General features: G+C 37.8%; 5 protein-coding genes across 16 annotated transcripts in view; 1 reads left to right on the top strand and 4 right to left on the bottom strand.

The window, feature by feature from the left end:
• Positions 1-158: 158 nt before the first annotated feature.
• LOC127429892 (E3 ubiquitin/ISG15 ligase TRIM25-like) lies at positions 159-11,442 on the bottom strand. 5 transcript variants are annotated; one of them, XM_051679233.1, is made up of 7 exons: positions 10,858-11,003; positions 2,972-3,618; positions 2,159-2,254; positions 1,689-1,919; positions 1,434-1,587; positions 1,283-1,342; positions 159-1,178 (listed from the first exon to the last, which is right to left on the bottom strand). In XM_051679233.1, the coding sequence occupies exons 2-7, from the start codon at positions 3,554-3,556 to the stop codon at positions 628-630; spliced, it is 1,677 nt and encodes a 558-aa protein (XP_051535193.1). In that variant the 5' UTR covers positions 3,557-3,618; positions 10,858-11,003; the 3' UTR covers positions 159-627. The 5 variants fall into 5 exon arrangements, with proteins under 5 accessions (XP_051535193.1, XP_051535195.1, XP_051535194.1 ...); XM_051679235.1 differs by having other exon boundaries at positions 2,972-3,605; positions 10,858-10,985; XM_051679234.1 differs by lacking the exon at positions 10,858-11,003 and adding an exon at positions 3,886-4,015.
• Positions 11,443-17,549: 6,107 nt separating this feature from the next.
• LOC127429894 (tripartite motif-containing protein 16-like) lies at positions 17,550-29,578 on the bottom strand. The gene is made up of 8 exons (XM_051679245.1): positions 29,530-29,578; positions 23,429-23,560; positions 22,535-23,153; positions 22,028-22,123; positions 20,471-20,704; positions 20,232-20,385; positions 18,463-18,522; positions 17,550-18,358 (listed from the first exon to the last, which is right to left on the bottom strand). Exons 3-8 carry the CDS (start codon positions 23,102-23,104, stop codon positions 17,811-17,813), a joined length of 1,662 nt encoding a protein of 553 aa, XP_051535205.1. The 5' UTR covers positions 23,105-23,153; positions 23,429-23,560; positions 29,530-29,578; the 3' UTR covers positions 17,550-17,810.
• A 2,247-nt stretch (positions 29,579-31,825) lies between these two features.
• On the bottom strand, positions 31,826-48,419 carry LOC127429893 (tripartite motif-containing protein 16-like). 6 transcript variants are annotated; one of them, XM_051679241.1, is made up of 9 exons: positions 47,825-48,419; positions 42,813-42,878; positions 40,995-42,714; positions 38,886-39,504; positions 38,632-38,727; positions 36,180-36,413; positions 35,891-36,044; positions 35,457-35,510; positions 31,826-35,238 (listed from the first exon to the last, which is right to left on the bottom strand). In XM_051679241.1, exons 4-9 carry the CDS (start codon positions 39,465-39,467, stop codon positions 34,694-34,696), a joined length of 1,665 nt encoding a protein of 554 aa, XP_051535201.1. In that variant the 5' UTR covers positions 39,468-39,504; positions 40,995-42,714; positions 42,813-42,878; positions 47,825-48,419; the 3' UTR covers positions 31,826-34,693. The 6 variants fall into 6 exon arrangements, with proteins under 6 accessions (XP_051535201.1, XP_051535203.1, XP_051535202.1 ...); XM_051679243.1 differs by having other exon boundaries at positions 42,693-42,714; XM_051679242.1 differs by lacking the exon at positions 40,995-42,714 and having other exon boundaries at positions 42,809-42,878.
• Positions 48,420-48,561: 142 nt separating this feature from the next.
• Positions 48,562-65,846, bottom strand: LOC127429905 (solute carrier family 25 member 36-A-like). The gene is made up of 7 exons (XM_051679262.1): positions 65,436-65,846; positions 60,121-60,276; positions 55,648-55,725; positions 53,074-53,174; positions 51,243-51,309; positions 50,410-50,699; positions 48,562-49,848 (listed from the first exon to the last, which is right to left on the bottom strand). Exons 1-7 carry the CDS (start codon positions 65,474-65,476, stop codon positions 49,655-49,657), a joined length of 927 nt encoding a protein of 308 aa, XP_051535222.1. The 5' UTR covers positions 65,477-65,846; the 3' UTR covers positions 48,562-49,654.
• A 5,463-nt stretch (positions 65,847-71,309) lies between these two features.
• The window catches only part of LOC127429896 (2-phosphoxylose phosphatase 1), a 15,589-nt gene continuing 14,809 nt past the window's right edge, over positions 71,310-72,089 (top strand). For 2 of the 3 annotated variants that reach the window (XM_051679251.1, XM_051679248.1), the window contains exon 1: positions 71,310-71,447. The gene's annotated coding sequence lies outside the window, so the exon portion shown is untranslated. The remainder of the gene's footprint in view (positions 71,448-72,089) is intronic. The other variant, XM_051679250.1, reaches the window with a different exon arrangement.

Below are 72,089 nucleotides of genomic sequence, written 5' to 3'. Positions count from 1 at the left end.
CTAGACTACAGTGATTATGGTGAAGCTAATGATCTGCAATAATATGACCACTCTGAAGATAGGTGAGCACCTTCAGATACTACAAAATTATACAAAACACATACACACACATGCACGCACACACACACATGCGCACAAAATAACCCCACTGTCTAAAATTCTGGAAACCACATGCTACATTTTATGGTGACTGTGATATTTCTCATTTACAGTAGGCCTACAAAGCTTACATGTTTCATGAAATAAATAAATAGCAATATATAGTAGATATTTATTGTTCTCACATGCTCTCAAACAAGTTAGCAAATGAACAATTTATCTTCAGTCTTAAAGGTTTTGGAGAACTTCAAAACTGGTAAGCATAAAATCACTCATACACATTTTATGAGATTAATAACACACTTCACGTTTTTCCTTCCATCAAACCACAAGCTGAATTTAGATTTAAATCGAATATTTGATACATAAACAGTTTTTGCAGTTATTTATGAAATTGTATTTCCTTTGTTTGAATCACACTTATAATCAAAGTGTAACATAGAGCCTGCTACATAATGAAAATTCATCTTAACATTGTTCAAATGATAAACTACTGATTAATATTTGAAAAAATTTACCATTTAATCTTTAAACAGTATATATTGCCTGAATGCTTCCCTGCTCTATGATCCTGATAGATGAACCTGAATCACTTCGAAATGCAGGATAGAGAGGTTCAGTGAAAGTGGTCTGGACTCTGTGGATGAGAGTCATTTTTTTAGAGATGCTGTAGAATGACAGAGTTCCTGCCCTGTGATCCAGATACACCCCTATTCTAGAGGAGCATACAGCAGGGATACGGACCTTCATGCCGTCATGTATGAAATATACATTGTTTTGATAGTAACCGAATCTGTAGGATTTTTTGTTGAAGCCCAGTCTACTGTTGTGACTGGCTCCTTTACGACCGATTCCTCTGTATGAGACTGCTACAGACCAGTTTTTGCCACTGCACTCAACCTCCCAGTAACAACGACCATATAAACCTTCTGTACACAGGATGTATGGGAATTCATCAAATCGCTCTGGGTTATCAGGATATTGCTGGACTTTATCGGAATATGATGCTTTTCTGTTCCCTTCTGACAGTGTGAGGTTTTTGTGTACAGTATTTGGATCCAGGTGAAGCTCACAGAAATCTGAAGAGGATGGAATAACACAAATAAACTTTGAATAAAATGATTTTTTTCAAAATGTGCTTATTTAAAAAACAAACAAACAAACAAACAGTTGCTTTTCTTACATTGCAAAAATTCATTTGGAGTCTTTGGTTCTGGAGGCTCTACAACATGGACATTTTTCACTGAAGAGACAAAATGAAACAATAACCTATGTTTATATATTTTATGTGTAATCTAGCAATATATGAAATACTGTAAATAATATGTTCACACCTTCTCGGGATATTTTGGCTGTTTCCTGTTGATAAACATCCTCCATAACCTCTTTGAGTGCTGAGATTGAAATATCTTTAAAAGACAGACGAGGGTGTTGAATGATGCTGGACATGTCGTCAAAAGTGGGTAAAACACACACAGACTGTGAACTCTGCAATGAGACAAATATTGTAATTCAGATACATTTTCCAAAGCAGAAGAGATTTTTCCTAAAAATTGAAATCATTATAATACTAAAAGCAGCTTTATTACCTCTAGAATGTGAAGCTGTGCAGTTAGTAAAAGTTTCTGTATCTCCTCATCTCTTTGTCTGAGTTCTGTCAGCTCCTGATCCAGCTGTTTGTGAAGTTTCTCTGCTCGATCTATTTCAGCTTTCTCTTGAGCTCTGATCAGATCTTTAATCTCAGAGCGTTTTTTCTCAAGAGAGTAGATGAGCTCAGTGAAGACCTTCTCACTGTCCTCCACGGCCTCATGAGCTGAGATCTGATGGAGACAATGTTATGAATGCAACAACAGCCTAAATCAGAGGAACAGAACTGCAGAAGCAAAGGGTGCACATTTAATCCACAAAAGATACAAAGGACTGGAATTATGTAATATAATATAATATAATATCATATCATATTTAAGATAAGAAAAACAGCAGCCTGTGTAAAAATGTAATCCATGAACTGGATTTATAATGTGCAAGTGCAATCTGAAACAACCACACTGATACTCACTTTAAAAGACTTCATAGCATCACTGAGTTCCTGCTGACTTCTCTCTCGCTCATGGATCATTTCCTGGCATTTCAACTGTGTCTCCCTTAACTCTTTCTGAGGATGTTAAGAGACAAAATAAACACATAAAATGCAGTTGCAGTGCACTGAAAATAACCTTCATTTTATGTATATATATATATATATATATATATATATATATATATATATATATAGTACTGTTCAAAATTATTAGGCACTTGTGAAAAATGTTGCAAAGTGAGGATTTCTTAAAAAATAGTGCCATAATTAGTTTTCATTTTTCAATTAACATCATCCAAAGTAAAAAAAAAAAAAAAAAGAAGCTAAATCAATATTTGGTGTGACCAACTTTGCCTTCAAAACAGCACCAGTTCTCCTACTTACACCTGGACACAGTTTTTCTTGGTTGTTGGCAGATAGGATGTTCCAAGCTTCTTGGAGAATTCGCCACAGTTCTTCTATCTATTTCGGCTGTCTCAATTACTTCTGTCTCTTTATGTAATCTCAGACTGACTCTATGTTCAGTGGGGGGCTATGACATCTGTTGCAGGGCTCCCTGTTCTTCTATTCTAATATTTTCTATTTGCAAAAGTAATGTTTGGGAGTCTAACATTTATATTTCCTACTGACACACTAAAGCTGAAGAAATAAATAACCATCAACAAAAAAACCGACAAATGTTTTTGTTAAAGATCTTATGTGCCTAAGAATTTTGCACAGTACTGTATATTTCATATACATATTAAATAAAATAAATATATGAATTAAGGTAAATTATAGGCTAAGCATTACCTTTTTATCATTCAATTTTGATTCCACAGATACCACGTTGTGGCCTTTATGATTGTCGATCATGCACAAGTAACAAATGCACTGACTGTCATCCTCACAGTAAATATCCAGAAGTTTTCCATGACAAAGACAATTATTGTCTGGAACGTTCTCTTGAATTTGTATGGAGGCTTTGATCAGTTTGTGCTTCATAAATGCAGGAGACTGATAGTGAGGCTGCAGATGAGTTTCACAGAAGGAGGCCAAACACTGTAGACAGGACTTTACAGCTCTATTCTTCTCTGTGGTGCAAACATCACACTCCACACAAAAGTCCTCCTGAGAGCAGGAAGCAGTGTGTATGGATGTCTTCTGCAGCTTCTCCATCATCTCAGCTAAAACAGTGTTCTTTTTCAGTACAGGTCTTTGAGTGAAGGTCTCTCTACATTGGGGACAGCGGTACAGTGGCATCTGATCCCAGCAGTCAGTAATGCAGCTCATGCAGTAACTGTGTCCACATGGAATCGTCACCGGCTCCTTCAGTGGATCCAAACAGACTGAACAGCCGATCTGCTCCTGAAATTCACTTCCTGCAGATTCTGCCATTTCTATGCAGCTCAAGAATTCAACAGATTCTCTTTCTTAGTCTGTTCCCCTAATAAGGATGGCTAAATAAATGAAAGAGCAATTTTTTTAATTTATCTTTAAAGAGGAAATGACATGTCTTTTTGACAATATTCTAGGACACAGCAGTGCAAAGCCAAATTCTTCCATGGACCATGACCAATAGAAACATAAGAAAACAGTATAGCCAACACAGCGTCCAATTCTACATGTTAGTAAAACTACGCAGATAAATAATTGCTAGTTCTATTTCAATAAAGACAAAATAACAGAGACAAAACCATTAATTACACTTTCTAAAAAGTACTTACCTGCTTTGACAGTTAAAACAGGCAGAATATTCCCTCTTCAACAGCTTTACGCCAAACTATTTGTGTTGAGTCACTCATGTGGCAGACAATTCAGTTTCGTTTCTCTTGAATACACACACTTCCTGATTTTCACTGTGCAAACAAAACGGATGTGTCCCGAGAGAGAGAGAGAGAGAAAGAGAGAGAGAGAGAGAGGGGAGTGAAACCGAAGGAAATGTGAAGAAAAAAAAAAAATATATATATATATATATATATATATATATATATATATATATATATATATATATATATATATATATATATATATATATAAAACATATAATTTATTCCAGGTTCCTCTCATCTCTCTCAAAACAAGTACTATTTAGCCACATTTACGATCAGTCACATACAAGTCTCATGATATAAAACAAATGCTCCTGTAAAATGAACACTGATTCGTTTAATAAAAAAATACAACTAATAAAACATTATTTTAAATAACTTAGTTGAAAACATAGTGACATACTTCTGCAATGAACTAATTATTTCACTTCAAAAAATAAAACACGGGCTCAAGTGAGTCGGTGAATTGTTTCATTTACATGAACCTCCGAATGAATTAATTCACACCTGTGACCACATATTCTCTAGTATTGCAACACGTTGCTACATTAAAATGTACAAATGAAGATATTTCCATATATGATTATGCAAGCATTAAAAATGTTCAAGCTAATGCTGACATTATAATGAACTTCGGCATGTGTGACCGAGCAGTGATTGCAACAAAAACACTATTCACTGGAACTGTTCAGCACATAAGTTCAGATATTTAATCTCAGATAAAACCTGGCTATATCAAATTTAAGAGACAACTACTATTTTAGCTGGGTGTGTATATGAATGATGTTTTATAAAACATTTAGTCTTTTCTTCAACCAAACTGCAGATTGCATTTTGATTTGAATAAATGTTTGACACATCAACTGCAGTTGATTATTACTTTTAGTAATTATTAGTTACATTTTCCCACTTGAAATCAAAGTTTAACAGTCACAGTATTTCCATCTCTAAACACAACACGTCTTACAAAAAATCAAAATAAAGGCACTACTGATTTATGAGTCATGTATCATTTGATCTTTTGAAAAGAGCTTTTAAAAAGCAAACTTCTGGCATCTTTAGAGTTTTATTCTGTGTTTATTTCTGGTCTCTCTGAAATCTCCCCTGCTCTATGATTTTTTTGTTTGTTTGGTGTTTATTGCCATATCAGCTACAATGGCTATTTCATGGCAAATGCAGGTGGCAATCAAACAATTAATAAATACAACACACCTTGCAAAAACGATACATAGAAAGAAGGGAGACTATTCAGTCCAGTACAGTAAATCAATTCTATAAAATATCCTTTAGTTGCACTTTTGATAAAAATTCCAAGAGCTTTTCTGGGCACATCTTACAAAACAAGTCTTTCAAGGTTTTTCCAGATAAATAGTGTTGTCTCATAACGTTAAAAATAGGACAGATCAGGAGCATATGCTTCACAGTCAAAGGAGTGTTACAATATTGGCATTTTGTGGTTCTTCACCTTTCAACAAATACCCATGGGTCAGTCTAGTGTGGCCTATAGGACACCTTGTGTACACCACTTGGTCATGTCTAGATTTGAAGGGATAAATATATCTTATTCCAACCACAGGGCTTATTTCAAATAGTTTGTTATTAAGCCATCCTTCCCATTCCGTTTGACATTTATTTAAAATATGGTGTTTGAATTGGGGCTTGAGGTCCCAGGGTGGGATTCTGCACTCTTTAATTCTTTCTGTGAGAGCTTTTTTAGCGACTGTGTCTGCTTGCTCATTTCCAAGAAGACCGATATGTCCCGGGATCCAACAAAAGATTATGTTGTAATTGTTTCTTTGCAGCTGATTTGCTTTCATTAAAATATCAACAATAATGGGATGTTCCATCTTCAAAGATTCCAGTGCTTGAAGACAGGATTTTGAGCCAGTGAGTACAATAAAGTTTCACTCTTTTGCATTTTCAATATATTCAAGAGCCAGAAGTAGAACATGGGCCTCTGCTGTAAAAATGGAGCTTTGGTCTGGGATGCTAATGCGATAGTGTAGGTGACCAATCACTGCTGCTGCGGAAACCTGACTGCCTATTTTCGACCCATCTGTGTATATAGGTTTATGGCAGGGGTGAAGGTTTCTTACGTCATGGACATGCTGTTGATATATTTGTGGGAGGGTTTCAGCCTTCTTATTGCCTGTCAATTTCAGGTTGTTGCATAATTTATTTAAACTCCAAGGGGGAATTGGGCAGAAGGTAGTCTGGCTTAGAATATCAAGATTTATGTCCAAGTTTTTTATATGTGGTCTGATACATATTCCAAACAGTCTGATATATCTGGGTCTGGTCTCATACAAATGCAAATACACTGGATGGAAGATTGGCATGTAAGCTGGGTTGTGTTGATTTGTCTTCTTAACTGCGAACTGAAGAGCTAATTTCAGGCGTCTAATTTGAAGAGGTGGTTCATTTGCTTCCGTGTACAAACTTTGTACAGGAGAAGTCCTGAAGGCTCCCAAAGCAAGTCTCAATCCTTGAAGATGTACAGTATCCAGCATTTGTAGGTACAATTTTCTGGCCAAACTGTAAACTATACTCCCATAACAGTCTGTATAGCCACAAAAGGACAGTGCAATCTGCACCCCATTTTATATTTGCCAGTACTTTAAGAATGTCAAAAGCTTTCAAGCATCGGTTCCTTAGTGACATTATATGTGGGATGAAAGTAAATTTGTTATCCAAGAGTAATCCTAGGAATTTAGATTCTTTAACAACTCTGACTGGCTCTCCATCAATGAATAGTTCCGAGTCGTGGTGCAAAGTTCGTAGAAGGCACAAGTGAACACATACAATTTTAGAGAATTTAAAACCATTTTCAACAGACCATGTATTCACCTTGTTTATACAATTGCAATTGTCTCACAATAATATTTATGCTTTTCCCTGCTCTATGATCTTGACTGCTGAACCTTCTCCAATCCCAAATGCAGGATAGAGAGGTTCAGTGAAAGTTGTCTGGACTCTGTGGATGAGAGTCATTTTTTTAGAGATGCTGTAGAATGACAGTGTTCCTACCCTGTGATCCAGATACACCCCTATTCTAGAGGAGACAGCACGGGTATTGACCTGCTCTTTACCATGTCTGAAATAGAAATTTGCTCGATTGCGTGTCAACCTCCAGGACTTCTCGTTAAACCCAAGTCTGCAGTCATCACTTTTTCCTTTACGAATAATTCCTTTGTATGAGACTGCTACAGACCAGTCCTCCCCACTGCACTCAACCTCCCAGTAACAACGACAACACAAACCCTCTCTACACAGGACATGACAATACCCATCAAATCGCTCTGGATGATCAGGATACTCTTGGGTTTTATTGTTATTCAACACTTTTCTGTTCCCTTCTGTCAGGATGAGATTTTTTTGTGCAGTGTTTGGATCCAGTTGCATCTGACAGAAATCTGATGAATGGGCAAAAAAATAAAATAATCAAATCAAATGCAGTGCTGTATTTTCCAACGGATCACACTGTAGTAGTTGTTCTTTGTGGATGTCTATCAATTGTGTGTTGAAGAAACAATGAAATACGTAAAGCTCAACTTACACTGCAAAAATTCAGCTGGAGTCTTTGGTTCTGCAGCCTCTGCAACATGAACGTTTGACACTGGAAACACGGTTAGAAACAAAATTCAAGGTTACTTTATAAATGCAGCATGAATAAAACAATGAAAACAAACTCTTTAGATTTTTAGAAGAAAAAGCGCAGACCTTCTCTGGATATTTTATTTGTTTCTTGTTGACAAACATCCTCCAAAACCTCTTTGAGTGCTGAGATTGAAATATCTTCAAAAGACAGATGAGGGTGCTGAGTGATGTTGGGCAAGTCTCCAAAAGTGGGTAAAACACACACAGACTGAGAACTCTGCAATGAAACAAATAACTCAGACATAATTTATCAAGCATAAGAGATTTTTTTAAAACATTTTTAGAATGGTGGTATATCATTTTAAGGAAGGTTTATAAATACCATAAGAGAAATGACATTACCTTCAGAAAAAAAACCTGATTGTCAGTTAGTAAAAGTTTCTGTATCTCCTCATCTCTTTGTCTGAGTTCTGTCAGCTCCTGATCCAGCTGTTTGCGAAGTTTCTCTGCTCGATCTATTTCAGCTTTCTCTTGAGCTCTGATCAGATCTTTAATCTCAGAGCGTTTTTTCTCAAGAGAGCAGATGAGCTCAGTGAAGACCTTCTCACTGTCCTCTACGGCCTCTTGAGCTGAGATCTGATGGAGACAAAATGGTATGAAAATAAATAAATAAATAAATAAAATAAATCAGAAGAACAAAACTTCAAAAGAAAAGGGGGGTGGGGGCACATTTAAACCAAAACATATACAAAACACTACAGTATAATGCAATATATTCTTCAGGATCAGAAAAACATCTACATGTGTATAATATAAGGAGTCGCGAAGGCCAACAGGTTCCTGTTAGCCCCTGCTGGCCTACTCTAACACCCTAGTGACCACCCAGAACACCCTAACAACTGCTTAGCAACGCCCAAGCAACCACTCTGAACACCCTAGCAACTGCCTAACAACCACCTAGCAACACCCCAGTGACCTCCCAGAACACCCTAGCAACCACCTAGCAACACCCTAGTGACCACACAAGACACCCTAGCAACCACCTAGCAACTATTCAGAAAACCCAAGCTACCAATTAGCAATGCCCTAGCGACCACCCAGAACACAGAAGCTGTGTCTTCACTTCCTGTTGAATTCAGTGTGTGTGGTGCAGTGGGTCAGGAATAAGTTAGTAGCCCCTGCTGTCAGATGTTGGAACTACACCCTATGAAGGCCAAACGTATGATTCTCTATTGACATCTGTTCAAATGTAGCTGTGATTTCTGACTAATTATTTTTTTTCCAAGAAAGATTTGAATCAGTTATTTCATTACATTATAGTACATCTTTTTCCAGTGACAGATTGTTTCTTAAGGGGTCTAATATCTGTTGCCATTAATGACAAATGAAAGTGTGTATTACCAAAGTCAAATACTTATATTAGAACTAGGTAAGCACATGTGAGTGATGCTTGCTGTGGCAAAACTCATCACCACAATGTCCCACCAAAGACCTCAGTACGCTGTCCCAGCGTTGCTAGGTGGTTGCGAGGGTGTTTTTTTTTATTTTTTATTTTATTTTTTTGCTAGGGCATTGCTAAGTGGTTGCTAGGCAGTTGCTATGGTGTTCTGGGTGGTTGCCAGGGCATTTATAGTTGGTTGCTAGGGTGTTCTGTGTGGTCCCTAGGGCATTGCTTGATGTTTAATCAATTTATATCAATATCTTCATTTCACTATTGTTTGCAAGAAACATTTTAATAATGCATACAAATAAATTTCACTCATATTTATATCAATGTATAAATTTCACTAGTGTTTTTAAGAGGCTTTTCAACAATTATGGCCTACACGGCTCCTCGTATACAGTATGTAAACATGTAACCATGTACTTTACAAATACACACTGTTGACATTGGATCTAAAAGGTGCAGGTGCCATCTGTGCCCAACACATTGATACTCACTTTAAAAGACTTCACAGCATAACTGAGTTCCTTCTGACTTCTCTCTCGCTCCTGGATCATTTCCTGGCATTTCACCAGTGTCTCCCTCAACTCTTTCTGAGGATGTTAACGCACAAAATCAATACGAAAATGATGAATAGAGTAACAAAACTTAATACCTTGTCTGATCTAGTAAACAGGGTAACATTCAAGTAGTCAGTCTCATTTTAAAGTGTAAATGACACATTAAAGGAATATTCACAGCTTTAGTTCAGTTACTTAACACACATTTTCTGCTAATTTTTACAATCTGAGAAACGTGTCCAAAACTATTTTCCAGCATCACACAACAGATATGGTACACTAAAAATAACCTGCAATTTTCTTTTAATATTCTATATACATATTAAATATAAATATAAGAATTAAGCTAATTAATTAGCATTACCTTTTTATCATTCAATTTCAGTTCCACAGATACCACACTGTGGTCTTTATGATTGTCGATCATGCACAAGTAACAAATGCACTGACAGTCATCCTGACAGTAAACATCAAGAAGTTTTCCATGATTGAGGCAAATGTTCTCTTGAATTTGTATGGAGGCTTTGACCAGTTTGTGCTTCATAAATGCAGGAGACTGATAGTGAATCTGCAGATGAGTTTCACAGAAGGAGGCCAAACACTGTAGACAGGACTTTACAGCTCTATTCTTCTCTGTGGTGCAAACATCACACTCCACACAAGAGTCCTCCTGAGAGCAGGAAGCAGTGTGTAAGGATGTCTTCTGCAGCTTCTCCATCATCTCAGCTAAAACAGTGTTCTTTTTCAGTACAGGTCTTTGAGTGAAGGTCTCTCTGCATTGGGGACAGCGGTACGGTGGCATCTGATCCCAGCAGTCAGTAATGCAGCTCATGCAGTAACTGTGTCCACATGGAATCGTCACCGGTTCCTTCAGTGGATCCAAACAGATTGAACAGCTGAACTGCTCCTGAAATTCACTTCCTGAAGATTCTGCCATTTCTATGCAGCTCAAGAATTCAACAAATTCTCTTTCTTAGTCTTTTCCCCTAATAAGGTTGATTAAATAAATGAAAGAGCAATTTTTTTAATTTATGTTTAAAGAGGAAATGACATGTCTTTTTGACAATATTCTAGGACACAGCAGTCCAAAGCCAAATTCTTCCATGGACCATGACCAATAGAAACATAAGAAAACAGTATAGCCAACACAGCGTCCAATTTTACATGTTAGTAAAACTACGCAGATAAATAATTGCTAGTTCTATTTCAATAAAGACAAAATAACAGAGACAAAACCATTAATTACACTTTCTAAAAAGTACTTACCTGCTTTGACAGTTAAAACAGGCAGAATATTCCCTCTTCAACAGCTTTACGCCAAACTATTTGTGTTGAGTCACTCATGTGGCAGACAATTCAGTTTCGTTTCTCTTGAATACACACACTTCCTGATATTCACTGTGCAAACAAAATGGTGTGTGTGGATGTGTCCCAACAGAGAGATCTATCTATCTATAATCGTCCATCCGGTCTGTCTATATATGTATAGTTGTGTTGGTCTGCAGCGGTTGATTTTGTGATCTTGGAAGTAAGGGAAAGAACTAGTGTGTTAAAAAAAAAAAGTCCAAAGCTTTCAAACTTTCCACTTGCAACTTACCTCAAAACATTCTCATTTCATTGCGGTCTCTCTTCTCTTTCAAAACAAGTAACATTTAGCTACATCCACGCAGTCACCTACAAGTCTCGTAGCAGATAACTGTGCTAAGGCTCCTATAGAAAGGTCTGTGCTCTCAATGATTCTTCTCTTCATGTGAAAACTATCTTATATTTAATATTCTTCAAAGTCACCACCCTTTATATACATTACAGCTCTTCACACTATGGACATTCTCTCAACCAACTTCATAAGGTGCATCATGGGATGCCTTTAGAATACTATAGAGTTCTTATGTGCTGAGCACTGGTTCGTTGCGTTTTACATTCTATCAGGTCCAACTCGTTCATTTAATAAAGTTTGTAAAGAAAATCATATAGGCACAGTTTATCATTGTCTAAAAACTCATTTCAAGCATTTCGATAAAAAGATTGGCAAAAAAAATCTTGACAAACATTAAATTCAGTCAAATATGTCCAGATGCTTGATTGATATGCGGCCAGCTGATACAAAATTATTTTAGGAAGTTGACATGTCCTGCAGCGTGACATGCTATACACCATCTAATACTAATTTTATCAGCATTTCACTAATTCCTTTATACTTATTATTCATGTAGCTTTTATGACCTCATATTAATTGAGAGACTACATATATTTGTACTTTTACAAATAAATTTGTCACACGCAGGTCCATTTAAAATGAACAAGTAAAAGCAAAAATGGTGTTTGAAAAAGGCTGAAAAATGAAAATGTGATGTCCAGTTGCAGCACCTACATATACACTAGCCCTGTGACGTTCACAGAACGGGGGCAGCAGGGGTGCGATCCCCTGTCCCGTTCATTCACAAATCTTAAGGTGCCCTTCTGGTCAACCAGAAAAAAGTAGACATTTTTATAATAAAATTAAAATAGTTAAATAAAACAAAATTAAAATCTCGTAATAATCTCACAATAACAGGAATAATGTGTTATTATGAGGTTTCTTTGTGAATCATGTGGTATTAAAAACTAAGCGTAGGTGCGTTTAACAGTGCGCGCTACAGCAGATCGGGGGCAGATTTTAATCGCAAGTGATCCTCCCTTTGCCCTACTCACTCCGAAGTGCAGAGCCATTGAAGTGGGTACTCTGAGGGAGCACGGAATTACTGTATGAATGTATCCTTCGTCTTGTGGAAGGGCCCATTCATTTTCTCACTTTGTTGGAACCAGCTTTCGAGTGGCGTCCCCTCCCGCAGCAGTTTTGAATTCGCCCTGGAGCATCGAAGTGGCGTCGCAGAGCATCAGCTGTTTTTTTATTCTGTTTGTGTTTCATGAAGTTACCAGCGAAACGTGACAGAAAATATCCGTTTACAGCATATACACTCTAAAAGCTTTCTTTCTCCAGGCCATTAATTGATATTAATTTAATATATGAGTGAAATAATGTGTTGTTTTCTAATCGCAAACTTTCTGATCGACACAATGATTTTACTGTATGTTTGACAGTTTGTGTAGGGTAAATAATCATATTTCATAAGTTATGGAAACGAAGCACTTCTAATTTGTCAGCCAATTAAAAAGCACCTGGTTAGAGTTGGTTATATTATCTGTATGCACTGTAACGTCTTTAAAACGACACCAATTATGTGTTACTGAGGCGAGTCGTTATTAATTATTTTGATGATTAATTTTCAGCACAGAACGTCAAAAGTATGCACAAACATGTTTCTGTATTATTATTTAAGTGACTCTTGGGCAAGCATACAGTAATTTCCAAATTCAAGGCAACATGAATAATAAATAATATGTAACTAAACATGTTTACATAGCCTACTTTGAACTCATTTTTGATGCTACAATAATTTAATAAATACTTTTGAATCCAGAAATTACATTGCTTGCATTGCTTTTGTTTATTTATGAAACATATAGTTAGCATTTTGGCTGTGTAGGCCCTACTCACAGAATGATGCAGACACACCAACGCAGAACTATCAATGCAAGCCAACACAGGTCAGATAAAATGTCCACTCTATGTATTGTGTTGTAAGTTCATCAACAGATTAATACTCGATTGCTGCCACATTTCCGACATCACATGGCACACCTGCAGTGTAGATAGCTTTATTAATTATAGTGGGAGCCGTTGCATCGTTTTCAGTGATAGAAACTGAATAAGTCTTTTATAGAACACTGCCATTAACTGAAGGAGCAGTCTAATTCAGGCAAAGCCAGTTTGGTTTTTGTTTAAACTAATAGACTAATCACTTTCAGAAAAATACCATGGTATTACAATTTTTGGGCATGTGGGCTACCCATTCAAAACCATGACGAGGTCTTCATATCAAAATCGCTGAGGGTGCTTCTGAAAATAGTGTTGATGCTCTGTATGTGAGATATTCAAAAATATATTTTTAGATGAAATAATTTTTAATGCTACCAAAACACAAAATACATTGCATTCATTTACTAAATGTTTATTTATTTATATATAGCTATGTTTTCTCTGTGCATGAATGATGTACAGGTACAGTTGCAATTGAAACTATTCAACCCCCCCAAGACAGTAAGGATTTGCTAAGGTAAGCTTTTCTGATGACCCAGAATTTTTAAACATTACATCTATATCAGTTGAGTGACACATTCAAAGTCATAGTGTGAATATATAACCTAATATTTGTAAATAGCAGGATTTTTTTTAAAATACAGCCATGTCATAATTATTCAACCCCTATTGCATGTAGCTGTTTCTAAAATATGTAAGGCTAAACAAGTAATTATTTAAAACAAATTTAAGTCATCAATCTGCAATGGCACTTATTTAAGTTTTAAAATTTAACTTTAGCGTTGTAAGCAAAAATGTATTTCTATGCAAAAAAAAAATGCAATTAAATATAAGCTGTCTCAAAAGCTAATAGAGGAGATTATTTCATTACACAAGAAAGATCATGGCTAAAAGTACATTTCCAAGGCACTTCAGTTTCCAATAGACAGTTGGCAGCAACATTCATACATTTTTTAAATATGGTTCAACAGCAACCTTCTTGGGGTGTGGAAGAAAGCAAAACTTCACCAAGGGAAATGTTGACTTGAATATTCAAGAAGTAATTAGGAAAGACCTGTGCAGTCCTGGAAGAAGGTTTTATAGACATATGACACTAAACTGAAAATGAGTTTTAGACCCATGGGTCAGCAGTACGTCTCGAGTAAGATGACAAGGTGATGACAAGAACGACACCATCCCCACAGTCAGGTGTGGAGGTGGGTCAGTCCTGTTATGGGGGTGTTTTGCGGCTGCAGGAAACGGCTATCCTGACTATGTGACTGACACCATGGATTCTTTCAGGTATCAGGCCATTATGGCATGAAAAATGTGATGCCTTCAGTGTGTAAATTGAAGAACACTTACCTGAAACATTTATTTGCTGTTATTAAGGATAAAGGATGCTCCACAAATGATTGACTTTGGGGGTTGAATATTTTTGACATGACATTTGTGGAGAGAATTAGTTATTTTTTATTTTAAGATTTGGGTAAACTGAACTCTCTATTCTCAAAATCACTCAAATGTGTATTAATAACTTACTTCGACTGTTTACTGAGGTTTTAGTTGATGTGTTTTAATTCACATCACCAGAATGTATTGCTGGTCGGGGGGCTGAATAATTTTGATTGCAGCTGTATGTCATAAGAAAGACGTTATCCGAACCAGTGGCGCCTGCAGCTGTACAGCCGTACACACTGTGCGTACCATGAGCGCTCCGACTGATCTGAGAAATATTTACTCTCAGAATATTTCACCAATCATGAAATGTGTCCCGTATTTCTGTTGGCTGCTTAAAAGAACTAGTAATGCCCAATAATTCTTTTGAGTCGGTTCTTTTCAGTGAATTGGCCAAACGGGCTTGCAAAACGGTCTGAATCGATTTCGTGATTCAGTACAATTCGTTCAGTGTTGCCAATTACTTTCAATGAAAAATAGCTAAAGCCTGCTCAAAAAGTCGCTAAATGTCGCTAGATGATGTCATGCGTTTATTAGCATATCGTCGTATTTGCATTCTGACCTGTGTCGGCCCTTTACATCTTTTTGCTTCTCTCCTACTTTCTGTGCTCACATACTGTATTTTAATACAGTATTCCCAATAAAGCTGTTCTCATTTACATATTTGTATTAATAACTATAAAGTCTTAGACTCATCATTGTGTAGTTTGATTAAATATGACTGCAAATTGAGTATAAAAATAAATAATTAAATCATAATTTATTACAATTTTACAATTTGGAATGCCCAATTCCCAATGTGCTTTTAAGTCCTCGTGGTTGCGTAGTGATTCGCCTCAGTCCGGGTGGTGGAGGATGAATCCCAGTTGCCTCCGTGTCTGAAATCGTCAACCCATGCATCTTATCACGTGGCTTGTTGAGCGCATTGCCACGGAGACATAGCGTGTGTGGAGGCTTCACGCCATCCACCGCGGCAACCATGCTCAACTCACCACGCGCCCCACCGAGAACGAACCACATAATTGCGATCATGAGGAGGTTACCCCATGCGACTCTACCCTCCCTAGCAACCGGGCCAATTTGGTTGCTTAGAAGACCTGGCTGGAGTCACTCAGCACGCCCTGGGATTTGAATTAGCGAACTCCAGTGGTGGTAGCCAGCGTCTTTACCACTGAGCTACCCAGGCCCCAATTAAATCATAATTGTATTTAGAACCCCAGTGAGCAAGCCGAAGGCGACTGTGGCAAGCAACTAAAAACTCCATAAGATGTTGGTTAATGGAGAAAAATAACCTTTGGAGAAACCAGGCTCACTGTGGGGGCCAGTTCCCCTCTGGCTAACATCATGAATATAATGCCAATATTAGTTATTTATGTGCAGTGCAAGTCATGGTTTAAAATGAGTTAAGCGTGATAATGAGCGGTCAGATGGTCATTTTCACAGTTTATTACACAGCTCTCTGGAATACTCAATTCTGATTAGTCAATGGTGCCATCCAGTGGTCAGATATTGCTCTTTATCAACGACTCATCCGGGGATTAAGACGTATCAGACCGCTCATCCGGGTTCTGCGAGCCGTCTCTCCTGCTTCTCGCATCACTGTGCGATCACTACAAGTAAGCTAATGTTTCATGTGCATTTATTTATTTATTTGGCAAGTAGTCTTGTAATAGGCTGAATATTGAGGAGTCAGACGGTCATTTCTACAGAGTAAACACCAACATAACTCTGATGCAAACCACAGCGATTTCTTTCTTTTTAAATTACATAATTTCAAAACAAATCAATATTTTATGTCCATGTTTTTCTTTATTTGGTTAGTAGCCATGTTATAAGCAGGATAATGTACAGTTAGCCGGTGGTTATCACAAACTGAACCCTTGGGTCCTGATCACCCTGTCGGGGTTTATTGTGCGATAACAACCGGCTGACTGTACATTATCCCTTACATAAACCCCAACAAAACTCAGAACTGGAGGTTGAATTGAACTCTTTCTGGTGACTATGCAGTCTCTTTCTTCTCACATAAGGTAATTTCAACCCAAATCAATATTTTTATGTCCATTTAATTATTTATTTGGCAAGCTACCCTGTAATAAGCAGGATAATATCTAATATATTCTGTGAATATTCCTTTTCTTTCCTGTATCTGCTTTACCTTCCAAAGTAGGGATTCAAATGTAGCCTATTATAAGATGCAGTAAAATGACCTCACTGAAGATAAACACTCATAAATGCTGAGATAACAGAATAAACAAACAAACAAACAAAAATGACATTCAGATGACGTCACACAAAAAGAGAATGTATTTAGTGTAGCATTGGTTTAGGAACATAATGTTAACATATTTTGCATCTTTTGTTCAACCACACCTTAAACTGCCTTTTGATTAAAATCCATACATGCTTACAACAACAATGGGTTAGGTATCAAACATTTTATTTGAATTCAGATAAAATGTTTGATACATAACTGTGGCGAGCAGGGCGTGGCCGAGTGAAGACGGTGCAGAGCGAGGCCGGGATGGACACCTGGGGCGAATTTTCTCTCGCAGCTGTTGGAAATACTGTGTCAGCTGGTGAGAGATAAAGCTGCAGTGAGAGACGCACATAAGGAGATGCACGGAGATAGAGACGCATGCAGATGAGTTGATGCATGCATTCCGCATGTTGGGCTGAAAAGCCAACAGTGAGAGAAACACACGGAGCTGTGTGTGTGTGTCTCGAGGTTATTGTCTGCTGAAAAGCAACATTATTTTGTGTGACACTGAAGTGTTTTTAATAAAAGTCTTACGTTTGGATGTTTACCTGGCTCCCGCTTCCTCCTTCAGAGAGTGAAAGAAACTTGCTACAAAAGCCCACCATTGTTTATTAAACTTGATTTCTTTTTTTTTTCTTTTTTTTTTGCAATCACACTAATATTAAAAGCTTTAGTATATTAATATAGTTTTAATATAGCTATTTTATTGTATAAGAAAGTGGACTGTTGACAGGGAAGCACTGGTGTGAGAGGGGGAGTGGAATTCAGGCATGACCTCAGACAGATTCAAACCTAGGTCCCCATGAGCCAACAGCGCTTGTATGTTCTGAGCATGTGCACAGCCCACTGCACCAAAGCTCTGACCAGTTTGGGTACTTTTGTTTATATTACTTGGCCAGGGACTCCTCCCTTTTCTATGATTGTGACAGATGAACCTGCTCCAATCCCAAATGCAGGATAGAGAGGTTCAGTGAAAGTGGTCTGGACTCTGTACAGTAGAGTCATTTTCTTAGAGACACTATAGAAGGACAGAGTTCCTGCCCTGTGATCAAGATACACCCCTATTCTAGACAAGCAGACAGCAGGGATAAAGACATTCTCTTTATCGTATCTGTAATAAAAATGTTGTTGATAGCAGGACAATCTCCAGGACTCTTTGTTGAAGCCAAGTCTACAGTCCTCATTTCTTCCTTTTCGAGCAATTCCTCTGTAGGAGACTGCTATAGCGCAGTCATTCCCTCTGCACTCAACCTCCCAGTAACAACGGCCACACAAACCCTCTCTACATAGGATGTTAGGAAACCCATCAAATCGCTCAAAATGGTTAGGATATTGCTGGACTTCTTGTGTGTTTGAGATCTTTTTATTTCCTTCTGATAGCTTGAGGTTTTTGTTTGCAGAGTTTAAATCCACTTGCAGTTGACAGAAATCTGAGGAGGAAATGACGAAAATACATTTTAGAGGGTAATAATATTCACTGATGTTTGTTTTGTTTGTGTTGAAGAACCAAATGAGGAAATACAGCTCAACTCACACTGCCAAAATTCACTTGGAGTCTTGGGTTCAGGAGACTGTGCAACTTGGACATTCAACACTGTAGAGACAAAAATAATAATACAAATATATATTCTGTGTGTGTGTATATATATATATATATATATATATATATATATATACAGGTGCATCTCAATAAATTAGAATGTCATGCAAAAGTTCATTTATTTCAGTAATTCAACTCAAATTGTGAAACTCGTGTATTAAATAAATTCAATGCACACAGACTGAAGTAGTTTAAGTCTTTGGTTCTTTTAATTGTGATGATTTTGGCTCACATTTAACAAAAACCCACCAATTCACTATCTCAAAAAATTAGAATACATCATAAGACCAATAAAAAAAAACATTTTTAGTGAATTGTTGGCCTTCTGGAAAGTATGTTCATTTACTGTATATGTACTCAATACTTGGTAGGGGCTCCTTTTGCTTTAATTACTGCCTCAATTCGGCGTGGCATGGAGGTGATCAGTTTGTGGCACTGCTGAGGTGGTATGGAAGCCCAGGTTTCTTTGACAGTGGCCTTCAGCTCATCTGCATTTTTTGGTCTCTTGTTTCTCATTTTCCTCTTGGCAATACCCCATAGATTCTCTATGGGGTTCAGGTCTGGTGAGTTTGTTGGCCAGTCAAGCACACCAACACCATGGTCATTTAACCAACTTTTGGTGCTTTTGGCAGTGTGGGCAGGTGCCAAATCCTGCTGGAAAATGAAATCAGCATCTTTAAAAAGCTGGTCAGCAGAAGGAAGCATGAAGTGCTCCAAAATGTCTTGGTAAACGGGTGCAGTGACTTTGGTTTTCAAAAAACACAATGGACCAACACCAGCAGATGACATTGCACCCCAAATCATCACAGACTGTGGAAACTTAACACTGAACTTCAAGCAACTTGGGCTATGAGCTTCTCCACCCTTCCTCCAGACTCTAGGACCTTGGTTTCCAAATGAAATACAAAACTTGCTCTCATCTGAAAAGAGGACTTTGGACCACTGGGCAACAGTCCAGTTCTTCTTCTCCTTAGCCCAGGTAAGACGCCTCTGACGTTGTCTGTGGTTCAGGAGTGGCTTAACAAGAGGAATACGACAACTGTAGCCAAATTCCTTGACACGTCTGTGTGTGGTGGCTCTTGATGCCTTGACCCCAGCCTCAGTCCATTCCTTGTGAAGTTCACCCAAATTCTTGAATCGATTTTGCTTGACAATCCTCATAAGGCTGCGGTTCTCTCGGTTGGTTGTGCATCTATTTCTTCCACACTTTTTCCTTCCACTCAACTTTCTGTTAACATGCTTGGATACAGCACTCTGTGAACAGCCAGCTTCTTTGGCAATGAATGTTTGTGGCTTACCCTCCTTGTGAAGGGTGTCAATGATTGTCTTCTGGACAACTGTCAGATCAGCAGTCTTCCCCATGATTGTGTAGCCTAGTGAACCAAACTGAGAGACCATTTTGAAGGCTCAGGAACTCTTTGCAGGTGTTTTGAGTTGATTAGCTGATTGGAATGTCACCATATTCTAATTTTTTGAGATAGTGAATTGGTGGGTTTTTGTTAAATGTGAGCCAAAATCATCACAATTAAAAGAACCAAAGACTTAAACTACTTCAGTCTGTGTGCATTGAATTTATTTAATACACGAGTTTCACAATTTGTGTTGGATTACTGAAATAAATGAACTTTTCCACGACATTCTAATTTATTGAGATGCACCTGTATATATACATGCATACAGTATATATTGGCTTCTTTATATACCTTCTCGAGATATTTTGGCTGTTTCCTGTTTACAAACATCCTCCAAAACCTCTCTGAATGCTTTGATTGAAATGTCTTTAAAAAACAGATGAGGGTGCTGAGTGATGCTGGGCAAGTCTTCAAACATGGGTAGGACACACAGGGACTGGACAGTCTGACATGAGATACACTTTTGTTAAGCAAAAAAAATGTGAAAGAGAGAATAATCATAGAACCATGGTGGTATATCGTTTCCTAACCTTCAAGAAATGGACTTGATTATCAGTAGTTAACAGTTTCTGTATCTCCTCATCTCTTAATCTGAGTTCTGTCAGCTCCTGATCCAGCTGTTTGTGAAGTTTCTCTGCTCGATCTATCTCAGCTTTCTCTTGAGCTCTGATCAGATCTTTAATCTCAGAGCGTTTTTTCTCAAGAGAGCAGATGAGCTCAGAGAAGACCTTCTCGCTGTCCTCCACGGCTTCTTGTGCTGAGATCTGATGGAGACGTGAACACACATTGTTGTGACTCAATTTGGTACAGCAGCCAAAATAATATACAGTATAGACCATTTCAATGACTATTCATCTTTGTTCCTTGAACATTTCCTACTAGTTGTTATACTCATTCAAAACAACAGTGGCAGGCGCTTCATTCACAGTGACTTTTAACACAATTAACGTTACTAACTTTAACACGATTGTCATAAAATGTCATTATTAAAATGTGTACCATGTTGTTCAGTGACTGGTTGCTACCTGGATGTCTGGAAATAAAGGAAATTAAAGTGTTTATATATCCTAAAAAGCAACCGCAAGTGGACGCATGAACAGCTGCAGTGAAGCGAGATGGCTGGATACGTGTAGTCATAACAACTGTAGCACACATCTTATCACTTGTACAGTAGGTGAACAAAATGTATACCAACTAATTGTAAGTTTGACAGGTAGAGCTCTAAAAGTGACTGTAGATTGCTCCCATTATAATATATGAAGCTGCGCAAGTCATTTACTATTACATTAAGTAATTTAGCAGATGCTTTTGTCCAAAAACAACGTACAAATTAGGAACACAAAAAATAAAGGAGCGATCCAATATTCCCGATCTTTCCGATGTGGAAATAATTGTGAGCATCTAAACTACGATACAGTTTCCTTGCCTCTCTCGCGTAGATGCTAAGTATAAACAACACGTCTGGATAAATCACTTCAGGTAAATGTTTGATGTTCTTTCAGAAAGTATTTTTTCTCAGAGCCTTATTTTAAGGATCTGGTAATGATACTGGAAGTTCTCCAAGGTCAGTAGGGTTCTAATTGCTTTGTTGTTGTTTACATCCTTGTAATGACTGCACCCAGTTTGTGACACTGTATGCTTTACAACACCTGTTACCCGAGCAACTTCAGTGTTGTCTTGTGATTGGTTACTTGGATAGCGCTTTGTGGGCGGTGTGCCAAAATGTTGATCAGTTCTCATATACTTGTGATAGAGTAAAGATGCAAATCTGAGTTCACTTTAGCTTTCCGCCTCCTTGATTTATTTCACACACACAACAAAAGAAAACAAGACAATCCTATATCAGTGGTTCCCAGCCCAGTTCCTGGAGGCCCCCCAACACTGCATATTTTGTATATCTCCCTTTTCTGACACAATTTTTCAAACTCCCAATTCAGGTCTTGGAGTCTCCACTAATCAGCTGATGAGTTGAATCAGGTGTGTTTGATTAGGGAGATATCCAAAATGTCTAGTGTTGGGGGACCTCCAGAAACAGGGTTGGGAACCACCGATCTACATAAAACGAAAAATCCCTTTAAAATACTCACTTTAAGAAACTTCAGCGCATCACTGAGTTGCTGCTGATTTTTTTCTCTCTCCTGGATCATTTTTTTGCAGGTCACTTTTGTCTTCTTTAACTCTTCCTGAAGATAATTGAGGTATTGATATATACATTTATTTATAACACAACTTTCTGGAATATTTCATTTGTGGCATTGAGCAGTCAGATATTTTGGCATAATGAACACTAAACTGTGTTTCCCCGTTGTCCAGGACAATAAACATTCATGTCTCTCACTTTCCATATGGCAAATTAGAATAAGTAATTGCTGCCATCTTGCAACTCAAAATGGTTATCGACTGTAGTAAAAATTCCCTATGAGGTTCCCAGCTTCATATCCATCTATTTTCTTATTATTAGTTAAATAACTATGTAATCAGCCCATCATTATCTTAAAAAAAAAGGGGATTTCAATAAATAACTTCAACAAAGCCCTTCATATTAATAACTTATATATTCAAATATAAATTTATACCTATATACAGTATATTACCTGTTTATTAGTCCATTCAGATTCCACTGATACCACACTGTGGTCTCTATGAATATCAGTACACAAACAGCAAATGCACTGACTATCATCCTCACAGTAAATATCAAGAGGTTTTCCATGATTGAGGCAAATGTTCTCTTGAATTTGTATGGAGGCTTTGACCAGTTTGTGCTTCATAAATGCAGGAGACTGATAGTGAGGCTGCAGATGAGTTTCACAGAAGGAGGCCAAACACTGCAGACAGGACTTTACAGCTCTATTCTTCTCTGTGTTGCAAACATCACACTCCACACAAGAGTCCTCCTGAGAGCAGGAAGCAGTGTGTAAGGATGTCTTCTGCAGCTTCTCCATCATCTCAGCTAAAACAGTGTTCTTTTTCAGTACAGGTCTTTGAGTGAAGGTCTCTCTGCATTGGGGACAGCGGTACGGTGGCATCTGATCCCAGCAGTCAGTAATGCAGCTCATGCAGTAACTGTGTCCACATGGAATCGTCACCGGTTCCTTCAGTGGATCCAAACAGACTGAACAGCTGATCTGCTCCTGAAATTCACTTCCTGAAGATTCTGCCATTTCTATGCAGCTCAAGAATTCAACAGATTCTCTTTCTTAGTCTGTTCCCCTAATAAGGTTGATTAAATAAATGAAAAAGCAATTTATTTTAATTTATCGTTAAAATGACATGTCTTTTTGACAATATTCTAGGACACAGCAGTCCAAAGCCAAATTCTTCCATGGACCATGACCAATAGAAACATAAGAAAACAGTATAGCCAACACAACGTCCAATTTTACATGTTAGTAAAACTACACAGATAAATAATTGCTAGTTCTATTTCAATAAAGACAAAATAACAGAGACAAAATCATTAATTTCACTTTCTAAAAATGACTTACCTGCTTTGACAGTTAAAACAGGCAGAATATTCCCTCTTCAACAGCTTTACGCCAAACTATTTGTGTTGAGTCACTCATGTGGCAGACAATTCAGTTTCGTTTCTCTTGAATACACACACTTCCTGATTTTCACTGTGCAAACAAAATGGTGTGTGTGGATGTGTCCCGAGAGAGAGAAAGAGAGAGAGAGAGAGAGAGAGAGGGGGGAGGGAGAGTAAAACTAAAGGAAATTTGAAGAAGAATATATATATATATATATATATATATATATATACAAATAAAAAAAAATTATTCCAGGTTCCTCTCATCTCTCTCAAAACAAGTACTATTTAGCCACATTTACGATCAGTCACATACAAGTCTCATGATATAAAACAAATGCTCCTGTAAAATGAACATTGATTCGTTTAATAAAAAAATACAACTAATAAAACATTATTTCAAAATAATTTAGTTGAAAACATAGTGACAAACTCAAAATCAGATCACTTTTATTGTCACACAGCCATATACACAAGTGCAATGGTGTGTGAAATTCTTGGGTGCAGTTCCGATCAACAACAGTCGTGACAGTGATGAGACATATACCAATTTACAATAAGCATCAGATGTACATAACACAATTTAAAGTCTAATATACACATAACTACACACAACACAATATACAAATAATAACATACATTGTACAGTATACAATACACACAATATAGATACACATTATTCAATAAAAAAAGTCTATGTAGTATATATAGAATGTACAGTAGGTTGTATTGTACTGTATTGACATTCAGGCTGTCGGTTGATAGTAGTTGCCAGTGTGTTGTTAAAAGAGAATATAATATAATAATAATATAATTTATGACAGACAGTGTGAGATATAAGAGTAAGGGTAATAAAGTGCAGTGCTGATGTATTTTGATCGTGGGAGATCAAGAGTTCAAAAGTCTGATTGCTTGGGGGAAGAAGCTATCATGAAGTCGGCTGGTGCGGGTCCTGATGCTGCGATACCGCCTACCTGATGGTAGCAGTGAGAACAGCCCATGGCTCGGGTGGCTGGAGTCTCTGTTGATCCTCTGAGCTTTTTTCACACACCGCCTGGTATATATTTCCTGGAGGGAGGGAAGCTCACCGCCGATGATGTGTTTGGCAGTTCGCACCACCCTTTGCAGTGCTTTGCGGTTGTGGGCTGTGCTATTGCCGTGCCAGGCGGAGATGCAGCCAGTCAGGATGCTCTCTACAGTACTGGTGTAGAACCGTGTGAGGATGTGGCGGTTCATTCCAAACTTCCTCAGCCGTCTCAGGAAGAAGAGGCGCTGATGAGCCTTCTTCACAACGACTTCAGTGTGGATGGACCATGTGAGATCCTCAGTGATGTGGACACCCAGGAACTTGAAGCTGCTGACTCTCTCCACTGGTGCTCCATTGATGGTGATGGGACTGTGTTCTCTGTCTTTTCTTCTGAAGTCCACCACAAGCTCCTTTGTCTTACTGACGTTGAGGAAGAGGTTATGCTCCTGACACCAGTGTGTCAGAGTGTGCACCTCTCTGTAGGCTGTTTCATCATTGTCAGTGATCAGACCTACCACTGTCGTATCATCAGCAAACTTAATGATGGCATTGGAGCTATGTGTTGCCACACAGTCATGTGTGTACACAGAATACAAGAGTAGGCTGAGAACACAGCCCTGTGGGGCTCCAGTGTTGAGGGTCAGTGATGAGGAGATGTTGCTGCCTATTCTAACCACCTGGCGTCTGCTTGACAGGAAGTCCAGGATCCAGCTGCACAGCGAGCTGTTTAAGCCCAGAGCCCGGAGTTTCTCATCAAGCTTGGAGGGCACTATGGTGTTGAATGCTGAACTGTAGTCTACAAACAGCTTTCTCACATAAGTGTTCTTTTTTTCCAGGTGGGAGAGAGCGTGTGTAGTGTAGATGCAATGGCATCATCAGTGGAGTGGTTGTTGCGGTAAGCAAACTGCAATGGGTCTAGTGATGGAGGCAGCACAGAGCAGATGTAATTTCTGATTAGTCTCTCAAAGCATTTGCTGATGATGGGGGTCAGAGCAACAGGACGCCAGTCATTTAAGTAAGTGATTTTTGGCTGCTTTGGAACAGGCACAATGGTGGACGTTTTAAAGCATGTGGGGACTACAGACAAAGAGAGGGAAAGGTTGAAAATGTCCGTAAAAACACCAGCCAGCTGGTTCGTGCAGGCTCTGATGACGCGGCCCGGAATGCCGTCTGGACCCGCGGCTTTGCGGATATTCACCCATCGGAAGGATCGGGTTACATCCGCTACAGAGACGGAGGGTGAACTAACCTTTGTAACTTCGGCCGCGAGAGCTCTCTCCGCGAGGGTGGTGTTATTTCCCTCAAAACGAGTATAAAAAGTATTTAGCTCATCCGGGAGAGAGGCAGAGAGTTCATGGCGGAGTTTTTATTCTCTTTAAAGAACAACTGCTGCAATTAACTAATTATTTCACTTCAAAAAATAAAACACGGGCTCAAGTGAGTCGGTGAATTGTTTCATTTGAACTGTTTCATTTACATGAACAAACTGATTCACACCTGTGACCACATATTCTATAGTATTGCACCTTGTTACTATGTTAAAATATTCAAATGAAGATATTTTAGTATATGTAGAGCCGAGGAGGGCGGGACCGGGTTGGAATGAGACACACCAGGTCCCCAATCAGCCTGATGGGGCGCGCGAGGGATAAAGGCGGCCGGGGACGACAGTTCGAGAGAGAGAGAATTACAGACAGCTGTGCTGTGTTTTTGGTTGTGTGTGTGTTTTTGGTTAATAAATTATTATTAGTTATTTTATTATTAGTTCTCGCCTCCTCCTTTCCACTAAATCCCCTTACACTGGTGCCGAAACCCGGAAAGGAGGAGGCGAGAACCGGCTTGACAACTTAAATAATAATTTATTAACCAAAAACACACACACAACCAAAAACACAGCACAGCTGTCTGTAATTCTCTCTCTCTCGAACTGTCATCCCCGGCCGCCTTTATCCCTCGCGCGCCCCATCAGGCTGATTGGGGACCGGGTGTGTCTCATTCCAACCCGGCCCCGCCCTCCTCGGCTCTACAGTATATTATAATATGAGCAATAACATTTTTCATATGCCATATGCATTATTGAAAAGCTTCTTATAAGCACTAGTGAAATTAAGATATTCATATTCAAAACTGATTCTGTGGACTTACATTACCTAAACTAAATTTACACATTTGTAGCTGAAAGTGTCTTCCAGTCATTACTTCAACTCTTCTTATATACTGTACACTTATGAAATGGTCTCTCAATCACTACAGAAATCCCTTTCATACAGACATATGAAAATGTATTGCATTAACTACTATACAGGTGCATCTCAATAAATTAGAATGTCGTGGAAAAGTCCATTTATTTCAGTAATTCAACTCAAATTGTGAAACTCATGTATTAAATAAATTCAATGCACACAGACTGAAGTAGTTTAAGTCTTTGGTTCTTTTAATTGTGATGATTTTGGCTCACATTTAACAAAAACCCACCAATTCACTATCTCAAAAAATTAGAATACATCATAAGACCAATAAAAAAAAACATTTTTAGTGAATTGTTGGCCTTCTGGAAAGTATGTTCATTTACTGTATATGTACTCAATACTTGGTAGGGGCTCCTTTTGCTTTAATTACTGCCTCAATTCGGCGTGGCATGGAGGTGATAAGTTTGTGGCGCTGCCGAGGTGGTATGGAAGCCCAGGTTTCTTTGACAGTGGCCTTCAGCTCATCTGCATTTTTTGGTCTCTTGTTTCTCATTTTCCTCTTGACAATACCCCATAGATTCTCTATGGGGTTCAGGTCTGGTGAGTTTGCTGGCCAGTCAAGCACACCAACACCATGGTCATTTAACCAACTTTTGGTGCTTTTGGCAGTGTGGGCAGGTGCCAAATCCTGCTGGAAAATGAAATCAGCATCTTTAAAAAGCTGGTCAGCAGAAGGAAGCATGAAGTGCTTCAAAATTACTTGGTAAACGGGTGCAGTGACTTTGGTTTTCAAAAAACAAAATGGACCAACACCAGCAGATGACATTGCACCCCAAATCATCACAGACTGTGGAAACTTAACACTGGACTTCAAGCAACTTGGGCTATGAGCTTCTCCACCTTTCCTCCAGACTCTAGGACCTTGGTTTCCAAATGAAATACAAAACTTGCTCTCATCTGAAAAGAGGACTTTGGACCACTGGGCAAGTTCTTCTTCTCCTTAGCCCAGGTAAGACGCCTCTGACATTGTCTGTGGTTCAGGAGTGGCTTAACAAAAGGAATACGACAACTGTAGCCAAATTCCTTGACACGTCTGTGTGTGGTGGCTCTTGATGCCTTGACCCCAGCCTCAGTCCATTCCTTGTGAAGTTCACCCACATTCTTGAATTGATTTTGCTTGACAATCATAAGGCTGCGGTTCTCTCGGTTGGTTGTGCATCTTTTTCTTCCACACTTTTTCCTTCCACTCAACTTTCTGTTAACATGCTTGGATACAGCACTCTGTGAACAGCCAGCTTCTTTGGCAATGAATGTTTGTGGCTTACTCTCCTTGTGAAGGGTGTCAGTGATTGTCTTCTGGACAACTGTCAGATCAGCAGTCTTCCCCATGATTGTGTAGCCTAGTGAACCAAACTGAGAGACCATTTTGAAGGCTCAGGAAATCTTTGCAGGTGTTTTGAGTTGATTAGCTGATTGGCATGTCACCATATTCTAATTTTTTGAGATAGTGAATTGGTGGGTTTTTGTTAAATGTGAGCCAAAATCATCACAATTAAAAGAACCAAAGACTTAAACTACTTCAGTCTGTGTGCACTGAATTTATTTAATACATGAGTTTCACAATTTGAGTTGAATTACTGAAATAAATGAACTTTTCCACGACATTCTAATTTATTGAGATGCACCTGTAGTGATCATAGACATATACTGATCTAACAAGATGTACAGATGATATTGTCACATTGTCTCCCATCCTTTCACCCTGGCAACTGCCTAGCAACTACTGACAGTAGCAACACCCTAGTGACCACCCAGAACACCTTAGCAATGCCCTAGCAACCACCCAGAACACCCTAGCAACCACCTAGCAATGCCTTAGCAACTACCAAGAACAACCAAGCAACCAACGAGCAATGGCCTATCGACCATTCAAAACACACTAGCAACCACCATGCAACGCCCTAGCAACCACCCAGAACCTAGAAGCTGTGTCCCGACTTCCTGTTGAATTCAGTGTGTGTGGTGCAGAGGGTCAGGAATTAGTTAGTGTCCCTGCTGTTAGATGTTGGATTTACACCCTATGAAGGCCAAACTTATAATTCTCTATTGACAGCTGTTCAAATGTAGCTGTGATTTCATTTTTTTTTTTTTCTAAGAAAGATTTGAATCAGTTATTTCATTACATTATAGTACATCTTTTTCCAGTGACAGATTGTTTCTCAAGGGGTCTAATATCTGTTGTCATTAATGACAAATGATCGGTCACTTGATTATTCTATTCTGTTTATTTTATTACTTTTGCCCACCCCTATGTCTAAGCGATGTACTGTGGTTGCTAGAGTGTTCTGGGTAGCTAGGTGGTTGCAACAGTGTTTTTTGTTGTTGTTGTTGCTAGGGCATTGCTAAGTGGATGCTAGGCAGTTGCTATGATGTTCTGGGTGGTTGCCAGGGCATATATAGTTGGTTGCTAGGGTGTTCTGGGTGGTCCCTAGGGCATTGCTTGATGTTTAATCAATATATATTAATATCTTCATTTCACTATTGTTTGCAAGAAACATTTTAAAAATGCATACAAATAAATTTCACTCATGTTTATATCAATGCATAAATTTCATTAGTGTTTGCAAGAAACTTTTCAATAATGCATATAAATGAATTTCACTCATGTTTATATCAATGTATAAATTTCACTAGTGTTTTTAAGAGGCTTTTCAACAATTATGGCCTACACGGCTCCTCATATACAGTATGTAAACATGTAACCATGTACTTTACAAATACACACTGTTGACGTTGGATCTAAAAGCTGCAGGTGCCATCTGTGCCCAACACATTGATACTCACTTTAAAAGACTTCACAGCATAACTGAGTTCCTTCTGACTTCTCTCTCGCTCCTGGATCATTTCCTGGCATTTCACCAGTGTCTCCCTCAACTCTTTCTGAGGATGTTAACGCACAAAATCAATACGAAAATGATGAATAGAGTAACAATACTTAATACCTTGTCTGATCTAGTAAACAGGGTAACATTCAAGTAGTCAGTCTCATTTTAAAGTGTAAATGACACATTAAAGGAATATTCACAGCTTCAGTTCAGTTACTTAACACACATTTTCTGCTAATTTTTACAATCTGAGAAACGTGTCCAAAACTATTTTCCAGCATCACACAACAGATATGGTACACTAAAAATAACCTGCAATTTTCTTTTAATATTCTATATACATATTAAATATAAATATAAGAATTAAGCTAATTAATTAGCATTACTTTTTTATCATTCATTTTCAGTTCCACAGATACCACACTGTGGCCTTTATGATTGTCGATCATGCACAAGTAACAAATGCACTGACAGTCATCCTGACAGTAAACATCCAGAAGTTTTCCATGATTGAGGCAAATGTTCTCTTGAATTTGTATGGAGGCTTTGACCAGTTTATGCTTCATAAATGCAGGAGACTGATAGTGAATCTGCAGATGAGTTTCACAGAAGGAGGCCAAACACTGTAGACAGGACTTTACAGCTCTGTTCTGAAAAAAATCAATTACCAATTACATTGAGTTATTTTTAAGCACACAGCTAATACATTTCCAATCTTTTTTCCATCCAAGTGTTTTGCTACAAAAAGAGAACATGTATCCCAGAACACGGATGTCCCCATTAACAAAAAAGGGTGTCTCAACTAAGTGTGTATGTGCACTGTTTGTGTTCAATAACAAAATTTCTGTCTTTTGTTCAACCAAACCACAATTGCACTTTGATTTAATAAACGTTGACATAAAATACAATATTACATTTTATTTCCTTTTAACATTTATACACTTGTAATCAAAGCTTCAGAGGTGATAAACATGAGGAACTTTTGAGTCAAGAATGTAAAGAAGTTTTCTCAGTGTTACAACACATGACCTGAACAAATTCTGCCTTTTCATAAAAATGTCAATATATCAGAGATGCCTACATGTTTGTTACACCACCTGACTTTGATTTGGAAGAAAAAAGTTTTTCAAATGTTAATCATATTTTAAAACAATTATTTTACTGCTTATTTATATTTTTAAAGACATTTTTATAAAAGAATATTATGCATTACTCATGCCAACTTTTCTTTTTTCAATAATTTTGGCCTTTTTTTTTTTTTTTTTTACGGTCTCTGCCTGGACGTTAACAACACATGACATTTTTGACATTAAGCCCCAGAAAAAATATTGAAATGACTTTGAAATCAGAAATAGTTCATGATAAGAGGTATATTCAAGTCATTGTTTTTTGTGAATTTTATGTATTTTTAAATAATTTAATAATGACACGCACACACATGTAAATTGAACTGTGTGTGTGTATATATACACACACTACCGGTCAAACGTTTTGAAACACTCATTCTTTATTATAATTTTTTTCTTCACATTTTAGAATAATAGTAAAGTCATCAAAACTATGGAATAACATAAATGGAACTATGGGAATTATGTTGTGACTAAACAAAATCCAAAATAAATAAAAACTGTTTTATATTTTAGCATCTTCAAAGTAGTCACCCTTTGCCTAGAATTTGCAGACATGTACTCTTGACATTTTCTCTTCTTGAGGTATCACCCTGGGATGCTTTTTAAACAGTATTGAAACAATATTCCCATCTATGTTGGGCACTTATTGGCTGCTTTTCTTTATTATTTGATCCAAGTCATCAATTTCAATGCTCTTTCATAGCTCTTTTTTTTTATTAAATTTTAGTTTTATAATGAAATAAATTAATATGGTGGCACAATTATATTTTTGTCTTCAGCACTAATTTCAAACATTTAAGCATATGCCTTCAGATCAAAAGATCTTTAAGGTCATGAGAAACATTTCAGTCAAGTGTTTCAAAACTTTTGACCGGTAGTGTGTATATATATATATATATATATATATATATATAGACCTATCACATTTTTTATTCTCTGAAATAGTGTACACTGGCTTTCCAATGATCATAATATATTAATATAAATTAATTTATATATATATATATATATATATATATATTATATTATATATACACACACACACACACAGTTGTGCTCAAAAGTTCGTATACCCTGGCAGAAATTGTGAAATTTTGGCATTGATTTTGAAAATATGACTGATCATGCAAAAAAAAAACTGTCTTTTATTTAAGGATAGTGATCATATGAAGCCATTTATTATCACATAGTTGTTTGGCTCCTTTTTAAATCATAATGGTAACAGAAATCACCCAAATGGCCCTGATCAAAAGTTTACATACCCCTGAATGTTTGGCCTTGTTACAGACACACAAGGTGACACACACAGGTTTAAATGGCAATTAAAAGTTAATTTCCCACACCTGTGGCTTTTTAAATTGCTATTAGTGTCTGTGTATAAATAGTCAGTGAGTTTGTTAGCTCTCACGTGGATGCACTGAGCAGGCTAGATACTGAGCCATGGGGAGCAGAAAAGAACTGTCAAAAGACCTGCGTAACAAGGTACTGGAACTTTATAAAGATGGAAAAGGATATAAAAAAATATCCAAAGTCTTGAAAATGCCAGTCAGTACTGTTCAATTACTTATTAAGAAGTGGAAAATTCGGGAATCTCTTGATACCAAGCCAAGGTCAGGTAGACCAAGAAAGATTTCAGCCACAACTGCCAGAAGAATTGTTCAGGATACAAAGAAAAACCCACAGATAACCTCAGGAGAAATACAGGCTGCTCTGGAAAAAGACTGTGTGGTTGTTTCAAGGATCACAATACGACGATACTTGAACAAAAATGAGCTGCATGGTCGAGTTGCCAGAAAGTAGCCTTTACTGCAGCAATGCCACAAAAAAGCCCGGTTACAATATGCCCGACAACACCTTGACACACCTCACAGCCTCTGGCACAATGTAATTTGGAGTGACAAGACCAAAATAGAGCTTTATGGTCATAACCATAAGCACTATGTTTGGAGAGGGGTCAACAAGGCCTATAGTGAAAAGAATACCATCCCCACTGTGAAGCATGGTGGTGGCTCACTGATGTTTTGGGGGTGTGTGAGCTCTAAAGGCACGGGGAACCTTGTGAATATTGATGGCAAGATGAATGCAGCATGTTATCAGAAAATACTGGCAGACAATCTTCTGCACGAAAGCTGCGCTTCAGACGCACTTGGACTTTCCAGCACGACAATGACCCTAAGCACAAGGCCAAGTTGACCCTCCAGTGGTTACAGCAGAAAAAGGTGAAGGTTCTGGAGTGGCCATCACAGTCTCCTGACCTTAATATCATCGAGCCACTCTGGGGAGATCTCAAACATGCGGTTCATGCAAGACGACCAAAGACTTTGCATGACCTGGAGACATTTCGTCAAGACGAATGGGCAGCTATACCACCTGCAAGAATTTGGGGTCTCATAGACAACTATTACAAAAGATTGCACGCCGTCATTGATGCTAAAGGGGGCAATACACAGTATTAAGAACTAAGGGTATGCAGACTTTTGAACAGGGGTCATTTCATTTTTTTCATTGTTTCCATGTTTTGTTTTATGATTGTGCCATTCTGTTATAACCTACAGTTGAATATGAATCCCATAAGAAATAAAATAAATGTGTTTTGCCTGCTCACTCATGTTTTCTTTAAAAATGGTACATATATTATCAATTCTCCAAGGGTATGCAAACTTTTGAGCACAACTGTATATATACACTATATTGCCCGAAGTATTCACTCATCTGCCTTTAGACGCATATGAACTTAAGTGACATCCCATTCTTAATCCATAGGGTTTAATATGACGTCGGCCCACCCTTTGCAGCTATAACAGCTTCAACTCTTCTGGGAAGGCTTTCCACAAGGTTTAGGAGTGTGTTTATGGGAATTTTTGACCATTCTTCCAGAAGCGCATTTGTGAGGTCAGACACTGATGTTGGACGAGAAGGCCTGGCTCGCAGTCTTCGCTCTAATTCATCCCAAAGGTGCTCTATCGGGTTGAGGTCAGAATTCTGTGCAGGCCAGTCAAGTTCTTCCACACCAAACTCGCTCATCCATGTCTTTATGGACCTTGCTTTGTGCACTGGTGCGCAGTCATGTTGGAACAGGAAGGGGCCATCCCCAAACTGTTCCCACAAAGTTGGGAGCATGGAATTGTCCAAAATCTCTTGGTATGCTGAAGCATTCAGAGTTCCTTTCACTGGAACTAAGGGGCCAAGCCCAGCTCCTGAAAAACAACCCCACACCATAATCCCCCCTCCACCAAACTTCACAGTTGGCACAATGCAGTCAGACAAGTACCGTTCTCCTGGCAACCGCCAAACCCAGACTCGTCCATCAGATTGCCAGATGGAGAAGCGTGATTCGTCACTCCAGAGAACGCGTCTCCACTGCTCTAGAGTCCAGTGGCGGCGTGCTTTATACCACTGCATCCGACGCTTTGCATTGCACTTGGTGATGTATGGCTTGGATGCAGCTGCTCGGCCATGGAAACCCATTCCATGAAGCTCTCTATGCACTGTTCTTGAGCTAATCTGAAGGCCACATGAACTTTGGAGGTCTGTAGTGATTGACTCTGCAGAAAGTTGGCGACCTCTGCGCACTATGCGCCTCAGCGTCCGCTGACCCCGCTCTGTCATTTTACGTGGCCTACCACTTCGTGGCTGAGTTGCTGTCATTCCCAGTCACTTCCACTTTGTTATAATACCACTGAAAGTTGACTGTGGAATATTTAGTAGCAAGGAAATTTCACGACTGGACTTGTTGCACAGGTGGCATCCTATCACAGTACCACGCTGGAATTCACTGAGCTCCTGAGAGCGGCCCATTCTTTCACAAATGTTTGTAGAAGCAGTCTGCATGCCTAGGTGCTTCATTTTATACACCTGTGGCCATGGAAGTGATTGGAACACCTGAATTCAATTATTTGGATGGGTGAGCGAATACTTTTGGCAATATAGTGTATCTATGAAAATTTCAGGCAATACTTATGGTATTATTTAGCCAAACAAAATTTGTTTATATTATTGGTCTGTCTGAACTCCCCCTTTATCTATGATTATGACAGATGAACCTGCTCCAAACCCAAATGCAGGATAGAGAGGTTCAGTGAAAGTGGTCTGGACTCTGTACAGTAGAGTCATTTTCTTAGAGACACTGTAGAAGGACAGAGTTCCTGCTCTGTGATCCAGATACACCCCTATTCTAGAGGAGCAGACAGCAGGGATATTTACATTTTCTTTATCATGTCTAAAATAGAATTTCCGTACACAGCGGGTCAACCTCCAGGAATTTTTGTTAAAGCCAAGTCTACAGGCTTTACCTTTCCCCTTCCGACCAATCCCTTTATAGCAAACTGCTACAGTCAGTTCATATCCACTGCACTCAACCTCCCAATAACAACGTCCATCCAAAGCCTCTCTACAGAGGGTGTTATGTAAAGTATCAAATCGGTTTGGATGATCAGGACACTCCCGAGCTTCACATGTGTACGATGCTTTTCTGTTCCCTTCTGACAGTTTGAGGTTTTTGTGTGCCGTGTTTGGATCCAGGTGAAGCTCACAGAAATCTGAAGATGAACATGGATATAAACAAATATTGAATAATAATTATTATTTTCTTTATTTATCACACATTATACATTTGCACATATACAGTGAAATTCTTCTTTTTCACATATCCCAGTTAGGCTGGGGTCAGAGTGCAGCGGTAGGCAGTACTGTTCTTTTTCACTGATATTTATCAATTAATGTGCGTTTGTGTCAAAGAAACAATAGCGCAACTTACACTGCATAAAAAAAGTCTTTGGGTCTGGAGACTCTGCAGCATCCACATATGACACTAAAGAGAGCATAAAAAAACAAAATTCAATGGTTATATTTTTTATGTGTAATCTTATGTATGAATGACACAATAGACCTTATTCACTGCAGCGCCATCTTTGATTTTTGATGGGAATGACAATGAGGATGTGAGGGATAGACGTACAGTCTCTTCAATGGGTTGTACTGTTGTTTAAAGTGTTTTTGGATCATTCCGCTGATGAAACATTGAAAAATATCTTTCCAAGATATTTCAGCAGACCAAAACTCCAGTCCATACAACATGAGTTGAGGAGAATTAGATGTGTTCTATGAGCTTTTTGATAGCTTTGTTCACAGTAAAAATCAAAGAAGGTCTGTTGTGAATAAAAATTACTCAAGATAAAAAAATATTCAGACCATCTCGAGACATTCTGGTTGTTTCCTGTTGACAAAAATCTTCCAAAACCTCTTTGAATCCTGAGATTGTTAGATCTTTTAAAGACAGTTGAGGATGCTGAGTGATGCTGGACATGTCTTCATATGTGGGTAAGACAAACAGGGAATAAAAACTCTAAAATGAGACAAATCATAATTTGTCAAGCATGAGAGGTCATTTCCATAAAACAATAGAACAAGCACAAAGCAATGGTGGTTTATACAGAAGGTTCCTAAACATAATGTAAGATCTAAAAAGAAGTTTCCCTACCTTCAGAAAAAAGACCTGATTGTCAGTAACTAAAAGTTTCTGTATCTCCTCGTCTCTTTGTCTGAGTTCTGTCAGCTCCTGATCCAGCTGTTTGTGAAGTTTCTCTGCTCGATCTATTTCAGATTTCTCTTGAGCTCTGATCAGATCTTTAATCTCAGAGCGTTTTTTCTCAAGAGAGCAGATGAGCTCAGAGAAGGCCTTCTCACTGTCCTCTTCCGCCTCTTGTGCTGAGATCTAATGAACAAATGAAGACTCCAGTCATATCAGTGGCCTACAAAAAGCTATTTTAATCTACATTTTATTCTATCATGTGGAGAACACACAACTTCCAGTAGCAGAATAAGTTAATCATGACAAATACATCTTCAAGTAGGGCATTATTTTACAATGGTGCCTGACTGTTATATAATAATAATAAAAAAAATAAAAAAAATAAAAAAAAAATTGCGGCAGGAAATTTCTTCCATTTAGTTAGATACTCTTTTTTCATAACTTATGGTGTAGCAAAAATAAAAAAAAATGTTTTTTTTTTTTTTTTTTAAGTGTAGCTTGGTTGTAGTTTAACTACATTAAATCATGAGTAGGGATGTTCGATTCCCAACATTTTGGAAACAACTCAGATTCAGATTCCTGATATCAGAATGGATTCTAAGAGTCGATTCCAGACACATTTTCTCGATTCTTCAGAAAAAAACGGGAGGCACAGTTAAACCTCATAGTAAACAGTAAAATAAAGTTCTATTTATGATAGTATGAATGAATGATAGACAGATTAATTTGCCGATATTTGGTAATTTTGCAATAATCATTGGCTGATAACAGTGTTTGCTTGGCCGATTAACAGAAGTGTTAACTTTACTTCGTGTCAGTTCCAAAATGTACTAATAGATTTGTCAATGAGTAGTAGTCAACACTCTCTGTTTTTAAGGTTTTTTCTTTTCAAAGTTATGTAAATTTGAGTAAATATTGCATAAAATGTGTTTGCTTCCCTTTAGAAATTTTGTGTACATCTAATTTGCCATTGTTAAATTGTATTATGTTTATCTGCATTTATGCCAACCATCCTGCTCTCTAGATATCAGTATTGGCATTGGCCATTGAAAAACCCATATCGGTCGTCCACTAGTGTGAATGTGAAAAGATCCTGACATTTTCTAAGAGGTATAATCTAATAATAAGAATGGGTCAATATCAGTGTTGGGTAAATTGCTCAAAAAAAAATTATAATAATAATTCACCACAAATTACCAGGCCTATCTGCAGACTTTTTCAATTTTGAGGGAAAATAAGCAGAATTCTGCAGAAGAGATTTAAACAAGGTAAAATGTATTAAATGGAGCTGAGAGTACTATACTCTTATGGGTAGCTGAAAGCATCATGAAAATTAATAAACAAACATGCAAGGGGTGAGGAATATGTAGAATGATAAAGTTTTCCGCAAAGTTCTGTGCTCGCGGATTGTGTCTGGGCCTGCAAATGATTAATTACTTGTCAAAAATTGTAATAAAATTACTTTACTGATTACTTCAGCTAAAAGTAATCACATTACTATTTAAGTAACTTTCTAAAACACCATAAAAGTTGTTTGTTTTTCTGCTCAAGTTCAAAATAATGTCTATATTTCCTTTTCATCCATTGCCACATGCCCTCCAGCTGTCACAGAAACACAAAAAGACACATATGAACATAATTGATTTTTAAATGTATCATACATAATAAATAATATTATAGAAACATTTGCAACCTATGTATTTAAAATGACCATAATTGAAAGTCAGTATCTGTAATCTGATTACAAGAATTTTAAATATAATTCACTACACTACTTTATTTATAAAAGCTTCAATCATAGAGACAATTTGAGAAAATGTTAGCTGAGCAAATACGCCTGTATTATGAAGAACTATACAGCAAATAATTATTAATGCAAGATTTCCGCTCTTCAGCTGATCTTGGATAGAAAGAGTACTGGTATTTACATTAGTATGTAACTGTCCACTACTTTTTGTGCAGTGAAAAAAATGTCAAAATACACGTAGTTTGAAAACTTTACTTAAAATTCAAGGTTCTTGTACAACTCTGGTTTATTTCAAACAATGTAAAAAATATATTTTTTCTTAACATGTATTTAAACGTAATTTGATTTCACAGAATGATATTTAATCTAAAATTGTGTCTACCTGAGAGGAGTTTACTCTCGATCCCAAAGCCTCGGAAACAAAGAATCACTTGTTTTTGGAATCGACTCCCAACCCTAATGAGTAGCTAAGGCTTCCCCGACACTGCATATCAAGATTAGTTGTTGCTTCTACCACACGCACACATTACTTTAACAAATATTGTAAATTGCATTGGCTTCATCTGGATCATTTTTTATTTATTTATTTTTTGCCATATTTGTAAAAATCAAATCAGGTGCCATTTGGTCCGGTCTGCTCATATTGATACTCACATTAAAAGACTTCACAGCCTCACTGAGTTCTTGTTGACCTCTCTCTCGCTCCTGGATCATCTTTTGACATTTCACCTTTTTTTTCTTTAACAACTTCTGAGGATGTAAAAAATAAAACACTTTTACTAAAAGTAAAAATAGACAAACATCTTGCCAGTCTCATCTGGTGTAACGCTCCGCTGAAACACCTTTGAATTTAAATTACCTTTATTTATCAATATGGGCCTAAGCTAAAATAACAAATTAAATACTACCTTTTTCTTAGTCCATTCATATTCCACAGATACCACACTGTGGCCTTTATGATTGTCGATCATGCACAAGTAACAAATGCACTGACAGTCATCCTGACAGTAAACATCCAGAAGTTTTCCATGATTGAGGCAAATGTTCTCTTGAACGTGGGTGGAGACTTTGACCAGTTTGTGCTTCATAAATGCAGGAGACTGATAGTGAATCCACAGATGAGTTTCACAGAAGGAGGCCAAACACTGCAGACAGGACTTTACAGCTCTATTCTTCTCTGTGGTGCAAACATCACACTCCACACAAGAGACCTCCTGAGAGCAGGAAGCAGTGTGTAAGGATGTCTTCTGCAGCTTCTCCATCATCTCAGCTAAAACAGTGTTCTTTTTCAGTACAGGTCTTTGAGTGAAGGTCTCTCTGCATTGGGGACAGCGGTACGGTGGCATCTGGTCCTTTTGATCCCAGCAGTCAGTAATGCAGCTCATGCAGTAACTGTGTCCACATGGAATCATCACCGGCTCCTTCAGTGGATCCAAACAGACCGGACAGCTGAACTGCTCCTGATATTCACTTCCTGAAGATTCTGCCATTATTTTTTACAATCAGCTCAAAAGACGAATATATTCTCTGAAAAAAACAAAACAAGTATCCTTAACTACCGCAGTGTGGATTTTTAAGCATAGGTTAATTCACTCGTATCGCATGGTATGGAAATAACAGACTGGAATCGCATACTACTGGGCATTATGTGTAGACAGAATGTTAGTATTCCATTCTGAACATACAGTATACGCCAAGTTTCATTTCTCAAAAAACAAATCGGGTGTGTACTGAGGAGTGACAGTGTACATTAAGGAAGAGACATTATAGTATATTATTAAAACGTAAAATAATTCAATCGCATTCCAGCTTCCCAACTCTCTGATCTGGATTTAGCCCAAATTTCATTCGTTTCTCACCTCTTTTCATAAGTGTTTTTCATGTCCACTCAAGGCACATAGTGCATGTTGTTTTGTGATCTCAGTGTTTTGTTTTTCTTTCTCCAAGCAGCTGGTTATCTTAAATTATAATAATAATTAATAATTCCTTACATTATATAGCACTTTTCTAGGCACTCAAAGCGCTTTACATATTATAGGGGGAATCTCCTCAACCACCACCAGTGTGCAGCATCCACCTGGATGATGCAACGGCAGCCATAGTGCGCCAGAATGCCCACCACACACCAGCTATTGGTGGAGAGGACAATAGAGTGATGTAGCCAATTCAGGGATGGAGATTATTAGGAGGCCATGATAGATAGGGGCCAATGGGGGGAATTTGGCCAGGACATCGGGGTTACACCACTACTCTTTACGAGAAGTGCCCTGGGATTTTTAATGACCACAGAGAGTCAGGACCCCGGTTTAACGTCTCATCTGAAATACTTTTTTTACAGTCTAGTGTTCCCGTCACTATACTAGTGCATTAGGACCCATGCAGACTACAGGGTGAGCACCCCCTGCTGGCCTCCCTGATACCACTTCCAAATTGCCCGAATTTGCCACTGTGGTAGTGGGGGTGTGGTTGAGCGCTGGATTGTGAATGGAGAGCGAGATCAGGAGATGAGAACGGTAAGGATCATCACCTTGCAATGATGGTCTCTAACAGCTGTTTGACATTGCAGTGATAGTGGAGATGGGTGTTAAGAGCGAGCCAGACGCCAGTGAAGGGAGAGAGTGCTATACATGCACACACACCCTGAGAGAGCGTGTGCTGACAGTCCGCTGAAAGCACGTTTTTTGGAGTGTAAAATAAAATACCTTTTGAGTTGAATTCATAACCTACACGAACTTTGTGACAGCCACATTCAAGCATAGGCACAGGAACAAATTTATGGCAAAGAGAGCTGCAGTTTAGGTGGACGATATACACAGGCACGTGCAACGAGGGCATCAGAGAACACAAAATGCAAATGCAACGCTTTCGCCAGCATTAGCTATTCTGCCACATTCAAAACTGTTGCCGTGTCAGTGTGAATGAGAAATAGCTATAAAACACAAAATAATTATTCAGACAAAATAGCTATTAAAATGAACCCATATGCCGAAATATTAAGCTATTAAGAAATGTCCAACCTGTCACTCGAAGCCCCAAAATGTGGTCTTGTGCTCAGGTGTTGCTAATAAAGGTCTTCATGACATTTTCAATATCCAAGGTGTGATTGATCTCCTTGTGTATGTGCATTAATCCAACATGTGTGAGTCTTTGCTGGATCATTTTACTTCGTAGCCAAGTGAAAACAAGCTCCAATAAATCTAAATACATACGATATGAAGCTTGCAGAATGGCCGAGCACCACTGTCCAACTGTGTGCAAAGTGTTTCAATTTAATTTACATCCAGCGACTGTACGGGGAATAATAAGTGTGGAATACAACAACACAAGCAATTCATGTTAAACACAAACAAAAACCAGAAGATGAAGTTAGGAAAGACAGCCCGTTGCTCAGCTGAGGTTTTAGCGCCATCCGCGGCGCGACAAAACACGAGAAAGTTCTAGCCTGTACTTTTTAATGTAATTTGTTTGTAAATTATTATAATTTCAAAGGATAACTACACATGAGTAAAGCACAATACTCTTCTGAAGAAAAAAGGTTAAGATTGAAGATTAATTAGTTTTTATTCATATAAACTGTAATATTGCACTACAATATTTATATTTAAACAACTAATGATACAATAACACAATTTAATCGTAATTTTTTGTCAAATTACTGTTTCATTGTTTTTTTGTTTTTTTTTTCTCCCCTTTTTCTCCCCAATTTGGAATGCCCAATTCCCAATGCACTCTAAGTCCTCGTGGTGGCGTAGTGACTCGCCTCAATCCGGGTGGCGGAGGACGAATCTCAGTTGCCTCCGCATCTGAAACCATCAATCTGTGCATCTTATCATGTGGCTTGTTGAGCGTGTTACCGCGGAGACCTAGCGCGTGTGGAGGCTCACACTATTCTCCACGGCATCCACGCACAACTCACCACGCACCCTTCTAAGAGCGAGAACCACATTGTGGCGACCACGAAGAGGTTACCCCATGTGACTCTACCCTCCCTAACAACCGGGCCAATTTGGTTGCTTAGGAGACCTGGCTGGAGCCACTCAGCACACCCTGGATTCAAACTCGCGACTCCAGGGGTGGTAGTCAGCGTCAATACTCGCTGAGCTACCCAGGCCCCCTTACTGTTTCATTGTTACCGTTTTTTTTTTTTTTTTGCTTTTGTGCAAATAAATGGAAAAAAGGGAGAATAAAAGGTTCACTAGTATCCATCACAGTGGCTCTCTTTAGTCCAGCAGAGCCCTGCCCACAAGCATGACAAATCTCTCCAAAACGGGACGTGATTTTTAACATAAATGACAGATATATTCAAAAGGAAAATTGTATTATATACTGCATAAATACAATGAAGTATATGAAAACTCATTGATACTATTTTCCAGTCTTGCCAACTATGTGGTACTTCAGCACCCTCAGCACCCTCCTTCCCATGCCTTTGCATTCAAGAAGTTTGGAAGGTGCAGAAATAGAGATAACGCTGACTCGGTGTTGCCAGATCTCGCAAGAGAAACAAGCAACTCGGTCTGAATGAACATGGTAAAATAAGCGACTTGCGTCTCCGCTGAATTTAAGAAATATTCTGGGTTCAATACAAGAAATTAAACTAAATTGAAAGCATTCGTGGCAAAATGTTGATTATCACAAAAAATGATTTCCACTTGTCCCATCTTTTCTTCAAAAACAAAAAGAAGAGAAAATCTGGGTTGCTGTGAGGCACTTACAATGGAATTGAATGGGGCCAATCTGTAAACAATAAAATCCTCACTGTTTCAAAAGTTTTGCCATAACACATAAACAGTATGCATAACATGATTTTAGTGTGAAAAAAATCACTTACTAACCTGTTCTGTGTAAAGTTATATCCAGTTTTAGAACTTGGTTGCCATAACGTTGTATCACTGTAAACCCTGTAAACGACAATTTAACCAACTTTACAGCTCAAATAATACACAAGTTTTAACAGCAGAATTAATAATGTAAGCGCTTTCATAAAATTGTAAACTTCACATTTCTGCATTTAAACCCTCTAAAAATGGGCCCCCCTTCATTTCTATTGCAAGTGCTTCACCGTAACCCTGATTTTTGCCTTTTTTACGATTTATTTTTTTCAGCCACAAATGCTGTCAATTGAGCTTGTATTGAACCCTGAATATTCCTTTAAGTAAAAAAAGAGAATCGCTTAATTTCATGATTTCAAAATATTTTGTATTTGTTACATACAAAACGCACACATTTAGGCATTATTGGGGTAGAGGATGATTTGGGTAAAGCAGAAACACGGGAAGAAAGGAGAAACAAACTACGGCGAGTAGTTGTGACATTACATGGATTGGAATGCGGCTTGAACACTACGTGGGGATATCTGACAGCTGCAATTAGTGGTTGGTCACACTTGGTTGTGCTATGAGTTTAAGGAGTACTTCACCCAAAATGAAAATTCTGCATTTACTCACCATCATGTCATTCCGATCCCATATGACTTTCTTTCTTATGGAGAACATAAAATGAATATCACGGTGTGCCTTTTCAATGCAATGGCAGTGGACAGTGCTTCAGTTTAAAACTTTAAAAATAATATATTATAAAGTCATATTCCAAATCATCTGAAAGCATACAATAGATTTTGGTGAGGAACAAACCAAGTTCTTACATGAATATGCAAGCCAATGTGAAAAAGCTTTTCACATAGTGCTCATGAATGTGCAAACGACTCATTTTCACTTAAAAATTACTTACATTTTGGGTTGTTTTTCATCAAAACCAATGTTCAGATTGATGGGGGTTAAAAGTTAAGGGACACACACACACAGCTATTAACTTTTTTTTTCAACGTATTGCACTGACACGACGCAACATTGTGCATTTTCTGTCATAATGCAAAAAAATTTCCATCAGAAAATTCTAAACACGCATGTTGTGGTCTGAATTTACAGACGCCGACTGAATGACACTGGCAGAGTGAATCCTCATTTTCACCTCACAATGTGAAGTCTAATTATTTGACCTTAGATATTTCAAGGCTATCGATTTGCATACACTAATTAAATGTACTTATTTGGCTCAAGTAACTGAACTCATTTTTTAGGTAACGTTAACTATTTACAAGTAAACTTAACTCATCTGTGATTAAAGTATCATTGTTTTATTTAATTATTTAAATTTGGTTATAGCACGTCTTATACAGTATGAAGGAAATTATGACTTGATTCTAGGTTAGCCATATGGCACATTGGGTTCTACTCAGTACTTCTTAGTGCACATAAATCTGCACTTTTGTAAAGTACAATTGAGTAAAGAAGAATGGCTTAAATTGATCAGGCTCCAAGTTCACAAGAGGTAACACTAATCACCCTCATGGTGATTTCACACAAATCACAACCATCAACCAGCTACAACAAAAAACTACAATAGTCATAAGTATTAAAACTATATACATTTTTTAAAAAACAATAATTATTTTTCTACATAAGTTCCCTTGTTTTGACCAAACATACATAATTTATTCAAGCGCAAGGGCTTATGGTTATTCCATACAGCCGCAATTTTGTACGTGATCATTTTTTAGTAGTGCTTTAAGTCAAAGTTTAAAGAACGTATATATTTGAGTTATTTGATTCAAAATGTGACATTTCAATTACTGTTTAATTAGGACCACTTAAATATTTGTATTAATGACAACTTTAGGATTTTTCTAAGGGACGATTGTGCCTCCCTCACCCTCCCACCCGCCTCTCTGTGACTCCCGAGGGATCACACGAGGAGGCACGGCAGGGCTGCAAGGTCAAGCAGGATGAACTTGAGGTGGACCTCGTGCCGGCACATGCCCTGCGAACCCCTCAATCTACTGCGATACAATATGTGCATGACAAGCTCCGGCCCTCTGCTGGAGCGCATGACCACATTGCATTCAGCAGTTCTGATGCTGGGGATGATGTTATGTCTCTCGACGCATCTGGTGAGTGGTCAATTGATGACGTTTGCTGCCCCTTACCCCAGCGAGAAGCGTGTACGTGCCACTTACAAGGAGAAACTTTGCGTCCTTTCAAGGGTGGTTGAAGAGCTCGGTCTCGAGTGGTCTCCTCCAGAGGAACCTGAAAAATCTCACTTTGACGAGCGGTTCCTGCAGTCTTGATGTCGTTAAGCGACCGCGTTCTGCAGGTCTGATCCGTTCTTCCCAGTAGTTCATATCGAACTTAGAAAATCCTGGTGTGCGACCTATTCAGCTCGCTCGCACCGCGATTCCACTGTCTTCACCAGATTGGACCACGGTGAAGACAAAAAAGTTATGCCCAACTACCCCCTGTCGAAGAGGTGGTAGTGGCATATTTTTGGATCGTCACATCTGGCTGACCCTCACGGAGATGCTCTAGCACCATGGACAGCGCCGGCCTTCTACCAACAGGGTGTTATGCTGGGTAAAATTTTCAGAAGGAAAGTGCTGACCACAGATGCATCCAACACAGGTTGGGGCGTGGTGTGTGATGGACACCTGACTTTCTATACCTGGACTGGCTGTCTTTCTAGCTTTGATAGCTTATCGTGAATCACTTCAACACAACAGTAGCGACATATATAAGTTGCCAGGCCCACTTATGGCCGGCGAAACGCAAGTATGCGTTTCCTCCGGTGCGCCGCCTCCATTCTGTCATCAGCAAAGTCTGAGTGGACATGGAAACAGTTCTGTTAATTGTGGAGATGGTAGAAATACTGGACGGGCCTCCATGAGAAATACTGCTGAGGAGAGACCTTCTCTCTCAAACACAAGGCACGATTTGGCATCCCCAGCCAGAGATGTGAAGCTTACACATGTGGCCTTTGAACAGAGCACAGCAGACAAGCCAGAATTGGCTCAGTTGGTTATGGACACCATTTTACAAACTGCATTTGTTATGCCCTTTGCGAGCACGACACACATACGTTGAGCGCACCCGCCAATTCAGACTGTCTGACCAGCTCTTTGTGTGCTATGGAGGACGCACAAAAGGAATGTCCATCTCCAAGCAAAGATTTTCTCACTGGATCGTTGATACGTTCGCCCTGGCTTACGAGTCGCAGAGTGCAAATTGCCCAATTGGTGTAAAATTACATTCAACTACAGGCGTGTACTCTTCATTGGCATGGACGAACGGTGTGTCCTTACAAGACAATGAGGGTCATTCACATGTTTCCTCTCTGGAAGGTTATGTCGTGTAGTGCGGCATGATGGGACTCTGTTCCCCATAGCATCAGCCTCCTGATGCAATGTCAAGTGTACTGTGTCGTAAAGGAACGTATGTAACCTCAGTTCCCTGAGATGAAGGGAACGAGACATTGCGTAAGCTGGCCGCACTACAGACTCAAGAGTTCTTTGAGGTGCGAGTGATGCACCCTTTGTCCCTCAGTCATAAAATTCTGAGGAATGCTGTTTGTACACCCGCTTTTATACCGGACAGCTTCGCGCCTAAAAGGGCGGGGCTTAAACACCATAGCCAATTTTATAGCCAATTCCCCATAGCGTCAGCTTCCTGATGCAATATCTCGTTCCCTTTGTCTGAGGTAACCAAGGTTACATACGTAACCGAGTTGTTTTCATGTTAACTGGTGCCCTTCTTCCGTTTTCCACTAGATTTGAACGACCGGCCACAGATTCATCGATTCCGAAAATCATGCTTCTGACTCAATATTTTGCTCTCCATTAAATGTAAACTTACTACATGATGCTGGCATCATTGTACAGATTAAAATAAGTGGTATTATTAGCTCAAACAGCAGAAGTACGCAAGATTATAAAAACAAATTACCGAGGTAGGAGATTCGAACTAGGCCATCAATAAAATAATCTGCACACCATTTTATCGCACTATCCATTTGAGCTACTATATATATCGACAGTTTAGAGAGGCATCTTTTTATTCACATGAGTGTGTTCGGTGTGAAATGGTGCATATAATCCAGCAGTGTATCCATGTTAACTTGTGCCTCAGTTTACAAGATGATGGTCTTGTCCAATTATGACATTATTTGAAATCTGAACGTCATTTTCTTGTCGAAACGTTGCACCCAATGGCGTAGATTTGGCTTGAACATTTTAGCCATGTTTCCATTTATCATGGTATAAATTTATCATGCTTGTACTTGCTTGTTTTGATTATTGAAGGGGTCACCTCCCCCCGATCCCACCTGGAATCTACGCCCCTGGCTATGAATATATTCAGACATAAATATTAACACATCCTCACTTTCACCCACTGCTCATGTATGGAGAGCTTTGAAAGGTCATCCGAGTATAAAATTAATCAATCCCTCTTTTTGCAGTTTGAACAAATAGTTATAGTCTGGTAGTCTGGCGTCTGGTACAGTTAGTTACACTGTTAGACACAATAACCTACTGCATACCAACATGACACACCATTTCATCAAATGTTGAAATGACAGTGAAGTAAACTAGCTGACAACGGGCAACAATGTGTAATTTTGGCTACTTGTTTTTCTGATCTTATGATGTTGATCTACATTAATGTCACTATTTAGACATAAGCCTACTGAGCATATGTCCGCACCGCACTAATAACAAACAAACTCAGTATGGCTGCATCTGCAGCCACGCCAACATCATGTAGTAAGTTTACATTTAATGGAGAGCAAAATATTGAGTCAGAAGCATGAGTTTCAGAATCGGTCGTTCACATCTGGTGTAAAACGGAAGGTTACCAGTTAACGTGAAAACCAGTTGAACCGTAACACCGGTATTTATCAAATGCTACATGTTAGCTCACTATCAAACAGTTATAATATTATGGATGCAGTTTTCAGTGTGGTGGGTTTTTTTTAATGGAACCCACAATTCGAATACTGACCAAAACCTATCGCTTACCTTCAGATTACTTGACGGCACAATCAAGCCCAAAAAACGTGACTGTATTCTGGAAATAAGGCTAATAAAACAACCCGTGACTGCCCATATTTATAAACGACCTTATATCAAAGTCTCTCTAGCAAGTCAGTCCACTGTCGGGCATCTTTGGAACGCTCTCGTGACGCTACTTACAGTCATGCCAGTTCAGCTCTTATCTACTTGAATAGAGAAAGACCAAAATCTCAAAAACCGTTGGTCAAAATTACGATCAAAGAACATATTTAAAATCAGCAGTAAAATCTGACAATACTTGTATCATAAATTGTGATTCTTTACCTAATATTACGCAAAATAAATAAATAAATAAATAAATAAATCCCGGCTTGCATAGCTAATGCGCACGCGCGTTCTACAGTTGATTGACAGGCGATGTCTGTATCTAAAAGGTGATTGGCTCTTTTTACTGTAAGGCGGAACTTCCTTTGCACATCCATTGACCATTGGGCGCTCAGGGTGACTTGGTTGAGCGTTCCAATTTCTCCCATTCATTTTAATAAAAGTGGCCCGTCTCTGCTAAACACTCTCTGACTTTATAGGGAAGAAGCAACTATGACCTTAAATGAACTCCATGCCTATTTTGTTAACACCACCCTCTGTGCTTCGCTCAGTCATATTTCTAGTTCTGCACCCGTTTCTGTAGCTGTATAATGTCTAAAAACAGATGGCTTCATTTGATGAATACATTTGATCTTCCATTTAATCTTACAAAAACACGTCTTATACACATTTATTTTGCCGTATAATCAACTGTTAAATATTCTGTCATAATGAAAAGTGACAACAGACCTGAAAGTTAATTTACCATTAACATCAAACTGACTGTAAACAAAACAATCAAACATTAAAAAGCAAACACTATGCATGAAGAATCATAAAAACACAAACGAGTTATGAGATACAAAATGGCATCATAAAAAGAAAACTTGAATTCTGACAGCTTGAAATTGTCCCTCAGTTTGATAAAAGCATCTTTTTGTAAGTCTTCTCTATGGCATATAACACAAGTTCTACATGAGTGAATGTGCGATCTGCCGACACCTTGAAAACATGTCACCAGTAATCTTTATGTGTTGGATATAAAAATGAACCAATTTTATGTGTTCAATGTGTGGCTGTTTACATCCTCTGTGTTACAATGTAACGGCTGTTTTACATAATACACTGTGTATTGGTTTTAATTAATACTCCCTTTTCTCATTAGTATTTTTGTTGCAGAGTCTATCCATTTTTTAAAGATTTTTTTTGTTGGTGTGCTAACAACCTAATTATGCTGCAATAATTGTTGCATTCATGTGCTAAAGTCAAATATAGGCAGAAAACACACACACACAATTATACAATATGTAGAGGAAGAGTATATCACACTCTGGTAGGAACACTAACTCATACTCACCTTTACAGTGTCAGAACAAAAAAACACATTCGTACTCATGTCGTTTGTCTTTTTTTTTTTTTTTTTTGCATAAATAGTCCAAGTACGTACATGTGTGCGCACAGTGTTCAAGTGTGTGCTATGCATGTAACACATGTAAAACCAGAAATATCTAGCATTAGGGCCTTTCTGGTTTTGCATTCTTGGTCTAAGTGCAATCTGTTTGGCATCTTTAGTCAAAGCCTTTTAAAAGCAGCCTAATGTTAAAGACTTTTTTGTCATTACTCTTTTCCAATGTCTTGTTTTGTCTTTCAAATATCTTTCCTTTGCACACATCATATATCTCTACATTCCAGCCTTGATACTTTTTTGTTGTCCATGAACACCGAGTCAACCACTGGCGAGGGGTTAAAGGGTCATCCATTAAGTAGGTAGACGACGAATTCGTAGGTGCACATCATGATGGCTGTATTGGGGATCTGTCTGACCAGGTGTGTGGTGAGTCCTCTGTAAAGAGCTCGATATCCTTCCTCTCTAAACACCAGACTGAGACTCTGGAAGAACGAGCGATACTTGGTGCCTTCTTCCCTAAGACGAGTGCGGATTACTTCTGCAGAAGCACAAAAAAAACAGACAAACAAAACTGCTCAGTCTCAGACTAAAATTATGCCTAACATTTATGTTAGGGTTGGAGACGAAAAAGAAATAAATAAAAAATTAAACAAAATAAATTGGGGAAAAATAAAGAAAAAGATTAGGAAATAAAAATAAAGAAAAAATAATTAAGGAAGAAAAAGAAAAGAAAAAGGTAAATAAATAAAAGTAAAGAAAAATAAATTAAAGAAAAAGAAAAATAAAGACAGAATGAAAGAGACAAAGAGAAAGAAAAAAGCATAAAAAATAAAAGTAAAGAAAGAAATGAAGAAAAAAGAAAGAAAAAGAATAAAGACAGAATGAAAGACAGATGTCATCAAACCCACTTATTTTTCAACCCCTCCCATCCAACCGCTTGTTACAGACCACTTTTCACCAGCCAGTCAATTCCTGATGAATTAAATCATGTAAATGTGTACATAATGGCAGAAGTTTTATTTTTGGATGAACTATTTCTATAAGATAAGGTGCACTTATAGGGTGTACTGTGCGTGATATGAATCACATGCAGTCTCACCGTGTGGATAGGCTAAGGAGGTGGCACAGGTTTTGGAGGTGGCGGCTGCCAGCATCATCCCAACAAAATCAGATGCATCCTTCGATGTGTCCTCCTCCTCATCCATGTGTCTTGTTGCTTTGGCCTCCAGCAGGCGCCGTTTGATGCTTTCATAGATCACAAAGTGGATCACAGTCTCTGAAATTCCCGCATAAGACGCAGACATGCCGCGGTAAAACCCGCGCAGACCGTCTGTCTGATACACTCGCTGTACACACTCAAATGCATTCATACGACGCTCCCCACGGCTCCTGTGTGGAACAAAACATGATTCAGTGAACTATAAAATGATATAAAACGATAAAGACCAAAGATGGGTCCAAGATTGGCTTTAAAAAGAATAGTTCACCCAAAAATGGAAATTCAGCCATCATTTACTCACCCAACTTCAAAAACCATATGACTTTTTTTTCCTGCGGAACCCAAAAGAAGAATGCTAGGCAGAATGCTAGCCTCAGTCACTTTTCACATTCATTGTATGGAAAAAGATGCAAAGAAAGTGAATGGTGATGGAGGCTAACAGTCTGCCTTTACATCTCCTTTGGTGTTCCACAGAAGGATCAAAATAAGGGCGAGTTAATGATGAAAGAATTTTCATTTTTGGGTGAACTATCCCAAATTTTAACCAAACTTTAACAAGTCCTGTGCTATTTAATCCTGATTCCAGAAGAAATCAGTCTTAATGGATATGAATCACAGGTCCAAATCACATTTGTAATAAAACTGAGAAGAAAAAAAGTAAAAAACACATTGCCATAATCCATATGGTGCATTAATTATGTGTTTGCATTTACCTGGCATCCAGTTGTAGGCGTGTCTTAATCAACCAAATTGGATTGGTTACTGTGATGGCTGTGAACCCTGATTGGTGAAGAAGAGTAAAGATTAGTTCAGATAGGCTAATGTCACATTCAGCGAACAAATTTCACAGACAAAATATGGGAATAAATATGGGAGTGCTAACATGTTTATACTAGAGGCAGACCAATATATCAGTTTTACCGATAAATCAGTACCTATAGCTGATTTTTGTAAAAACCATTGCCAATGTTTTAATTTTATTTTATTTTTTTATTATTATTCCTACGTTTTCCTCCGTGGATTCTACAGTATGACAGTGGCCGCTAGAGGTGAAATAAAAATAATTACTGACACCTTGTGGGGATTTTCTGTATCCAAATCTTTCATCATTGACAATACACATCCACATTTGGTTATTTTTACTAATTTTTCATTTAATTAATTAAGTGTTCTAAATTAAAGTGAGGGCATGTAAAGAAAAGTGAGAGTATATGAAAACGTGCCCCGTCAGTACATACATGCGCATACATTATTCCTAATTTGTGTTATGTACTGCATACATACACTCACTGAGCACTTTATTAGGTAGACCTGTACACCTACTTACTCATGCAATTATCTAATCAGCCAATTGTGTGGCAGCAGTGCAGTGCATAGCAGCAGTGCAGTGCATAACATCATGCAGATACGGGTCAGGAGCTTCAGTTAATGTTCACATCAACCATCAGAATGGGGAAAAATGTGATCTCAGTGATTTTGACCATGGCATGATTGTTGGTGCCAGACAGGCTGGTTTGAGTATTTCTGTAATTGCTGATCTCCTGGGATTTTCACGCACAATAGTCTCTAGAGTTTACTCCAAATGGTGCCAAAAACAAAAAACATCCAGTGACGGCAGTTCTGCGGATGGAAACTCCTTGTTGATGAGAGAGGTCAACAGAGAATGACCAGACTGGTTCGAGCTGACAGAAAGGCTACGGAAACAGATAACCCTCTATACAATTTAAATGAGCAGAACAGCATTTCAGAATGCACAACACGTTGAACCTTTAGGCAGATGGGCTACAATAGCAGAAGACCACATCGGGAACTTTATTATGACCATAGTGTTCCTTCCTAATAAAGTGCACAGTGAGTGTATACACAAGTCATTTGAAAAGTACCAAAAAGGATCATGAAAACATTCACTAGTACATGAAAGTGCCTCAGGTTGAAGAATCACCCATGCACAGAGCATTAAACTAAATTCCCTTTACTGGCGTATGTCCAAGTGAGAGATGAGAAAATTCCAACACTCAGCCTTCAACCACACCCACACCCAAACCCACACCCACACACCTACATCCACACACTCTCTCTCTCTGTCTCTCTTGGCCATTTGCCTGATCTTTATTGAGAGATAGATAATTTACTGTCCGGTTCCTCAGGGTTAGAGAATGGAACAAATGAAGAGAGAGAGAGTAGAGAGCAGGTCTTTTCTTCATGATGCAATTCAAAACTAATGGACACATGCACACGCATGCTGTTAAACCATCAAATGGGTTAACCCACCAAACGATCAGTTGGCTGGTTTCAAATGGGTTTTGCTGGTCAATTTTTAGCTGGTCAGGCTGAGAGAACAGCTTGCCAATCAAATAAACTAGCAGAGTACCATCCAGGCCAAGCTGGGAGGCCAGGTTAAATCAGCTTAAGATGGTTTAAGATGTGTTTTGTTCAGCATGGATGTCAGCCAGCCTTTATTTATACCCATCAGAACCAGTGAAACAGCATGTAGTTGGATCAGGTGATCAGTATGTCTCTGTGGTCGAATATAAAGGAAGTTACCTGCAATTCCAGCAGAGGTCATGTGCACCTGTGAGGAGTCTGGCTCAAACACACAGTTCAGTCTTTCCTTTGAGGTGGAATACGCAGCGAAGTAGATGGCCCTAAAAACACAGCGCGACATACATGAGTAATAACCGGTGGTAATAAAAAGTGGCTTGCTGGTCTTCGCTGGCCACCAAGCTGGTTAGGCTGGTCTGGTTTGATGGTTTTAGATGAATTTTGGGTTTTACTTAGCATGTTGCTAAGCTGTCTCAGTTTGCACAAACAATGCATAAGCACTCACAAATACTGGGTGAAACGGTTGATTTTGAACTTTATTTTGTATAAAATAGATTGGTTTTTGTTTTTATTGAAGTATGTGAAGAATAAATACGATTCTGCCTTAGATTTTGGTCTTAAAAAGCAGCATAATTTTGCAAACTTACTGTTTGGAACAGCCTTTACTTTGGGAGCGCACCAATAAACAATGCTGTCCAGGTAGGCAGCTCACTAGGATTTGGAACAGACCCAATCTGTCCTTTGCTTTCACGTAATGACCAATGTAGACATGCATTGTGCTAAAGCTGTTAGCGCCTTGGTGGAAACACTCTGAACTCACTCAGCAACTAATGTCAATTTGTCACTTCTGGACTATTTAGCACTCTCATACACACACTTACATAATCTGCCCATTAAGTCCCAGTTTAGAGTTGTGCCCAGCATCAATTAATACTTATTTATCAGGTGTGCCTCATTAAACAAAGACTTTATCCTAAATGCATCATCGTAAAACATCTGTTTACACAGACACACAATGTTAAAATCACTCCATCACACACTTAAAGCTGCACTATGTATGATGTTTTTGGTTAAAAATGAACAAATCGGCATTATTGATTGAGTACATAAACAATCAGTGTTCAAAACAATGTCCTTACCTTACCCCGATTCACTACTTTAAGCCTATAAAAATGATTTTGTCGGGTTCGATTTGGTGTGAGATCGCTGGCTTATGACGTTCATCCTTGCATCATTACGTCATGTCTGCACACACAGGAAAGAAGTGCCGGCTGTCTCATGTTCCGGCTGGAGAAACTACGCTGTTCAATTCAGTTCAGTAACACTCACACAATTCAGGACAGCATCGCCGCAGTCTAGATGGATGTTTATCTGTTATCCATTTGGCAAAGTTGTTTACCTGCTATAATGCTTGAATATGGTAGGGTTGTTGAAGCTTATATTGCTTGTCATGCTTTTATGAATTGAACATTACTCGTGTGTTTACCAATCGCGATGTATCTACGTTGTCCGGTGAAATTACTGTGACATGTTTAATATGTATGACTTCTTGTAAAAATTGACTTCTTGTAAATGTTCAATTGCATATTTATGCATATTATTTTTATATTTAATAAAGTATATTTTATCCCATCATTACAGAATCCTCGTTTTATGTTTTTAGTTTATTGTGTGTTATTGTGTGCATTGCATAGACATGCTATTGTAGTAACTGAGGCTGGACAATACAGTATACAAATAATTAAGTCTTTTATTGAACTCGTATCAGCCATATTACAAGTTGAATCTCTTAAATTGAAAATTATAGTACAAATCAAACATTAATAGTAGATAAAACACTTGAATAATCATATTAAGATGTACTGGTGGTGGCTGAGGAGAGTCCCCTGTTCTCTATTTAAAAGTGCTTTGAGTCAGAAAAGCGTTTAAATGTAAAATTCAATCAAATATGGGTAGCTCAGTGGTAAAGACGCTGGCTACCACCCCTGGAGCTCGCTAGTTCGAATCCCAGGGCATGCTGAGTGAATCCAGCCGGGTCTCCTAAGCAACCAAATTGGCCTGGTTGCTAGGGAGGGTTGAGTCACACGGGGTAACCTCCTCGTGATCGCTATAATGTGGTTTGCTCTCGGTGGGGCACATGGCGAGTTGTGCGTGGATGCCGCGGTGGATGGCGTGAAGCCTCCACACGCACTATATCTCCACGGTAACACGCTCAACAAGCCACGTGATAAGATACGGTCTCAGACGCGGAGGCAACTGAGATTCATCCTCTGCCACCCGGATTGAGGCGAGTCACTACGCCACCATGAGGACTTGGGAGCACATTATGATTCCGGCTCCTGTCATGATCACACACAGTCAATGTCCAGGTGGTTCAAAGTGGGAGATTCCTCCACCAGAACAACAGTGCCGAAACACGACTGATGTAAGATATTCTTCCGCAAATTGCAATTTTAAGTTTCAACCACAGCACAAAGTTACGTAGTGCAGCTTTAAAGGGAGCCATTTATAATTTCCAGTCTTTTATTTAATTGTGACCAGCACACCCGAGTCTCAGGCACATTTGTAGCTTTACCGGTTCAGCCGGGATTGCATCAGTCACAGTGCTGTCTGAGTCGCAGTGTTTTCAGTATGCAGAGATCTACACACTCGTACACACTTTGATTCACATACACTCATTCAGCTGGACATGTTTTGATTCTAAGCTTTGAGAGTGAAATCAAAACATCGGCCTGTTTTGGAGTGACAGCTGTCAATCATTGCTCTGAGATGCTGTGTCAGTGGAGGAACACTCACCTTGAAGGAGCTACTCCGATTAGATTGGGCCCCAGGCCCCGGAACAAAGAGCGGGGCCCTTCCTTCTCAAGAATTAACCTAAGACAAATCGAGAGAGAGAAAAACACAAACAGAGATGCAAAAAAATTCACTAAATGGATAAACAATAAACATTGGATTTATACAATTTGTTAAAACAATACAAACATAAACTGAATGCTGTGTGTTTGGGGGCTGACAGTATCCTAAATGAGTGAATCTAAAAAAACATCAAGAACATTTCTCATACTTTACTCCAGAGTCAAAAGACAAAATATTAAAATTATATTTTGCATGAGGAAAATGAACACTAAGATATATATATATATATATATGATATTTTTTTTTGTTGCATTGTGACATTAATTTAATGATAATTAAGCACCCTCATACCATCCCAGATGTGTATGACTTTTTTCTTCAGCAGAACACAAATTAAGATTTTTAGAAGAATATCTCAGCTCTGCAGGTCCATACAATGCAAGTGAATGGTGATCAGATATTTGTAGCTCCAAAAATCACATAAAAGAAACATAAAAAGTAATCCATTTGACTCCAGTGTTTAAATCAATGTCTTCAGAAGCGATATAATAGGTGTGGGTGAGAAACTAATCAAAATGTAATGGTCTTAAATATTGTTCTGTTTCTCACCCACACCTATTACATTGCTTCAGAAGATATGGATTTAAACACTGGAGTCATATGAATTTTTGGAGCTACAAAGGATTGATCACCATTCACTTGCATTGTATGGACCTACAGAGCTGAAATATTCTCCTAAAAATCTTAATTTGTGTTCTGCAGAAGAAAGAAAGTCACACACATCTGGGATGGCATGATGGAGAGTAAATGATGAGAGAATTTTTATTTTTGGGTGAACTATCCCTTTAAATTGTGTCCAGACATTGAATGCTTTCAGTACCATATTAATAGAGATCAGAAATAATTCCGGTTCTGATTCCAATTACTTAACAGTTCCATAAATGATTCTTTTAGTACTTATGAGGAAGACATATTTGGAAATAATAATTAAAAAAAAAAAAAAAATGCTTATTCTTATTGTATTGACTGCATTCAGCATTCTGTTACCAAATGTTGAGATTATTTCATATTTTAACAGAACAGATTATTGCAACTGGTGTTAACATAGACTTTTCAATTACGGCATTTTAAAAATTCATTTTTTTTTTTTTTTTTTTTTTTAAACACCACACACACGCACACACACAAAGTATCTTTAAAGGAATGTTATGGGTTCATTACAAGTCAAGCTCAATCGACAACATTACTGGCATAATTTTGATTATCACAAAAATGTATTTGGACTTTCCCCACGTTTTCTGTAAACACTAAACCCCTCAAAATGCTGTATAAATGTAAAACTTTACAGCTTAAATAGAGTTTTAACAGAAGAAATAATGCAAGTATTTTTTATAAAATCACATGCTTCAAATTTCTGCCTTTAAACCCTCCAAAATTTGTCCCCATTCACTTTAATTGTAAGTGCCTCACTGCAACCTCGACTTTTGCTTTTTTTAAAGAAACGGAGGGACGAGTCAAAATTAATTTGTGTGGTCATCAACATTATTCCTCAAATGCTGTCAACTGTGCTTAACTTATATTGAACCCCTGAATATTCCTTTAACTATACAGTCATATCAACCACCATCCAGTAATTACTCTGAATTCTTGGTTTATTAGAAGTCAGCCATGACAAAATAAATGACTTGTGAAGTTTTCCATTCACTTAAACGAACCAGCTCATAACAGTAATTTGTTCGGGAATCTGACTACACTGGTCGGGCCCTACGTTTCCCCTTTTCATTTTCGTTATGGGAAAAATCTGTATTATTTTTACTTTAAACATCTTGTGAAAAGCACTATAAAAATAAATCAAACTGATCTGGTTTTTGGGTGAAATCTGCCCTGGACATTTCTTTGTAAGATTCACCCAAATGTTCTATGTACATTATAATCCTTCGAGACCTTTGCAATAAAGACACACCTCTGAAAGACTTGTTTAAACAAAGACATTTAAATTCCACGAAAGCACATGTGAAACATCTCGAACATGAGCGCACTGTCTGTTCTTTAACAGGGTGTGAGAAACAAATGTCAATCAATTACGTACATATAAATCAACATCAAAGAATGAGAGAGAGAGAGAGAATGATGATCAGATCAAATGAAATAAAACCATTTGTCCCCTCAAGCCAAGGAGAGACCCAGACTAGGTCTAACTAAATGGATTTTATTGTTATGAAACAACTTGTATCTTCTTGTACTTCATTATCCAGAATCTCATTACTTGCTACTATCTATTGTCAATTCATCCAGCTGTTAGTCATATTGACTTTAAGAAGTTTAATCTGCATTTACAGTATACTGTAGGAAAAGTTCACCCAAAAATACAAATTCTATCATCATTGATTCACCCTCATGTGAGAACCTGAACTTCTCTTTCTGTGTTCCACAGAAGAAGGAAAGTCATACGGGTTGTTTAGCTGTTTAGCTGAGAAGACAAGTAACCAGTTCTGAAAAGCAGTGTGCCAGACAGTCAGCCACACACACAAACTTTAGCTCAGAGCCAAGCGCTGGGACATAATGTGTTACTGTTCGGGCAGTGGTTGGTTGGGTTAGGGGGAGTGGAAACAATTGAAAAGAGATTTTTTATAAAGAAAACACAGAAAGAAAGTAAGAGAGAGGCAGAGAGAGGGGATTCAAGTTATGCAATACTAGCAAATATCAATGTTTCTTCCTTGGTTATATATTTCATTTAGGGCTGTCAATCAATTCAATATTTTATTTAAATATTTAACTCGTAGATCTGTCCGAGATAGATTTATTATAAGGGCTTTTCTAAGTGCGCGTCAATGCACACATGCCTCAGATGGACATTGGGGGCCGTCCCACTTTGGTTGCAACGCGTCATAAACACTGCGTTTTTAGGTCACTGTGGCAAGTTAAACATAGTTTGAAGTGCAGAAATACACATCTTGAGATCCCTGCATTTGGAACTGCGCTCCGTCCAGCTGTGTTGTTCTCATTTTGTGCTGTCAAGCAAACTTGAGTGTGGTTTGTTGTCTGTTCAGCTGCGTGTTGCCTTTACAGCTGGAGTTTCACTTACTGCCCCTTGCTGAAAACAGGTGGTACTTCAAACTGGAATTGCTCTAATGGCAGAATATTCTTTACTACAGTCCGGGGACATGATTAATTCCGTTCAATTTTTTAACACGTTATATTTTTGTATAATTAAATCGCACTGAATTAACGAGTAAAACCGACAGCCCTAATTTTATAATACACATAAATTACACAATATATTTTTATATAAGGAACTAAACATATAAGCACTAAAATCCAACCTAATTTGTATTTAATCCTAATTTCTTTCTATCTTCTACATTGTTTTGCAGTTACATTTTGTGGTAAGAAAAGACAAGCAAACTGTTTTCGACAGCTGATGGAAAGGGGACATGTCTTCTGTCAGGGCCCTTCGGTTTTAGGACCACAAACCAAAGACCAAATGAGCTAACACAACACAAACCCAACAATCACCTAATTTAGACTCTTCAAGCAATTTCACGGGGTCTTTAGAACATCCAGATCTAAAACTGTCATGCTAAATCCGCTGAGTAAATAGTCTTGTCTAAAACTCACAAACAGACACAACACAGTATTTGGGTTTGTTGGTGCTAAAGGACGATGGTTTGGTTTTGCTCAATGTGATGGAAAATCCTGTGTGCTTATGGGTCAATGACACTCTTTTTTTTTTCTTTGTCTGGATCTATTAAGTTATTTAAAATACACAAAAAATGCAATTCACACACAAGAATTACTTAAATACACCTCTACAATCATGAACACGTGTTCAATTTCTGAGTTCTAACTTTAATTTTTGAAAAAGAAATAATGGCACAAGTAGTGTGAAGTAATCTTTTTTAATATTTCTTAAAGAAATAAGCAGTGATATAATATTATTCATATTTGACAAATTTCTGTCCACCAAATCAAAGTCAGATGGTTTAACCAGGTCGCCATTTTGTTGTCATGCGACAAGAAAAGCTAAAAATAGACCTATAAAAACACTTAAAAAAAAATAATTAAAACAAATCTGAAATGTTGACATTTTTATGAAAAGGCACATTTTGTTCAGGTCAATTGGAGTAATCGTAAGAAAACCTCTTAATATCCAAGACTCAAAAATGCATTATATTTGTAAAAATTTTTTTTTTATTTTTTTACCTTGAAAAACATGTTTAAAACCTTGAAATGAACCAAGGTACATATCCAAAAACATAGTAATACCATAGTAGTTTCCGTTTCTTTTTTTTATTAGTGTACTAACATAAGTAACAGAAAAAATTAAATATCCATGTAATCAAAGGATGCACTATACAAAATGCTTGTTACATAAGGTGCTGTAAAGAATTTCACTTTTATAAATGTACGCACCTGAGGCTATCAAGGGGCCCTGGAGGGGCCACACTGGCTCCATTCACTGTGCTCAGATGCACCTCAGAGAGGCAGAGCGTTACTAAAGAAGACTGAAGCCTCGTCTTCACCACCTCTAATGGACACGTCAAGATTGCGCCAACTGTTCCACCACATCTGTGAGAGAGAGCAAAAAAGAAACGACTGAATTGTGTCAACTGAGGTGCATTATTTTAGTTTAAACTTTTAGGGCCTTTTCTTTTCCATTTTTCTCTTAATCTTTCTGACTTACAGGAATGGAACAAAAGAAGTATTTTGCAGCCTTGAGGGCAAGTTCAATTTTCTAGACTGGCTGAAACTAGCAGAGCTTTCAAATATTTCCTTTTACTCCAATGAGTAAGAAACACTTGAGAGAGTCTCTGAAAAAGACCAGAGACTGACAGTGAAACTATATATATATATATATATATATATATATATATATATATATATATATATATATATATATATATATATTTTGCCATTTATGTTGATTAACAGAATGGGTTAAAAAAAAAAAAAAAATTGTCAAAAAAAAGTTTAAATATGCCAAATACTCTCAGTATTGTTCAGCAGCATGCAGTCTGGGAAACTTTTAGAAAAAGTTTCACCCAATATTGAAAATCGTTCCATCCAAACCCATATGATATTCTTTATTTCATTAAACATCAAAGCAAATGTTAGGCAGAATGTTAGCCTCTTGTAAATGATGGCAGACTTTACATTTGTGGGTGAACTATCCCTTTTAGTGGAATTTTTTAAGGTTTCAATACAAAAGTTTGACCTCACAAAGTGTGTCAGTCGTACCGTGACCGCGTTTCTGAACACCACACCGCTTCAGTTGAGCACCAAAACACAGAGGGTGAATCTCAATCAGATTCCTAATTTGATAGTCAGGGCACTGACCAGTGAGTCGACCATTTTTAGGGCTGTCACATTTGCATTTGCACTGAAATGTTCGCTCCCTAAAAAATCCCACAATGCACCGTTAAAACCAGGGAGCATCGTTGCTCACTATGTTCCCTTACCGGAAACGTCGTCATGTCTTCTGAAGTCTCTCAATTTGTTAGAAGATGAGCACAAGTGAAAATATATGATGTCAAAGCTTTATTTTAGCTTTAAAAGAGAAGTTGTTTGTCTGTCATCCACTATGAAAGGGAAACAATCTTTTAAATATTTGAGATGTTAAAAGGTTAAAAATACACTCCTTTATATTTGTATTTCTTTGTCATTTATCTGTTATAATAACACTGTATGTTTGAATATCTTCAACGAAAATGAACGATAGTGTCATTTATACAGCGATGTTGTTGATTAATAACAGCTGCGCTTGAATGCGCAAGCTTGTTCTCCTGTCACTGGTGACTGCGTCATAAGTGTCCCAATGTTTAGTGGATGAACACCCTTACCAGTGCCCAAATTAGTGTTCGCAATATACTGATTCACAACACAGGGAGCTAGGGAGCTGATTGAGACACACCCAGAAACTGATGGGTGTGTCTCAATCCGTGATGGGAGAGTTGCTTTTAGCTGCCTTGACAAAGTGTATCAAACATTTGTACTCGTGCCTGTGGATTTGGGTCAACAAACAAAGCAACCCAATCCACCCCTCATGTGCAGAGAACAAGCCGATATCAGCATGAAGTGTGATACATGTGACACAAATCTAAAACACAAATGGTAATTAATCATGCACCTGTAATACAAAACTACAGCATACAATATTATTTTAAAGCATACAATGAGAATAGAATATATAACTACAGTAGAACTACAGAAATGCTCTTTCATGTGGCTGAGGCACACAGTTATAAAGTAAGCAATAATGTACGAAATAAACTGTTAATTTTGCGATAACAACCGGCTGATTGATGGTACATCACCCAGCTTATTACACGGCTACTAACCAAATAAATAAATGGACATAAAATATTGATGTGTTAAAATTATGTGAGAAGAAAGAAATCGTTGAACAGCTGAATTCTTCCTCCAGTTTGTGTTGGAGTTCTCGTGTTTATTTTGTAAATAATGACCATCTGACAACTTGCCAAATAAATAAATAAATGCACAAGAAACATTGATTTGAGATGAAATTATTTTATTTGATTACTTGCAGAGATCACACAGTGATCCAAGAAGTAGGAAAAATGAGTTGCAATATCCGGATGACCGGTCTGATATCGCTGAATCCCTGGATGTGCGGTTGTTATGCAGAAATACCAGACTTCTAGGTGGTGCCATTGGCCGTGTTTACTTGCACTTAAGAAAACAGGTTATTTCAGGGTATAGCACACTCTGAAATGTTATGTAAACAAGAACGGCATTTTCCTTATGCCATTTTAGGAATTAAGAGCTAGCGAGATAACACACCTGAATTTCTCCCGAAGAACGTAGCTTATGTTGTCATGTAAACATAAGCGGTGTTCTTACAGGTTTTTGAGGAGTTTGCATGTGCGTGAACAGACCAGATAGCAAACATCATAGGGTGGCGCCAAACAACAAGTCAACACAGCTGAAAGAATTCAACATTTCTGGGAGTACAGTAGGAAAATAATATACACTATAAACTATACCCATTTATACACTAATATAAAATATCGACTGTCCCTCACGTTCGCGTATACACACTCACATTGGAGGAATCCGGGAGTTTGACCTAAGAGGGAAACCCCACTATTGCAGCGCAATTCCGCTGCAGGTTGCGATGGAAAGTTAAGGAATCAAACACAGCAACAACTCTGAAATATCTGCAAATAAAGCCAAGCAACAGAGAATAAAATTGTGAAGTCTTCCCTGGATCCGATGTTGTTATTTACACAAGCATTGCAGGAAAATTATGTTAAGCTGCTTACTGACCTAACTGCATGTATACGGGAGTAAATAAAAAGCTGCGAACACAGTGCATGTAAACAGGAATGCCGCTTTCCAGCCTTAAGCAGCTTTTTCGCAATAAACAGCTTTACGGTGTCCATGTAAACAGGTACATTGACCAATCAGAATCAATCGAGTGTAATAAACAAAGCTCTGGAAACAATTAGGAGACCACTGCAAAATTATCAGTTTCTCTGGATTTATTATTTATAGGTATGTGCTTGAGTAAAATGAAAAAACATTTTTATTCTATAAAGTACTGACAACATTTCTCCCAAATTTAAAAAAAAAAATATTGTCATTTAGAGCATTTATTTGCAGAAAATGACAACTGATCAAAATAACAAAAAAGATGCAATGTTTTCAGACCTCAAATAATGCAAAGAAAACAAGTTCATATTCATTTTTAAACAACACAATACTAATGTTTTAACTGCCACTCCTGGTGCAAAAATTCAAGCGACTCGGCTTTGTTTGATGGCTTGTGACCATCCATCTTCCTCTTGATCACATTCCAGAGGTTTTCAATGCAGTTCAGGTCTGGCCATGACAGGGTCTTGATCCGGTGGTCCTCCGTCCACGCCTTGATTGACCTGACTGTGTGGCATGGAGCATTGTCCTGCTGGAAAAACCAATCCTCAGATTTGGGGAACATTGTCAGAAGGAAGTACGTTTTCTTCCAGGATAACCTTGTACGTAACTTGATTCATGCGTCCTCCACAAAGACGAATCTGCCCGATTTCAGCCTTGCTAAAGCACCCCCAGATCATAACCGATCCTCCACCAATCTGGAGGATCACCGGATCAGGACCCTGTCATGTCCAGCCCAATCTCCAGACCTGAATCCCATTGAAAACCTCTGGAATGTGATCAAGAGGAAGATGGATGGCCACAAGCCATCAAACAAAGACAAGCTGTTTGAATTCTTCCACCAGGAGTGGCATAAAGTCACCCGACAGCAATGTGAAAGACTGGTGGAGAGCATGGCAAGACGCATGAAAGCTGTGTTGATTTCTGAACTCTTCCTAAGTTAAAACATTAGTATTGTGTTGTTTAAAAATGAATATAAACTTGTTTTCTTTGCATTATTTGAGGTCTGAAAACACTGCTTCTTTTTTATTTTCACCATTTGTCAATTTCTGCAAATAAATGCTCTAAATGGCAATAGTTTTATTTGGCATTTGGGAGAAATGTTGTCAGTACTTTATAGAATAAAACAAAAATGTTACTCAAACACATACCTATAAATAGTAAATCCAGAGAAACTGATAATTTTGCAGTGGTCTCTTATTTTTTTCCAGAGCTGTAGATAATAAACCAATAATAACAATTATATGTAAAAGGTGTAATTTAAGTAAAAAATGTATAAACTTTTCCGTACAAAACAGTACAGTGGCAGAACCATGATGGTATTGGATGGTAATACAAAGGTAATTTGATAAATAGCATGGCACTTTTTGATTTCAATTTTAATTTACCATGGTATTTAAATGGTAGCCAAGTAAGGTCCTTCAAAGTATACCATGGTATTACCATCATGGTAGTGTCCAGAACACATGGCATTACCATGAAAATGTATATTTATGTTAAAACTGTGGCATTCTTTTGTAAGGCTTACTAATGAAACTTCTATTAACAACAGCGGGTAGATGGAAGAAAATTCTATATTTATGTCACTCAAGTTTTAGAATAAAAAAGGCACTTTTTTGACTGTAACATTTAGGCAGAGAGTTTGGTTTTGCAAATATTCAGAATGAACCAGAGATGCAGCTCATGTTCCTATTTTAAACACTGTGCCAATCTGATTGAGGGCAAATATTTAGAGCACAGGCTTCAATCACTGTAGAAGGCACAGCTGGCACAGTGTACCAGTGCCAGGCGGGATGGATCCCTCATGCCAGTGTGAGGAAAAAACCCACAACCTCCCGTGACGGATCAGTTACCCAACACTATAACCAAGATCCAAAAGCAGACCCTTGCAGCTTCAAGTTAACCACAATCCTTTTTTAACACAGGATGTGCTCAGAGTTAACTTTAGAAAATATTTGTTGTTATTGTTATGTGTCTTTGTTTGTTTTTGGTTTGCCTGGGAATGTTTTTATAAATAAAAATTAAAAATACTTGAGGACTCTGTACATAGGCATATATACTGTCATATTAATATCAGTGACGCTAATTTTATCTCTTGGCATGTTCGTGCTAAATTATATTTAATGATCCGCAATGCGTCATTTATATTGAAGTATGTGTGCATCTGTTGCTTTTCTGTCACAGAATCAATTCGCATGTGTCTGGTATAACAGATATATATATATATATATATATATATATATATATATATATATATATATACATACATACACACATAGTCTGTTTTTATTTAGTGTGTGTATGTGATAAAATCTTGATGAGTAATGGTGACTTACCCTCCAGCATACAGATGCACCAGTGTGTCTCTCTGGCTCATCTCGACTCATACTCTCCGGGATCCACCAGGCTGGGCAGCAGTGTCAGTGTCCGTGTCCGTGTCCTTGTGGAGCTCATGCGGGTTGGTGTGAGATCAACGGGAGCAGTCAGCCAGTCTATCCGACCTTAGTGCGTCTCAGCGCGGCTTTACCTACAACCAACCTCCGATGCTCGGTCGTCTATAACCGCTTCCTCGACAGTTGGGCTAAAAGTGAGTTTTTGTAGTCAAAAACGACCTACATATAACTGATGTGGGTCAATGTCCAACTGGAACATAATCGGGGGGTTAAAAGAGTAAAAACGTGCACGTTTACCCCGTACACACTTCACCTTCATGCATACTCTCACATTCACATCTGCGACGTGAACGCGGTCACAGTTCACATCTCCATGAACCAATCGAAGGACGCAAAACATAAACGTTGATTGGTCGAGTTTTGTATACGTCATCAGAACCCGCCTTCAGCATGCGCATTTCACGTGATCAGCGCCCAGATAGAGGGTGACCGCGTGTCCAGAACTGTAGACAAGAAGTGTTTAAAAATGTCCAGTGCTTTAAATAGCAGTCTGTGGTCCACACTTCATATCGTAGATCACATGAGGCGAAAAATGCACAATTATGCTAGATTTAAATAAACAAGTCTTTATAAAATCTTGCAGTTTTCAAATGTCTTATTTCTACATTCAGGCGTAGAAAATATATTTCATTTTAAATATTTTTTAGAAGGTTTATGTCAAATATACTTTAATTATACAATATAAATGCACATATTAAATCTTACATCTAAATACAAATGTTTAGATGTAGGAAAAGTATGGTACCATGGTACAGTGAAGGTACTGTATTCGATGGTAATACCATAGTACTTTAAAATATAAATATAAAGAATGAATATCATATATATATATATATATATATATATATATATATATATATATATATATATATATATATATATGGTACTCCAAGATACAAACAATGGACCTAAGAACTTTTTTTTTTTTTTTTTTTAAGCATTTAAAATTTATTTATTTATTTATTTATTTATTTTTGGACATGGTACCATCATTATTCCATGTTTTTATGAACAATCCAAAACAAAGTGTTGCATTGGTGCCAGGTCCAAAAACATGATATTACCATGAAACATTACCATGGTGGGACAATTTCCACATAACATGGTTTTACCTTTTAGTTTTTGATACTATTTTGTTTGTAATAAATAATATTGAATTGGCCTATTGGCAAACCGTGTTGTGTGCAATCTTATTACAAAGTAATTAGTCACTACTAACTCTATAATTACTTTTTTAGTTCAAAGCAGCGCCACACATTTAAAAACTTGTAATCTGATTACAGTTACTGGCTTTTTGCTGAAAGGTAATTACTTTTAAGCACATTACTTTGGTTTCACATATTTCTATAAATGTATATTTATGTGGAATACTTTTAAAAATTATAATTAATATTATGTTAATATTTGTCTATTTGCGGCATGCCTGCTGGGGATTTTAGTGATACATTTAGAGACAGATGACTTATGGAGGTAATGCTTCAAAAACAAATAAAAAATAAATAAAACAACAACACAACAAAAAAAGTACTGTAGTGGTACCATGGTATAACAATGGAAATATCACGGTTCTTTGATATATGCTATAGCTAAATGATTACCATATTCATGAACTGTTACTCAAATTACTTTAAAGTATATAGCACTAACATGCTACCATTGTAGTAGCATCATGTCCAAACAATTATGGTAATACCATAGTAATTTTTGTTGCTTTTTTATTAGTGGTGTTCTGTGATTTTCAGATTTCACTGTTTCCTGTTAGACATTTTGAGTCCAGACATTTTTTTTTACTTTGTTTCTTTTGGCATCTGCAAATGAGAGGAGGAAAATTATGTCAAATTCCAAACAGAAAGGTTTTAGCTCTACTTGGGACCAACAATAACTCTGACCACAGATCACGCTCTTTTATTGACAATGTACTTCTTCCAAAACAAATGAAAAGCACAGTTTACATTTGCTTGGAAGGCTCACTGAAAATTAAGTATAAATCTAAATAACAGACTTGTAAGTTTATTTTGTCTGACTGTGTAAAGGCCTGCAAAAAAGTGTTGTACTAAGAAAAAGTATCCAAGCATACTAAGTAGAATTTGAGCATTGGGGCTTTGGTGTGTGAACGGTAAACTTTTTTACCAAGAAGTTGTAGGTCACTGGTTTATCAACATGGTGATAAGTAAAGTCCATGCATGCATCTTCATTTTGAGCATGGAGACACAGTTGTTTTATCTTAAGTGGAGGTACTACAGGTGAAAAGGCTATTTTTTTTCCTTTCCTTCAGGGTGGGACTATGGAACTGAAATCTTGGCCCATAAAATGCCAAGGAAATGCAATTTTCAGTTGCAAAATATTGGAGAAAGTCAAAATGGTTAATTCCAACCACAATAATGTTGCACCTCCCCATATAGCTACAAAAGGTCAACTTTATTCACCAATAATTACTTACCGTACATTCTTGTAAGAATGGAAGTAAAAACTTTAATACAAACAAAATAATCAGTGGGAAACAAGAGAGACATTTGAAACTACTGTTTGTGTGTGTGTTTAAGACAGATAGAGAGAAAGTATAAACAGTTTGCTTGATTTATGCTTCTGCATAATGCAGAAATATGTCATTATCGTCTGTGAAGAGGGTCAGTTGCAGACAAAAGCCTGTGATAAAGTGTTTTAGAGGACGGCAGCACATTTAAATGTTTGTCTTCTGTGTATGTCTGTGTATGTAAACAGGTGGATCTATATTTAAAGCAACTTCTTGATTCAGTCTTCCATTCATTCAGTTTGCACGTGTGTCGTGGCTTGTGCACTTTGATCTGAAGACTATCAATGATCTATTTGACCTCATACATAAAAGATTCACTGTGCTGTCTTTAGCTAATAATATTTGTGTGTGTTGGGTCCAGGTTTTGCCTACAGTGTGTGGACCAGCCTACAGTCACAACAAGGGAAACGGTTCAATAAAAATACTTAATAATGTTAAAGTGAAAATGTAAAAATGGACTATAATATTGATCTGTTTCTCACCTACACCTATCATATCACTTCAGAAGATATGAATTTAAGCACTGGAGTCATATGGATTACTTCTATGCTGCCTTTATGTGCTTTTTGGAGTGCCTCAATTTTGGCACCCATTCACTTGCATTGTATGGACCTACAGTGTGTTCTGCAAGGGAAACGGTTCAATAAAAATACTTAATAATGTTAAAGTGAAAATGTAAAAATGGCTTCAGAAAGTTTTGTGTAAGGGTTACATTAGAGTTAAGGGATAGAAGTGATAATTTCCCCCACCATGATAGAAAAACAAATTCAACTGTCACTGACCAACCAATTGAAAACAACAAGTGCATCATTAAACAAACAAACAAACAAACAAATAAACAAACAAATGGTAACTCTGGCATTTTGTTCTGTTTGTACCTGTTGAACTCAGTTTAGGGGTTACAGTAAGGTGGAACTGTGAGGAATGAGGAACCGTGAGAGGGAAATAGAAAGATTTTTGGACAAACCAGGGAACTAACCTGATTAACCTCTGATGGATTTGCCACCGCGATGCATAAATACACTCTTTCAAATAGTCTTCTTAAATATTTTCCTCCCAATGACTCACACAAACATATATGCCACGACCACAAACAGACACTCACAATCTTACAATAGACAGGTTTGCAAGTGGATGCACATTTGAAACTTATTTGACTGCAATACCTTTAGTAATAAAAGACACACACACACACACACACACATATGCATAGTTTCATAGAATCATGTTACTATACCTACAGTTTTGGAAAAGGATTTTAATGTGGCTCGTTGAACGTATTACGGCAGGCGCAGGTAAAATAAACACTAGAGGCGCTACATAAAAAAAAAAAAAAAATGGCTTATGCAAAAACAAAATATGCTAGACCATTTCTTGAACTAACTTACTGCAATTAATTTGAACTAGTCTCAAGTTGCAAGGTGAGTTTTAGTGGAAGTATGAAGTCAGTTCCCCTCAAGTTCACACAGATGCCCTATAAAATAGGGATGTTGTGTTTATACAGGTTCACTATTAACCACAATTAAAAATGTCACAGTTAATTTAAACATGAGAATTTGAGAATGTTTTAAAAAAAAAAAAAAAAAACTTAAAATGTTTTGTTTACTCATGGTAAAAATATTACATATGTAATATATAAATATATGCTGTATACTATTAAAAAATATAGTTTTATTTTCAAAGATTGATCTCCCCAAAAGGGAGTTTTTGTTATGTTTTGCTATCTTCTTCGGATGCTTCTTCAGCGCTTCCGTCTCTGGCCACTGAAGGACAGGAAGATAAATGCAGCTGATTTCTCTGCTTTTCAACTAAAATGAAATTTAGCAGGCAAATATTTAAATTAGCAATAAAAACAGAAGGCAATGAAAAACACAAAATCTTTACCTCAGTGAAAGGTGTCAGATCTGGAGATGGAAAATAATGTGATTTTTTAATTCCAGCTAAAAAAGTGTTACCCTTTTGCGTTATAAGAAATGATAATGAATGTTTCATAATGACAGTAACCTGATTTCCTGTCAGGAAATATTTCACTTCTTTAGCACTGGAGTATTTGTGTTCTAAGCGGTATTGCAAGAATGTTGGCAAGAAAGAGATATTTATTGTGTGTATGTCTGTTTGAATGGATGGATAGACAGATAGATTGAACTGGTCACTTTAATTTACCGTGATACATTTACATTTTACATTTATGCATTTAGCAGATGCTTTTATCCAAAGTGACTTACAGTGCACTTATTACAGGGACAATCCCCCTGGAGTAAGAGTTAAGTGTCTTGTTCAAGGACACAATGGTGGTGGCTGTGGGGATCGAACCAGCAACCTTCTGATTACCAGTTCAGTGCTTTAGCCAATTACGCCACCACCACTCCATACCACCACAGTAGTAAGGGTAATTTAAAGGGAAAGTTCACCCAAAAATTAAAATTATCTCATCATTTTCTCACCCTCATGACATCCCAGATGTGTGTGACTTTCTTTGTTCAGTAGAACACAAATGAAGATTATTTGAAGAATTTCTCAGCTCTGTAGGTCCATACAATGCAAGTTAATGAGTGCCAAATTTTGAAGCTCCAAAAATCACACAAGTCAGCATAAAAGTAATCCATAAGACTCCAGTGGTTAAATCCATGTCTCCAGAAACGATTTGATTGGTGTGAGTGAGAAACAGATCAATATTTAAATAATTTTTTACTATAAATCCTCCTCCCTGCTCAGTCAGTCTCCACTTTAACTTTTACTTTCACATTCTTCTTCTTGTGTTTTTGGTGATTTACATTCTTCACGCATATCGTCCGCTACTGGCAGGAAGAAGAATTTCAAGCAAAAATGGACTTTAGTATTGATCTGTTTCTCACCTACACCTATCATATCACTTCAGAAGATATGGATTTAAGCACTGGAGTCATATGGATTACTTCTATGCTGCCTTTATGTGCTTTTTGGAGTGCCACAATTTTGGCACCCATTCACTTGCATTGTATGGACCTACAGAGCTAAAATGTTCTTCTAAAAATCTTCATTTGTGTTGTGCAGAAGAAAGTAAGTCATACACATCTGGGATGGCACGAGGGTGAGTAAATGATTAGAGAAATTTCATTTTTGGGTGAACTGTTCCTTTAACTGTAATTTGCTGAAACTCCTTGTAATTTTACACTGTGACCAGCAGAGGTCGCATTCAAACTCGCAACAAACATGCAGTTACATACATACATTCAGATTCACGGTGGAGGAGGGCAAAGAGGTTCAGAGCAGGGCTGTTCTGCATTCTTTCGACCAGATGGATTATCGTTACCCAGGGCAGGGATCTGGACAGGACGGACACCTCTGAACGGAACGGAAAGGCACGGCGCTGTTACGGTCAGGTAAAGCGGCATCTCGCGGGTTTCCCTGTTCCCATCTCGTGACGTGTCTTAAGTGTGTTTGATCGAGAGATCTGCAACATTGTTGCACTCTGATCCCGCTGAACGCGCTAATTTCCATATTCATTATTATTCCATATGCATCATTCCCATTTGCCGTATGCATTATTCGCATGTACATGCACAATTTCAAGAGGAAATGTTCATGTTGCTCTTTAAAGATCATAAACTGATAATCTTGACTATCTTAGCAAGAGGCAGGACATTATTTGCTGTACAAGGAAACTATTTCGGAGTTTACATTTCTGACCTGGAATTTCTGATTTAAAAGACATCTATTTTGTAAATTTGCATTGTTAAAGAGCATAAATGATCGATCAAAATGCTGATTTTATTTAGCATTGGCGCTGGCATTTTGCTTTCCAACTTGGATAGTTGACAAAAATATGGATTTATTTTTAAACATGAAGGGAAAACCAGTTTGAACCCTCTTAATATTTTGACTAGTTCATTTAGACAGTTTCTTTTGATAGTTTTAATCATCTTTTTGCCTCCACTTGTTCATTTGAATAGTCCTGTGGTGTGTGAAATGGATTGTACAGTATGTGCAATATTTTAAATACTGATTAAATATTTAATTTTCTC

This window comes from Myxocyprinus asiaticus, chromosome 39 (assembly GCF_019703515.2).
Source record: "Myxocyprinus asiaticus isolate MX2 ecotype Aquarium Trade chromosome 39, UBuf_Myxa_2, whole genome shotgun sequence".
Taxonomy (NCBI): Eukaryota; Metazoa; Chordata; class Actinopteri; order Cypriniformes; family Catostomidae; genus Myxocyprinus; species Myxocyprinus asiaticus.
The sequence above is the reverse complement of the archived record's forward strand: the minus strand, read 5'-3'. Positions and strand labels throughout refer to the sequence as shown.

Excerpts from the sequence above, each read along its gene's own strand:
- LOC127429892 (XM_051679233.1), bottom strand. The coding sequence starts at position 3,556 with ATGGCAGAATCTGCAGGAAGTGAATTTCAGGAGCAGATCGGCTGTTCA. Across the intron at positions 2,255-2,971 it reads CAAAATTGAATGATAAAAAG|AAAGAGTTAAGGGAGACACA; the intron begins GTAATGCTTAGC and ends TAACATCCTCAG. Across the intron at positions 1,588-1,688 it reads CACAGCTTCACATTCTAGAG|AGTTCACAGTCTGTGTGTGT; the intron begins GTAATAAAGCTG and ends GTCTCATTGCAG.
- LOC127429894 (XM_051679245.1), bottom strand. The coding sequence starts at position 23,104 with ATGGCAGAATCTTCAGGAAGTGAATTTCAGGAGCAGATCAGCTGTTCA. Across the intron at positions 22,124-22,534 it reads CTGAATGGACTAATAAACAG|GAAGAGTTAAAGAAGACAAA; the intron begins GTAATATACTGT and ends AATTATCTTCAG. Across the intron at positions 20,705-22,027 it reads ATGCGCTGAAGTTTCTTAAA|ATCTCAGCACAAGAAGCCGT; the intron begins GTGAGTATTTTA and ends CGTCTCCATCAG.
- LOC127429893 (XM_051679242.1), bottom strand. The coding sequence starts at position 39,467 with ATGGCAGAATCTTCAGGAAGTGAATATCAGGAGCAGTTCAGCTGTCCG. Across the intron at positions 36,414-38,631 it reads AGGCTGTGAAGTCTTTTAAT|ATCTCAGCACAAGAGGCGGA; the intron begins GTGAGTATCAAT and ends TTTGTTCATTAG. Across the intron at positions 35,239-35,456 it reads AAAGACTTTTTTTATGCAGT|ATTTCTGTGAGCTTCACCTG; the intron begins GTAAGTTGCGCT and ends GTTCATCTTCAG.
- LOC127429905 (XM_051679262.1), bottom strand. The coding sequence starts at position 65,476 with ATGAGCCAGAGAGACACACTGGTGCATCTGTATGCTGGAGG. Across the intron at positions 60,277-65,435 it reads GTGCATCTGTATGCTGGAGG|ATGTGGTGGAACAGTTGGCG; the intron begins GTAAGTCACCAT and ends TCTCTCTCACAG. Across the intron at positions 55,726-60,120 it reads GGGCCCCTTGATAGCCTCAG|GTTAATTCTTGAGAAGGAAG; the intron begins GTGCGTACATTT and ends GATTTGTCTTAG.